The following is a 72,089-nucleotide window of genomic DNA, read 5'->3' as shown; positions in this document are numbered from 1 at the left end:
TTCACGAGCTCTTTCCAAAATCACGCATCTCACACCTTAGGCCAGGGGTCTATAATGCCGTCCAAACCCAAACCTTATCCTAGGGTTCTTCATTCCATCTTTGCCGTTAGGTTTGTGTTAGAAGGCATCCACCCTTCTTTTCCATTTCCTTTTCTGTTTGCTTACGACTGCCCTTCAATCTATAAAAGGTGCTGGCCAATCACTTTGTAAGCTAGCTTTGATGAATGAGAGTGTTAAATTTCGCCTTTCGTCTCAGCTCAACCCTAACCCTAGATTAGGTTTTTAACCTCGTCGGTTCACCGAACCATTGAGAGTTCCCCCACTAGAACTCGGTCTTCCGCTGCCTGTTTGGTGGTTTTTCCACCGAACGATTGATGTTTCACGACCTTGCGAGGAGTTTCCGCCGAAGATTGGCTGAGGCTCGCTCATCACTTGATGTTTTCTTTCCCCATTCTTTTTGTTTGTATATTCTTGTCTCTATTCGCATTTGTATATATTTATCTCTTGGAATATTTGGGTGTGAATTATTTTCCTTATTTTGTTATATATCTGGGAATATATTTCCTTATTTCCTTGTTTGGGAAATTTTCTAGTTGTTTTGCAAGTAGGTTTTGGGAATGCATCATTCTCCCTTCACACACACATTGTGCATATCATGAGTGGGGCCCTATACCCTGGTCTGTGTAACTTAGAATTAGAGGGGAGTGTGTAGAAGTGCCACAGTGGATGAACGTCCCAAGTGGTCATTTTGAGAACCCCAATTAGAGTTTGTTTGCTTTTTTGGTACTCTCACTTCTTGTTGACTACCAACTGTTTTGAGAAATGCCATGGAGTGAGCCGTAGCTCTAATGACCTCAACCATTAGGTACTAGGAAACCATCATTGCGAGTGCATGTACTTCACCTTAGATCTTAAGCGTCAAACCTTCGCTAAGGCATAAAGGGAGATGTGTGCAATTTATAACTCTAATTTGTATCTTCAGCTTTTGTCTATGCATCTTGTACATATCACCCTATCATTTCGTACATCTTTTTTATTTTATTTTCTCATTCTTTTCTTTTTTACTCCATACTTTTTCAGTGTCACAGTGGATGAACTTCCCAAGTGGTCATTTTGAGAACCCCAATTAGAGTTTGTTTGCTTTTTTGGTACTTTCACTTCTTGTTGACTACCAATTGCTGTGAGAAATGCCATGTAGTGAGTCGTAGCTCTAATGACCTCGACCATTAAGTACTAGGAAACCATCCTTGAGAGTGCATGTACTTCACTTAGATCTTAAGCGTCGAACCTTCGCTAAGGCACAAAGGGAGATGTGTGCAGTTTATAACTCTAATTTGAATGCATCTTGTACATATCACCCTATCATTTCGTACATCTTTTTTATTTTATTTTCTCATTCTTTTCTTTTTTTCTCCATACTTTTTCATGGTTTTGTCGCATTTTGTTGGTTCTAGGTAACATTATAAAGTTGTGATTAAGTCCTCAAAAGAAGAATGGAAATTATCATGGGATTTGGAGTCGAGGGCATTCAAGTGTAGACACTTTGAAGAAAAGGATATCGATCAAAGCAAAGGAAGGTAATATGAGTGGCCTTAGAGAACTAGTAAAGAAAATGAATTTGACCTAAAGGGATGCATTTAGGGAAAAATATGGGAATTTGTTGAACTTGTTAGAGTTGGAGGTCCAAACGTCAACGATTACTGCTTTAGCTCAGTACTATGACCTACCCCTAAGATGCTTTACTTTTCAAAACTTTTAGTTGGCACCAACAATCGAGGAATTGGAGCAGATCTTAGATATGCCTCTCGAGGGCAATGCCCCATTTAACTACCTCGGACAATATACCCCTATCTTGACGCTATCTTAAATAATGAAGATACACCCTATGAACTTGGAAAGCGAATTCACAATTAAGGGTAAAGTAAAGGGCCTTCCTCAAGAATAACTTGAGTGGTACTTGCATCAGTTAGCTACGGGAGACAAATGCGAAACATTTATGGATGTACTGGCCCTAATCCTCTATGGTGTCATGCTTTTTCCTAATGTCGTTCTAAAAATCCTATCACTACCATTCTAGTTGAGGTGTATGGGACTTTGAATCAATTTCATGAGCTTAAGAGAAGGAAGATGTTATGTTGTTTACCGGAGATAAAAGGGGCCAATGAATAGGCACAACTCTATGCAAGCTTAAATGAGGAGAAGATTAGATGGTGTGCTTCTTGGCAACAAAGATCGCATATCATATACCATTGCGAAAATTACACTAATGTGCCCCTCATGGGTATCCAGTGTTATATTAATTACAATCCTTTATTAGCATAAAGACAATTTGGGTATCCTATGAGAGGATCACCAACACTTGCATCTCTCGCCACAATGCGAATTTATTACGAGGAATGGACTTTTGCTGAAGTGCTTCATCAAATTAGGGACGCTTAGGGCAATATTGTTCGTACAGAGGGGGGGACCCAAGATCATGGACTGTTGATGAAAGAATTTCTTACAACCAATGGCTCACAGCAACGGTTAAGGTAGTTAAGTTGCCATTCAAGTTTATTTCTCTAGACTCGAGTTGGGAAAAAAGGTTTTTGAATGCTGAGGTTCAACAAGTGAAATTACTGAGGGCAGAACTAGAGAGGACGAAACAGAAAAATATCACGTTGACCAATGACCTTTAGAACGTGCAACAAAATTATGCAAACCCTAGACATGATGGTATGGAAAGTGAGTGAGCGTATGAAGAGTTTATAAGAAAGCAAAAATAGGACCTAACATCAGTTAACACTAAGCTGAGGTGGAAAACCCTAGAGTGCGATATAATTGAGATATTAGAGCGTGTTAAAAGAGACTTGTGTGATGAATTCAAGAGGGACGAGCAGGAAGCACTGAAAAAGTTGCATGACATACAAATCAAACTTAATGATGTCGAGCAACGTGTGGAAGAAGCAGTGGAAAAACTAGAGAAGGAACATTTGTATTAGGCAGAAACAAAAAAAAGACATCGCAAATTGATGATTCAGATGAATGAATATGTCGTGGAACAAGGACGTATTACAGAGCACTGGAAGATATGTTTCTCACAGATGAGGCTGCAATGCCGATTTTTAACCCACCTAAGGGGATTGAAGCCTTCCTCAACTACTACAAGAAACTGGTGGAGGAAATGAAGAATGTGATGGCTAGGGCTCAAGATAATTAATCACGACTTCCTGTGCTTCAAACGTAGTGCGCTTAAATGTTATGGATGTTTTATTGTATGGATCACATTGTTGACTCTGTTTTGTGCTAGTTTCCATTATGCTTATGGCGGTGCTTTCACAACTTTATAATTTCTAACTAGATGTGGTTGCATTATGTTGTCTTTTCTTTTTCTTTTCATTTCCTTTTTGTTCTTTCTTTATCCATTTCACTCGATAAAATTCACCTAAATAATAAAAGTAAAATACGGCTAAACTTCCAAGACACTCTACAAGACACAACCTTATCGCAAAATCATAGAAAACCAAGGAGAAACCCAAGAAATGATGAAGGCTGATATCCAACAATTGAATAGTTAGATGAGTCAAATCTCGGAGGCCTTGAATGCCATGCAAAACCATGGAGAAACGGGCATACCACAACAACAACACAGGGTTCAGGAAAACCAAACTTATCCTCCATCTAGCCTCCCTTCAAATTACACTCCACCCCTCAGAGTGGACTCGAGGAAAATTTACATTCAAGATGCCGAAAACATTGCGGTTGAAGAAGAAAATAAGCTTAAAGCTGTTACTTTCACATGTTTTTGGGAAACCACTCATCCATATATTGTGAACGTAATAGAGACAAAGCAACATGATGTAAAGTCTATTGCTTCACCTGGGGACGTTAAGGACGAAGAGAGTAAATTACAAATGCTTGAGACGAGGTTGAGAACCATAGAAGGGGAAAGGAATTTTGTATTTAGTGATGTTGCTGGACTATGCTTGGTCTAAGACATGGTGATACCCCCAAAGTTCAAGTTGCCAGAGTTTGAGAAGTATCGAGGGAACACTTGTCCAAAGAACCATATAACCATGTTTTGTAGGAAAATGACTGCCTATGCTCATGATGAAAAACTACTAATTCACTTCTTCCAAGAAAGCTTAACTAACATCGCTCTGAATTGGTAAACGCTTTTGGAACCAACTCACATTCGTTCATGGAAAGATCTGGATGATGCATTCTTGAGGAAATATGGATACAATAGTGATACAACACCTAATAGGTTGCATCTGTAAAATATGGCGAAGAAGGAGTTTGAGGCGTTCAAAGAGTATGCTCGAAGATGGAGAGAGATTGCTGCTCAAGTAGTGCCACCTTTGCCTGATAAAGAGATAACAACTATGTTTATAAGCACTCTAGAATCACCCTTCTATGAGCGTTTGGTGAGTAATGTTTCCTCAAGCTTTGCAAACTTGGTGATAATTAGAGAAAGAATTGAAATTGGTGTGAAGATAGGTAAGATCGCACATGCTTCTACCATGGTAGCAAGTGTGAACGAGTCTAGTTCTAAACCTGGGAAGAGGAGAGATGGTAAAGCTCAATCACGTCCCACCGCTCAAATACCTTTGACCTACCCTCATTCCGGAGCCTTTCCAGGACAAAATTTGAGACCCGACCCTAACTCAACTTCCCACCAAACCGTTGGACAGAGAAATGTTAATCAAGACAATAGGCTCGCGAGTTTCACTCCTATCCCTATGACCTATGCAGCATTGCTCCCAAGTCTTCTCCAAATACGTTTGGCCTCTATTTGTCTCATGAAGCTTGTCAAGCCCCCGTACCCCAAGAATTATGACGCAGATGCAAGATGTGTTTACCATGGAAGGGCTATTGGTCATTCAACCGAAACATGTTGGGGACTCAAGCATAAAGTGCAGTCCTTGATTGATTCAGGACTGTTAAAGTTTAAATGAAATCAACTCACCACTGAGGCAAGGTATGGCAACGCCTTTGCAAATGCTATGGAGAAATGAAGTGGGCTCTAGGACCACATAAGAATGCATAACTCGTTGTAAAAGTGAATCTGATGTTGTTTTATTTGGATCATCTTGCTATGATGACTTTGTTCATTAATGTCACGCTTTCATCCATGAACTTCACTGCGTTTAGTAATCATAGGGTTTCTCCAAGTTTTACTTGAAAACAAGTCCTAAAAGGGTGTCAAGGAAGAGAATGAAAAATGAAATTAATGAAAAAAAGTAATAACAAAATTGGAGGCCAAAAGAATCGCGTTCTGAGTCACTTGTTTTTCTTGCAAATCATCAAATTCATGTCTTTCAAAAAATAACAAAAAAGAAAAAAATGAGTAAGAAAAAAGGGAAAAAGAAAAAGAATAATGGGGTATCATGGCTTTTAGAGGTCAAATGTTTTAATTAGGAACTACTTGGGGTTCTCTTTTGAATAGTCGTGCACGTGTTTCTTGAAATCCTTTACCTTTTGCTCTCTTAAAATAAAAGGATTTGCCCTAACATCATTTCCACTGCCCAAAGTAATAAACCTAAACTTTCATATTGGGGCAAATTTGCCAAGGTTACCCTCACTTGTGCTACTAGGGTGATCTCTTAATCCATTGAGACATCAAATAATTTTGCTAGATTGAAAACCCGAGAAGGTAGTTTGAGCAAAAAACAAAGGGAGGCAATTTGTGTTAAGGTCATCGAGTTTTGTCGTAGAGTTAATCTTTTGAAAATAAAGCACTTTGAATTTGAAATGATGTGTGACCATCTTTCTATATTCGTAAAAGTAAAAATTATCCCTTGCTACCCCCATTGAGCTAAAAAAATAAGTCTTTGTTCGAGAATGTTCTCAAACAAGGGTTATCATTACAGTAAAGTCAGCTTAAAACACGCTTAGGAAGCACTCAGTAATTAAATGAAGGAGTCGACAAGGAAGAATAAGCAAAAAAGGGGGGGGGGGGGGGAATCACAAGTGATGACAAATGAAAAATGGAAATAAAATTTGAGAAAAGTGTAGCGTTCAAAATGTTGACAAATAGGTCATGCAAAACCTATATGATAACCCTGGTTTCAAAAGTGATAACTGATAAACATTCATTTGGGCCTTTATGTCCTCTCTTTCGAAACCTTTCAACCCGCAGCCATGTTACAAGCCAAATAAAAGTCCACAGTAATTGAAGAATGTTTGCTCTAATTTTCTGAAACCTTAATTCTCTGATAAGGCGACATGGCTAACAATGCAGTCGTTAAAATTGAGCGAATGAAAAATGCAATAGTGAAAAAAAATGAAAAAATGATGTCTCGAGAAGAGAACTCCTTATTATCTAGTCAAAAGCAAGCAAAGGAAAAAAGAACCAACTGAGGCAATCCTTTTTATCCAATCCTTTTCAATCAATCCTTTCCATTTCAACTACCTCTGTTGAAACAACATCCTTGTTCATTCAAATTCTCCTTCATACACCAAAACTGGGGCAAATTTTGTGGGTTTCACATTAATTTCTCACCCAAATGCTCATAAATCCCTATCTTCGAAAACAAAACCCATTGTTCAATCAAAATTCTTTTATGTATACCATAGCTGGGGTAGCTTTCTGGGTTTCACGTGAATATTTCACCATAAAATCCATTGATCCATATCCTCATACCCATTTTCTCGTATACCAAAACTGGGGAAATTTTTAGGTCTCTTATGTTTTTCACCCAACATTCACAAGTTATATCTTCTTTCTAGGAGTGTAAGAGAAATGATGTGCCCACATGATTATCCTAGTCTCCTCAAAATCCTCCCAAGCATCTCTCGCTTTTCACTTGTCCATGAACCCGAGCAAGCATGCACACATTTTTTGAAAGAGAAAGTCAAGTTAACATCTTGAGCATTATACCTCCATATGTATGGCATTCCTCAATTTCATAAAACATTAAAAATAAATATGAATTTGATGATTATAAATGAAACAATTGACTCAGACATGCATATAAAGAACAAAAAACAAGACACATTAAACTTTTTTCACCAGGCATTCAGATTTTCATATAAGGGTTTTGACACCCTCATTCTAATATTAAGGTTTTGACACCTAGTGGTAAGAAATTGAAAAATCCCTTTTTCATAACATGTGTTTACATCAATCCATCAAAACAAAATCATCATATTGAAGCCCTCTTCATTCATATGAATGGTTATCAAATTCTTCCCTTTCAAAAATGCAACAAGATCAACATACATTAAAGTTTCCTCCTTCAGGCTACAAATTTCTTATCGATCAAGTTTCTCTTGCATATCGAGGTTATGTCACCTTGATCTCTGCATCGAGGTTTTGACACCTTGTTTCTCATGCATATCAGAGTTGCGACACCCTGATCTCTGCACCAAGGTTTCGACACCTTGTTTCTCATGCATATCGGGGTTATGACTCCCTGATCCCTGCACCAAGGTTATGACACCTTATTTCTCATGCATATCGGGGTTACGACACCCTGATCCCTACACCAAAGTTTTGACACCTTACTTCTTTTGTATATTGGTGTTACGACACCCTAATCCTTCCACCAAGGTTTTGACACCTTGTTTCTCTTGCATATCGGGGTTACGACACCCTGATCCCTGCATTAAGGTTTTAACACCTTGTTTCTTTTGCATATCAAGGTTTCAACACCGTGATCCCTGCACCAAGGTTTTAACACCTTGTCTACCACTTCTAAGTTAGGGTTACGTCACCCTGCCAAGGTTACAACACCTTGTCCCTATCCTCCTTTCTCCATGACCCTCTCCTTCAGAATGGTCTCATTCAGGTATAAAGTGAAAAAAAAAATCAAAATCTCAAAAAAAAAAAGGAAAAATCTAAAAAAATATATTCCATCTTTTCAAAAAAACAAAATCTAGAAAAGAAAGTATTTCAGAATTCAAAAAAAAAAAATCAAAGTTTGTCTGGCATCACAACCCTCTCTAATATAATGGTTGGTGATTTCTTTCTTCTCTTTTGGATAAAACCTCTTCCTAAGGAATGGTTGAATCCATTTTTTTTGGACCTTGGCCCTCTACATAGAATTGGTCATCACATTCCTTTAATTTAGTTTTTATTCACCCTCTTCCTTGCCAAAACCCAAACGAAATTAGTGTTTCTATCTTTACTTATATTTTACTATAATATTATGAAAAGTCAATTTTCATATTATCGGTAAAATCTAAGTAAAATGGGGTAGCTGTCAACACCCAATTTCGTCCGGGTAGGAAATAAAATTTTGACTTTGATAATAATTAAGAGAAGGGAAAAATAAGAAGAGAAATATATCCATACTTTTACTTTCATCTCATTTTAACTTTAATTTAATCTTGTTTTATTTAATCTTGTTTCCTTTATCTTAATTATTTTATTTTATTTTTTATTTTAATTTTAACTTAAATCTTATTTTGTTTACTTTTCATTTTTATTTTGTTTTATCATTTTTTTAAATAATAAATAAATGAAAAAGTGTAGATTGATGTCAACCTGATGCACGTCCCTTAGCTCTTCCTCCCTCATGTAAGAAAATTTGGTTAGAGCTTTGAACAAAGGAGTAGAAGGGAGAGTGAAGGTCGCGCGGGGTGAAGGAGTAGAAGGGAGAGTGAAGGAGTAGAAAGGAGAGCTTTGAACGGAGGACGGGCACCAATGGCATGGCCCTGGGTTCGCGCAGAAGTAGTTCGAGTCGTGCTCGAGAGAAGGAAGAGTGAAGGTTGCATGTCTCGAGGCTCTCATCGTCAACGTTCGTGGTGGACACCGGTGTCGCCTACAAAGTCTATGGCCGGTTGTGGCGAGGTGACGATCTCTCGGGGTAAGGATCGATATGTGCGTGAGAACGAAGTGGTCGAACCGCCGAGGAGGATGTTGACGACTCCGACGTCGACTGGTGTCGCCGGCGAGCTAGCTGCGTGGTGGCGTGGTCAAGCAGATGGAGGTGAACGGTGACAAGGTCTTGGTGTTGAGAAGAAGAAGTTGTTGTGCCATAGTGGAAGGAATAGGCTTTAGTTTTAATTAGGGTTTTCTAAAAAAGAAAGAAAAAGAGCTTCAGGCCTTAAACCCTCCAGTACCATATGCACCTCTATTTTTATCTCATACATCTCCATGTGTTATGTTGTGCTTCTCATTTCTTTTCTTCCCGCACCTTTAATTTCTGATAACTCTACACCCCTATGTTTACTAATCTGCATCACCAGGTTTACTGACCCCACTCCCTTTACATGTTTTGTTGTCACTTTTGGGCATGTTTTATATTTTACTTGTTGCACTCCCATTTTTACTTTACACACCTAATTACTTCATGCACCTCTCACGTTATTCATGCACCATCATATTTTTGTATTCCACTTTTATTCTTCTTAATTAAATTTCATCTTTTTTTAAAAAAAAATAAAATTTGAAAATTATAAATATTACAAAAATCTAAAAATGATCTTTTTCACTCTATGGTATCTGTTCGGTCGCCCGCACCGTGTGACAACTATTTTCAAAAAATACAAAAATAGTTTTCTTTCTCTTTTATTGTCTGTCCGACCACTCGCGTCGTGTGACATATATTTTCAAGTAATTCAAAAAATACAAAAAAATACAAAGTTCTCAAAAAATTAAAAATATCAACCCCTCTTCAAACAAATATCTTTTAAAAAACTACATAATCCCGATTTGTCATTTTGAATTAGAATAAGTAGGACCAAGGTCAATCCTTGTCGGGCCCAAAAAATTAAAAAAATATTTTTGTTTCTTTTTAGCATTTTTGTCTTATTATTTTTTGGGGAAATTAACATTTTGAAAAACATATCTACTTTGGATTTTTAATTAAAGGTACCGCCATATAGCGGGCGCTGTAGGGTGCTAACACCTTTCCTACGCGTAACTGACTCCCAGATCTAAAATCTGGTTTTTCGCAGACTTGTCTTATCTTTATGGTTTTCCAGAATAACTATGGTGGCAATTCCCAAATCTCTTTTTTTAAACCTGTTTTCTTTTTCGGGTCGTCGTCCCGTCGCAATTTCGGTTGCAACACTACTATATACATCAATACCTCTTAAGATAATGGTCCTTTTGATGGGGCATTATGATGAAATGTTATATTTACCTAAACACTTGAAACACTTAATGTCACTATTGTGAGTGTGTCATGATGTTCCCTCCCTTGGTATTTCTTTCTCTTTCTCTTTTCTTTCTCTTTTCCTAGGTTTCTAGAGGGTTATTCTTCTACCACTTGCTTACCCTCCCTCTTGTAGTCCTTCTTTGTACTAGAGTTAGAGCGAAGAGTATTAAAACCTTTTCTCAAGAGTTGTTGCTCTACTTTTATGCATATTTGTTCTAAATCATTCAAATCTTGGTAGGGCAACAATTCTACTTTATCTCTAATCTCAAGATTGGGAACACTAAAACATCTAGATATAGTTGTTTCTTCTTCCTCTCTAATTCATGCCCTCATCATTTGAATCTCCATCTTTTGCTTATACTCCTCTATGCTCATGTTTCTTTATTGGAGCCTTTAGAGTTTGTCATAAGCTCCCTATTATAGTAGAAAGGTATGTGCCTTTTTCTCATGGCATTTCTTAGATAATTTCAATATTGGACTTGAAGGGAATTGGAGAACCTAATTAAAAAATTAAAGCTTATTCTCTCTGCTACATCAGCTCCTCCTTCTCCACACCAATAACACAACTCCAACCTCTGAAACATGCGTTCATCTTTTAGCCACCACCAACGACCTTCGCCGAAGGCTTCACCGGCGACGACAACGCTATTCACTCCACCTTGCGCGAAACACTCTTGCACCAGCATCTCCTCCTTTGCTTCTCCAGCGGATTCAAGATAGGGGTTTCACCGATCCCCTTTCACGGCCACAAGGTCCTGCTTTTCGGAGATCGTCGTCAGCGCTTCCAACCGTCGTCGGTGTCCATGCCGACGACCATTCATCTCCAGACCTTGATTTACTTCTTTCGCAAGAGAGAAAAATGCCCTAGACCCTGCGACTCACAACCACCGTGCCAACCACCGAGACTGGGTCCGCAAGCACCACAGAAACTAACCCTTTCACCGCCACAACCAAGATCGCCTTCATCCGAGACTCCTACTCGCCGGCGGCTCACTCACTTCACTATTTTTTGTTTCTGATTTATGCTAGGTTGCGGTGATAGATTTGGGTGTTTTGTTGTATATGTGAATGGTATATAACAGCGACTCGAGGATGATGAACGGTGTAGGTAGAAAGGTGTGTTTAGAGTGTTGTATTGGTTTGCTTGCTGTGTATGCTGATTTAGGTGAAGAGAAAATGAAGGTTACGGATGGTGGGGGATGAAGTTCTGTTTTATTCGTTGCAGGGAGGATGAAATTGGGATTAGACAATGGGTTAAGGATGAACATTGTTACGTGTTGCAGATAACAAAACAAAGAAGATACAAGTGTAGCGTGGTTGTGTTAATGAGAGGTGTAATGCTTGTAAGAATGTGTAGGATGGAGATATTAGAGTGGAATGGTCTTGTCATCTTGGTTGGTTTGGTTCGAGGAGGTCGTGGATCTGATGGTATGGTGGTTCTCTGTTTTTAATTACTTATGTGCAGGTTGGATGAATGGAAGATGAAGAAGATTATGGTGGCCATGATGATTGTGAGAACGATGATGAGTGCGCAGTGATACTCGCAGTTTTGATGGAGCATATTTCGTTTTCCAGACTCAAACAACAACAACAACAACAACAGGGAGCATAGTATATTTGACTCATAAAGATGAAACCCAACATACTCATATCATGCATATTCACAAATAGGTATTGAGGACGAAACACACCAACATATCAAGCCCAACACACGAACACATTATATTCATTCAAACATTCAATTATTCTAGGAGTTCTTACCTCTTGCAGCTGCTTATCCCAATATCACTCCTTTCCTCCTATTCTAGTTCTTCCTTCAGTTGGGTCCGAGGGTGCTGAGAGCTAAGAAAAGTGAGAGCTCTGTTTTTCTCCTTATGGCTATGAAGCCCCCTTTTTCTTTTCGCATGACTATGTTGTTATTACCCAACCCGTTTCCCCTTTCGTTCATATTCTGTGTTGGTTTTTTAAAAAGGCTAAAAGCAAGAGCAGGTTGGATTCTGCCATTCCCCAAGCACTGCCACCGTAGTGATACACCTCCTTATCATTTCCTTTCTCATGTCAAGTCTAAAAGTTCACAAAAGGCGGAGGATGACCAGACAGTTTCACCATTGACTTTCGTTGTGCTTTTTTTCATCATTTTTCATTTTTTTATATTTTTTCAAAAAAGAATAAAAAAGAATAAAAGGAAATAAAATAGGAAAAGTAAACAAAAATTATTAAAATTAAAATAAAAAATTTAAAGATAAAATCAAATATTAAAAATTAAAATTAAAATTAACTAAAACAAAAAAAGGATAAAATAAATAAAAAAAAAAAAACAAGATAAAATAAGACAAGATAAAAAAATACTAAAAGTTAAAATAGGATGAAAACGAAAGTAGGAATTTATCCATACTCAACTCATTGTTCACTTTTTCTTATTTTTCCTTTCTCTTAATTATTATCAAAGTCAAAATTTTATTTCTTACCCGTACGAAATTGGGTGTTGAAAAGTAGCCAAGATGAGGAGATTGATTGTTGGAGTTAGGAGAATAACGCACCTAAAGATTGGGATGCCTACCCTTGCAATGCGAATTTTCTTATGATAAGAAGACCTCTCCACAATCAACCTAGTTCCCAAGATCTAACCCAAAGAGAGAACATTTTTCACATAATATGCTAAACATTAGGTTGGTTGAAAAGTCAGCACTAACTATCTTACCCCATCCCCTAGCTTAAAAATCTAATGGCTGAATGATGGTAAGAACATGATGGTTAATCAACAAGTTGTGGTTAAGTTTTCCATAGGGAATTGTGAGGATAATGTGCTATGTAACATAGTACCTATGGAAGCTTGTCACATATTTTTGGGAAGGCCTTGGCATTTTGAAAAGTAAACCATACACCATGGCCATATAATTGAGATCATCTTCACCCACAAGGATAGGAAGTTTTTGCTTCACCCTCTAACACCATCTCAAGTGGTAGAGGACCAAGTGCAAATGAAAAATAAGAGATAACGAAAAAAAAAGATAAAAGAAAAGTCATGACACTTACACACACAAGAGTGAGATCAAATGTTTTTAGTGTCAAAGTAATACACACAACTCCAATGAGTGCCACAACAAAGAATAATCATGTTAACGGCTAAAGGCTTGTGTGAATATTCAAAAGAGATCTTTTTTCCATCTTCCTCTAGTAGAATGGAAAGACAAAACCAAATAAGACATTGTGTTGAAAAGGGAAGTCACTCCAAAAACATATGCATTCAATACAAGGAAAACAAGAGCTTAAAGGGAAATGCTCCTACACTTCAATGCCTTGATCATTCATTTGATCAAAGGTGTATGATCCTACGGGAACAAAGCCAAGAATCTCCAAGAGGAGGAAGGATGTTCACATGAAAACTTGAAGATTTGAGGGAAAATTCTTTTGAAGAGTGGGGGGGATGATGGCATACCCCCTAACCATGGCCAAGAACATTGAAGAAGAGCTAGAGTCATTTATGCAAGGTGAAGCAAAACTCTTTCTCCTAGGCCATTTTGGAGCATCTTTAGCAGTGTAGGAATATTTTAGGCCTTGAATAATAGGCCAAGGAATATAAGAATTCCCTTTTAAGCCTTGTATTAAGAACCAAGTAGTATAGGATTTTTAGTCAAACTTGGGTTAACAAAACTTAACACTTGGAGTTAACCTAAGAGCGTTGGTTGAGGGTGTTGCACTTTAAGAGTGTTGGCCATGTGGCAAGCTCTTAATGGAGAGTAGTTTCCAAAGATAATGGTCATGCGTCAGTCTCCCAATGGAGTTGCTTTTTGCATAAAGTAGCTTCCACAAAGAAGTTTCTCGACAAGTAGTGGCCATATGTCCTCCTTTTAATCGAGAGGATTTGTATACATGTGCCCTTGTATCTTTAGTGGCCGAGATGAAATTTTTAGGGTTTTGTGTCTAGAAATTTTTGAAACGCATTCTCCTATAAATAGATGTGTCTCTTTAGCCACCCATACTTGTCTCATAAGTCAAGGCTACAACATTCCATGTGATGTAATGTCCTAGCCGAAAATTACTTATTAAAAATAAATAACAAATAAAATTTATAAAACATCACATTTAATATCGCAATTTCCCAAAAACAAGGGAAAATTCAAACTTCACAAATCACATAAGTAACAATAAAAATTGCAATATTCAGTCATTACAAAACCAATTTCTCCAAAATAAAAGTTACAAAAAGAAATTTCGTAATGAAATCTAAGAAAACTGTCCCATAGCAATCCCCACTCTGTCTTTATGCCTCTGCATGCTCACCTACATCAACGTCTGCTCCCATGTAACAAGTTACATGATGATCGCCAAACACACACAGATAGGGTGAGCTCATTTAAATAAATCAAACACATATCATAAAAATATAAATTACATCATTCCCATATCATAACCCGGGTTAGTATAATCCTTTCCTTTTTCCTTAGATCTCCATTCCCAAAACTTGCATTAGACGTTTATCATTTCTATACCCTTTAGGTGAGATCAATGATCGATCTTCGCTGCATGAGTGTCTACTCGCCTCTCCGACTACAGGCCGCAACCTGATAGTCCACACGTGGGAATAACTTTACCACAACATCTCACTGTGACACCGAGTGGAGCTCCCCAAAACAGATAAGTTTGTAGTTGTTCCCAGACTACCAAAACTTAATCAAAATACACTGAAGAGGGAAATCCCCGAAACCTCGCCGTACGAGCCACAACTCGCACACTCCACTAGACTTCCTAAACCACCAGGCTACAACCTAGAGTGGTCACGTGTTACCCCAATACAAGTTGCACTCGTATCATGAACATCACCTAAAGCTATGTAGAAATGTTTCCTCGCGCACAATCACTTAACCAAAACCGCCTGGCGTGCATCTCACGCCGCTAGGCAAAATCTTGGTCCAGACCGCCTAGCGGGCATCACACACCGCCAGGCGCCAAGCGCCAACAGAATCATCATTGCACCGTCACCGCCTGGCGGACTCCATCCTACTGCCAGGCGCCTCGCTGTCCGTCACTGCCTGGCGTACCCATCTCGTGCCGCCAGGTGCCAGCCTCCTTCCAGGCCTTCTATCTCTCCATTCTGCCTGGCGGAACCATCCCTTGCGCCAAGCGCCCTGCTCGCAGAGTGAATACTGCCTCTGATTTGTGACGCTACCGCCTGGCAGCTCACCCCGCACCGCCACGCGCCATACCAGTAGAGCAATGCTACTGGTTTTTTGGCATTTTCTCAGGTCTTAAGAGACCCCAAACATCCCATACATCATTCTCATACCAATCATAGTATTTCAGACACAATACTATAACCTAACTCAACATATACCAATAACTCATGCCCAATTCACATATACACAATTAAATCATACCAATTCAATTATTATCATGCACATGTACTCTTCATCAATTTCTACTCTACACTTGCCACATACACTCAATGTACTCCAAGTATTATAATTTTACAGTCAAAATTTCATATAATTCTTGTCACCACAGTTTGGACATTATTGCTCATGCAATCTATTCAATCATGCTCCAGACACAATCTCATTACCAAAGTATTCACAGTTTCACAACTTCAATCCCACTTTTCCATAACTATAAAATCTTCTATTACTTAATCATCATCATTTACATGAGTATTTCGCAATCATTTAACCAAACCATATATATCACATAATTACAGTTTTATAATAATTGAGGTTCATATCAACATGCAAATTATTTACTTACACCTATATCTCGATCATACCTTCTCATTCATTTTCATGTTACATCCCACGCACACACAATCACTCACAATACACACAGTATTCACACTTTTAGCTGAACGGGGCGTTGCCTAGCTGCAGCTACGGGCCACCAGGCGGCTCCCAAAATTCTGGATTTAATCCAGATTCTCCCTGCAACGATGTGAGCCCTAACTCTCCAAATTACCAGTCTTCTATGCGTTTAACACATTACCATTAACAAAAAAGTTGTTCAATTCAATATTAACTTATATTTCATTCGTGATATTCCACAAAGTACCAATCAACATATTATCTCATCACTCATTCCAGCGTAGCCTCTTATACCCAATCAAACAAAGATTCATGCAATTTTTTCGCAATTATACAGTTATAAATAATGATTCATCAAGCCAATGATTCAACACACAATAGAAATTCAATTCCAGCATTATCACACCATAGAAACATTAACAAATAGAGAAAACTGGGCAACTCAGTTCGTGCCGCCTGGCGGTTCTCCTTCAGTCGCCCGGCGGTTCAATAAGAAACCCAAAAACCTGGTGCAAAATGCATGTGCCGCCTGGCGGCAGTTCTTGCGCTGCCAGGCAGTTTCTAGAAAAATCCAGAAATGCCAACAAACCAGAATTCACATGTTTTACATTTCAAACATGACTCAGAACCCATCATTATACAATAGTAAAATTTAAAAACACGTAATAGGAACTCCCCTAACCTGGGTATTCCTTGTTCAATTGCTCTTTCAATGTCCCTTCACGATTCCAATTTGATTCCAAGCCTTCGTCCACTACCAATCAGACTCACCCACTCTCTTTAGACTCAATTTTTCTGCCCAGAAACCTCCCTTACACTGACCACACGAACTTCTCCTTCTCACCCTCTCTTTTCACTCCCTTGGCCAATTACTCAAGCCTTTAATGATGGGTTAAGGTTCAAAAAACGAGATTAGCATTAAAATTTGGCTTTAATTGGTTTTCAATGCTCATTACGAGTTGTTTTACAGCCCACCCTAGCTGCCTCCTAGGTTTTCCTAGGCCTCTTCACTTCCTTGCCAAAAATAAAGTTTAGTTAAACAAAAAATATTTTGTCTAAGCCAAGGTTTGAACCCATCACCACACAATTGCAAAGTCAATACCAAACCATCATGCCAATTCATATTTCATGCTAACTAATATAATTTAATTACCATATCATTCCACAACATGATCATATATAATATAAAAAAATATAAAAACACATAAATAACACCTATATGGCATATATAGGACTCGAACCCAAGTCCTCTCACACAAACCAAGTACTCTCAACCACTTAAGCTAATACTTTTCCATGTTATAAAGGTTTACATTTAATGCCATAAAGGTTTCTCCTACCCGCATTTATTAAATAATTATTTATTTAATTATTTAAATTTAATGGGTCTTACATGTCCTTTAGCCACCCTTCTCTAGAGTTGGCCCAATCTCTCAAGATTACCATCAAACACCTCATTCCACCACATCATCCAAACCAAGACACTTCTTCCATTTCCTCATTGCTTTCGCGCCAACCGTCCACTGATATACTCATCTTCATGCTTTTGCCCTACATAGTTTTAAGAGGAGTCTATCATTCTACATGACTCCACCACCAAGTGTCTCTAGAAAAACTAGTGAAGTTTGCAAACTTCAAAAAGCCATTTATGGTCTTAAACAAGCACCGCGTGCTTGATTTCAACTTTTTTTATAATAATTGTTTCTCTTGGTATTTTTGCTAGTATCATGATAACGCTTTATTTTAATTGTGTAAGAGTACTTTGATTATGTGAGAGGACTTGGGTTCGAGTCCTATCTATGCCATTTTTGTGTTGTTTGAATTATTTTAATTTTAATAATATGCATGATTATGTTGAGTGATAACATAATTATAGAATTACAGAAATTATCACAAACATGATTTGGTTGATTTGGTTGTGCACTTGTCTTGTGTACAGTGGTTGTGTGTTCAAACCTTTTTGAGAACGAAATTGATTTCTTTATTTTTGCTAAATGAAATTGTGAGTTGAATGTGAAGGGGTGGAGAAACCTTAGAGACATTAGGCCCCAAAGAGAAGGGGAAAAACAGCCATAATCAGCTATGAAGGGCAATTATAAATAATTAAAAAGCCTTTTTCGTTTTTTTTGCCATTAACCATATTTAGGACCATATAAAAAGGGAAAATAGAGTAGTTAGGAGGGCTTTTGAAGTTTGAAAACCTAGAGAGTGGTAAGGAGCACGAAAATTGAGTCAAAAGAGGGTTAGAGGAAATCCAAGAGAGCTGAGTTGGGAGAGCACTAAGGGAACCAATTTGGGGCCAGAAGAACCATCCACCTTCTTTTGGCATGTCCTTAGGATTAAGGATTTTCGTATAATTTGGATTGCATGTATGATAGTTTGTGATTGTGAATTTTTGTAGTCTACATGGTATGGTTCAGAGGTGTAATTGTATTGATATTTTTGGAGCCATCTTAAGTAATTGTACGAATATGATTGGGGTAATTGTATTATAGGGCTGTTGTGGTTCAATCACGAATTGTGGTGGTTCAATTAGGTCTAAGCATGTCTATAAGGATTATTGTTGCCTAAGGAATGCGTGATAATGCTTGTTTGTGGTTTTGGTTTGAAAATTCTGCATTATGCGTGCGTGAAATTGTGATCCTCTTTTTGCTCGATTTACATGCTTAGGCGGAGTGCCTGAGCGAGAAATCGAGGGGCGTGAGATTCTATTTTGGGCACCTCGCGTAGGCAAGGAAGTTGATGTTTGGGCGACAAGGTTTTTCGCCCAAGCGAGAGGTTTTCGCTTAAGCGAGACCTCATGCTTAACTTTGTGTTGTGCTTAACTGGCCACCTAGGCGAGAGTTTTTGGTGTTAGGTGAAGGACGATCTTGCCTAGGCGAGGAGAGACTCGCTTAAGCGAGATCTTCGCAGATAAACTAGGTTAGCACGCTCACTCAAGTGAGAAAGCTTAGCCTAAGCAAGACAAGCCTGGTCGCTTAAGCGAAGGCTTCTAGCCCAAGCGAGTTTAGTGCAGTTTGTGTGTATTTATGTATGCATTGATGCGAATGTGGATCAAGAGATGTTGTGCCATGAGCGGGTAGGTTCATGGATGGTGATTGACATGTGATGGAATGAGCGTGGAGGTTCATACTCAATTACTCTCCTGTGGGGATACGAGCGAGGTAGTTTCGTATGTTCCGTGCTCACAGTTGGTAGATGTTGCGTGCGGGGAGGTACGTAGCTAGTCGATCATATGTGTTGGACTACGGGCAGGCAGGTTCGTAGAGTAGGACTACGGGCAGGCAGGTCCGTAGAGTAGGACTACGAGCGGAGAGGTTCGTAGAGGTAGGACCACGAGCGGGCAGGTTCGTGTGAGCATCATGAATCCTGAGTCCATGGTTAACTTTGTTGTTGAATTGGAGGTTGAAAAGCCTTGGGGGTATTAAGTATTTGACCATGATCTAGCTATGATACTATAATTGGGTGTATTTATATTATTTGCTTGATATGTTTATTATATTCTTTTGAGCTCACCCTTTCTGTTTGTGCTTGGTGATGATCGTGTAATTCTTTACACGGGAGCAGTTGATGATACAGGTGATGTTGCAAACACCCGAGACGGTGAGAGGGCTAGCTTGAGGATTTTGAGCTAGGGATTTCTTATGCTTTTTAAAGTTTTGTCGGATTTTGGAACTTGTAATGAAATTACTATTTTAGCTTTATCTAAATTATGGCACGATTATTAATGTTTTAAATTTTCCCGCGTTTTTTGGGTAATAAAGTACAACATTTGAATTTATTTATTCTTTTTTATTTTTTGATTTATTTTAATTAAGTAATTTCTAGTAGGGATGTTACAACAACAAGATTATGGATAATCTTCTTGAGACAAGTGTACGATATTTTCCATTGGATGGTGTTTCTTTGACTGATTCTACTTTATATCGAACTATTGTTGGGAGTCTAGTTTATCTTACTCCGAGTCGTCTAAACATTGCACATGTTGTTCATGTTGTTAGTTAGTTGTTTTAGCTCCAACAACAATTCATTGGGGTGTTGTTCTTCGTATTCTCAAGTATCTTCGGGACACCCAATTTCAAACTCTTTTACTTTCTTCTATGTCGTCTTAAGACTTGTGTGCCTATTGTGATGCAGATTGGAATGGTGATCCTAATAATCGAAAATCTATGCCTATCTTTTATTTTCGATTTATGAGTTTCAAGAGTTTTTCTACATATATTTTGATAAGGAATTGAAATTTTTGCTTGGATTGAATTACATAACTATTAACTAAGTTAGGATTTAGCTTTTTAATGGATATGAAGATGAAATCTCTAATGAAAGAAACAATATACACAGTTGGAATTGGAAAAAGTGTGAAAATTAAATTAAATTAATTACAACAATTTAATAAATAATTTTGCATACAAATTACTTAAAAAATAAATTTTAACTAAAAAACCTGATTCGTAAGTTTATTTTACTTCTTCCAAAACCTAAAGTCACCCCAAACAAAAAATAAATGAGGATGTTATTAAAGTACTACAAGCTTTTTTATAAAAAATTATAAAAACAATCTTTAGTTTGTACTAAAGAAATTTGTACTAAAATAGTTTGTAGTAAAATAGTATAAAACCTTCGAAGTTTTAGTTTGAACTAAAACAATATAGAAATTATAATGAAATTAGGATACAATTTTTTAAAATAATAATTGTACCACACCTAACCGAACTTAATCAAATAAGTAAAAAATACATCAAGGCAGCCAAGTATTCAGCCTAGGCCGAGTAAGTCTAACTTATACCGGACCTGGTCAATTTAATCGTATAAATGATAAACCTCACGAACATGCCAGAGACAACCCAAGTACACGACCTGGGCCACCATGGTCTCGAATTTAAGTAAACAAAGGCTAGTAACAACAAAACGGCCAACACGGATAGTACACGGCCAAGGACGACATCTGACAAGCCAAGAAATAAACGGATTAGACTACCCTCAAAGACTTAGTAAAATGGAGGTCCCCGCGTTCGATGGACCTTGGGGGCCTGGGTTAGGGCCCGGGCCCACTCATAACCCAGGCTAGGGCCCAAACCAAGGCCCGACCCATTGGGTAAACGAACATCATTAATGCTCTATAAATACGTATGGACCCCACGAATTAAAGGTACGCATTCATTAATCACCGATTTGACTTTCTGAGAGCTTTGACTTACTTGAGCTTCAGAGACTCTTTTGCAGGTAACCCCTCCTGGGTTCAAGCTGACATGTATCAACTGGGGAGAGACCAACTGAAGAGATAGCAGACTACATGGTAAGGTGACACTTGTGCCTAACACATCTTATTTGTTCTCTGCAGGAACAATAACAGTTAGCAAATTTTTAAGAGATTTGAAGGATTTGACAGAAATTTTATATTTTGACTGTACAATCTTGAAGAAAATAATTTAATCAATACAATGATGCTTTTGAATAAAATGATAATTTAAAAATTTTAAATAAAAGAAAATAATCAAAGATTTAATTATATTATAACAATTAAGAAATTAAATTTACTTTCAAAATTGTTACAAATAATGTAAACTTGAATCACATTAAAAGAAAATGAAGAATACATGGAAATCTTATGGCTTAGCTTTTATAATCTTTTGATTATATGTTTTGGTTAGGAATTTAACTAATTTAGGAACTAAATATATATTTTCTTCGCAAATTTGTTACTTGTATATAAACAACATCTCACTTGTTTAATTTTTTTATTATTATATATTGTATTAGTAATAATAAAAAACAACTAAACAAAAGGAAAAAATAATAAAACATAATATAAAATTTAAATTTATACTTGTAAGCATACATGAAAAATGTTTTTTATGTGTTGGTAAGCATACAAGTCTAAACAAATAAAAATAGTTTATAATTGATATCCTTATTGGAACTTCCTCGTTAAATTAGTCTATTACTTATGTTAACATTTTTAATTATTTACGGTAACATTTTTAAAAAGTATCGCTATAATTATTCATAAGGTAACATTTATAATAAACGTAACAAAAATATGTTGTTAAATCTAATAAATTTTGTAGTGAAAGCATGGTTTGGTGGACCAGTGCAATATAGGTGGATGTATCCATTTGAAAGGTGATAACCCATGATTACTATATTTTTGTATCTTTTAGACTTTTATATTCGTTTCAAATCATAATCTATTCATTTTTTTTATAGATTTATGGGGGAATCAAAACGTTCTATAAAAAACAAAGGCAGAGTGGAATGATCAATTTGTGGAGCTTACTTGCATCGTGAAACAACATATTTTCGTTCTCATTATTTCAAGAACTTTGTCTTGTCGTTTAACAATGTTAAGAATGAAAAAACTTGCAAAATGAAACATGTGACTCAACATTATCAGTGTTTCGACAAGTTGGTCGTCATGCAGGCAAGGAATTGACTTATTGGTTAACTGATGTTGAATTCAACTCTACTCATGTCCATGTGTTAATCAATTGTCCTAAAGTTAAATCGTACCTTGACTATTTTATAATCTCAATCTATGCACCCTAATCAGGAAATTTATATACTCACTAATTGTATTCTTATCTAACAGTTCATTTGTTGTGGCTAACCAAGTACTTGAAGAACTACTTCTACTCGAATATACTCAGAGTTTCCTTACTGGTTCTAACATCAAGTATGTATAGTCCCATTTCTTAAACAAATTGTTGTTATCGAAATTGATGTAACTATTTATTGTTGCATATTTGTAGGTTTATAACATGCCATTAAGTCCCAAAAATCAAGATTTAAGGAATTTGGTAAATTGGCCCATGAGATGCGTAAAAGAATGGCACACATACTTTGTCAATGGGTACAAGTTTCACACAAATAATTGGTCCAAATAATAAAAAAGTTATAGTATAAAAATTATACAAATAATTAATTTGGTCTCAAATTGGAGAGACAATATTGCGTTATTTAAAAAAAATTGGGACAAAATTGAAATAAAGAGACATAAGTAGGAACTAAATTGAATCAAAAAAAACATGTATAGGGATTAAATTGAAATCAAGACAATCACATTTGGTAGTGACACTAACACGTGGCATTATCCTGCCACGTGGCATTGACAATGCCACATGTCACACCAAGGATATGACTAGGGATGTCAAAAAAATTCGTACCCATGGGTATCCGCTGATAAAACCCGCAACGGGTAGAGAACGGATATTAAAAATGGATACCCACTACCTGCGGGTACGGGTATTTTTGATACCCGCATGTTAACGGGGCGGGTACGGGTATCATAGTATCCATACCCGTGATATTCGTACCTGCTAAACTTACCCCCTTGACATTCTTCTCTCTCCTTTCTTTGAAATTGAACATATACATCAAACCTTATATAGACAATGAAGTTTATGGTATGCTTGTTGTCAAATGATGGAATCAAAATAAGAATACTTGGCACGTGACAATTGAGGTTTATTATTTGTTTATTTTGTTTATTTTTCAGGAATCAATCGGAGAAAGTGGGGTTGTTGATCAAAACACTAATTAAAGAATTTTCATTATGTTGAACGTCATTTTATATTTACTTTTACAATTATTTGGACTTGTATCAACTTGAGTTTATTTGAACTTTATTTAAAATTTATGACAGTGATGTATTTTATTTTATTTTATTTGAATTTATTGTTAAATATTTATTTTTTAAATCATTTTGCAAATACCCACAGGTACCCGTGGATACCTGTGGATATGAAAAAAAATAGGGGGGTACCCGCATAACGGATACCCGACGGATATAGGTACGGGTACGGGGCAGATATTTATCCAGCGGGTAGGGTACGAGGGAGCTACTACCCGTACCCTACCCGCCCGTTGACATCCCTAGATATGACATGTGGCGAAAAAAAAAAACCAGAGATCGAAACATGACACGCCGTTAACGACATTATTAATTTTTTTTTTCTGAAATGAACCTAATTGAGGTACTTTTTCAAAAGTTAGAACATAATTAAAAACTTTTTTTAAAAGCAGAGACCAAATTGGCACACCCCTACAAAAGTGGGGACTATCCCAGTAATTAAACTTTTTTTTTTCTAAAAAAAAATTACGTTTGACCCTTCTTAATTAGATGTAAAAGCTAATTTTTATGTTTGGCGCTTATAAGTCAGACGTAAATTTTGACAACTTAATTACAAAAATATAACTGCACATTTTTCACTTCTAATTTCTATAGATAAGAGATAAATGGAGTGAGGTAATAAGCCATTTTTTGTGTTAGTGTTTATACCTTAGTGTGGATAATGTAGCCTCTAAATCAACTTCTCTGAATGAGTATTCAATTCAAAACATTCTAAAATAATAATCTATTAACCAAAACTCAGATAACACTTAATTTTAAACATTCAAACAAAACATAGTAAAAACCAAGTCAGGTCACCTTCATATCCAAATCATCTATCCTAAAATTCTATTAAAAACATAAATAACATTCTTTACATGTAATTCCTTTCTCTAAAGTAACGTTCTAACTCAACCAATAAACTATTCAAAATCTTGAGATTTAGAGGAAAAGTATCCAATCTCATAAAAAACAAATTTAGTATAGAATTAATCAATGTGACAAGATCACGTTTATCTACTAATTCCACCATGGTTAATGACAAATTCCAAATAAAAAGAATAAAATAAAGAATTTTAATAGTAAATAGGAACTTATTCTTTTGGTTGGTAATAATCTTTAATTACTCAACTATTACGATGTATAATCAAATTTTGAAAGAGATGAGAATTGGAGGAAAAAAATATAAAAAAGGTTGAAGAAATAATTTAAAAGATTAGAATGATATGCCAAACGAACAAGGAGATGCTCCATTGAATCAAAGAACCTAAGCGGGAATATGCTTTCCAATTTTCAAAGAATAATTGAAATACTTTCTTCCAACATTTTTAGTGAATGCTCCTTTAGTGTCCTTGAGCATAAGTCTTTGAAGAAGTGACTAATTTCTATTAAAGGATTTAACATGTGCATTGGCAATGAGCTAAATGCAACAAGGAGTAATGTCTCCATGAGGACATGGCAATTGTGAGATCCGCTAAATTTAATTAATTAAATAAATAAATAATCAATAAATGCGGGTAATGGGTTATGACATTAAATATTTATTGATGTGAGGTGGAAAAGTAGTAGCTCAAATGGTTGATACCAATTTTACCCTTCATTTATTTTATAAATAATTATTTCTAAAAACCTCTTTTATCTTAAATCATTATTTTAATTTTTTTGGTACATATCGTATATTTTTTTAATTTTATATTTAACAACTATTTTAAAAATTAATTATATATTTGTTATTGATCTTAACTTAAATTTCTTAAAAATTAAAAAATGTAAATAGACAGACGCGACAAGGTATGTGTGTTCGCTAGTAATGAAAAAGCAAATAGAATCAAATATGAAAGTCTGAAAAAAAAAGTTAAAACAATCCAATTTAATCATATGTCATTAAAAGTATTAAAAGGACATGTTTTATAAACGTTTTATGAAATCAACACACAATAACTTATTTAACGTCTATCAATACATCTTGATTATTGTTTAAAAAATCATAGAAAATAGTTATTATTTAATTTTAAAAATATTTTATTAAAAATATAAATATTTTTCTAACTTATAAAATTGTTAACATTATTCAGAATATAAAAAAAAAAATGAAGAATCATCTTAAAATTATGTAGACTTGAATTTAAAAAGGAAAAAAAAATAAAAGTATTATTTCAAAAAGAACCAGTTGAAGGGATCAAAAGCAAAATACCCTACAACTATTACGTATTACTATTATTATTTATAATCCTTCGACTCTCTTGAAAAACCTTTAGCAAGTAGTATGAGAGGTCAGCGGCCTGAAAAAATAAGGAGGATCCCAAGCATAAGAGAAGCTAACACTAGCAAACCCCTTCAAAGGATTGCCATTGATAAAAAGGCAAGAGTCTCCTTGAAGAACAAGAATTGATGGACTAACAACTTCAGTAGTTTGAAACCCTTGACATTGTAACTTTATTTGGTTTTGTGTGCAATTACAGTTGTTTTTCACAACTACCTTCCACTCAGGTTTTCCAAGTATTGTGTTCCCACTTCTTGTTGACTCAATGTTGATGTTGTTCAAGTTACAATAACAAGACCCTGCAAAATTAATAAATCAAACACATGCATAAAGATAAAATAATGGTAATGTAAAAAACATGGTAGTTCACAACAATTAAAACTAAATCTCTCTTAATTTGCTCTTCTATTCAAGGTGTCATTACTTATCATTTTTAAAGTGTTTTGATAAACACAATAATCTTATATCACTTAGGAATCAAACTAAAAGCAATTTAAATATATCTTCTCCTCCAATCTTTTTAAACACATTTTAAAATTAAAATAAAAGTTTCAGTATCCTAAACAAATAATACTTTAGATGTGACCCTAACAATATTATTCTTATATATTTAAAATCAGAATACAAAGAATTTCTGGTGACAATAAGAATATCCAATCACTATTATATTGATAATGAAAAAGACAGAAAAATGAAGAAATGTTAAAGAAAATAAATTATACCTTTGATAACAAAACTAAGAAAGAGAATGGAAAAAAGGTGTCTAAAGGCTATTGTCATTCTTTGTGAATGACTTGTATGACTCATTTTCCCTAATGAAATTAGATAGGAAATGTTTTTTTAAGAGTGACTAAAAGGAATTGTGTGAGGACTTCCAATGGTGGCATAATGTATTTATAGATTTCTTTACTTGGACTAAATTGTACAAAAGATAAAAAATAAAAAATATAGTTTTTCAGTGAATATTTGGCATTTAATATATTTTTATTATATTACTACCATATACATATTCATATTCATGTTATATTTATTGTGAGTTATTGACATTTAATATGTTATTATTGCCATATATATATATATATATATATATATATATATTTATATTTGTGCATATATGTAATTAATTGAATTAGTATTGCACCTTAATTTGTTGATATTATATAGATATTACTAGATATTATTGGATTATATATTATATGTTTATAAAATGTTCATGAAGAGAATGAATTAAAAAAGATTCATTTAAGAGTGAATAAAGATAATTGAGTGAAACTCTCAATGATGACGAAGTGTATTTACATGTTTTATTTGAGGTTGGACCGAAATGTGCACAAGGTAAATAAAAAGTACGATTCTTTGATCAATATTTGTCATTTAATCGTTTAATATATATATATATATATATATATATATATATATATATATATATATATATATATATATATTAATTATGAATAATTAATTGAATTAGTAGATAGCTTCATTCCTTAATGTGATATGATCTAATTAGACATTATTAAATATTATTGGATTATATTATACGTCTTGTATGTAATCCGGATACATAATCTTCATGAAAAAAATAAATTGTTATTTTTTAAAATATTATGTATAAATATTTAGGTCTCTTTAACAAATAATATATTTTTAAATTAAAATAATTATCTTAATTCTCCTGTTAATTTTTTAAATTAATTAATTATATTTACTGTTAATTTTTTGAGTAACCTAATTTTAATAATTAATTATCTTACTAATTTTATTTTTAATTTCAAATTATATTTACTCTTAATAATACATATGTATAATAAATCAAAACGTTATCTTTTAATTAAATAATAAGATATATTAAATGTTAAAATGTGAATTAAAATGATTTAATAAAAAAATAATAATATGAATAATGTATTATTTATAAATATTAATTTATATAAATACTATGAATAATAATAAAAAATTTATATACATAATATATATAATATATATTATACATGATATATATAATATATATTATACATAATATATAGTATATAATATATAATATTATATAATATATGATATGTAATACAGATAATATATCGTTTCTGTTTAAATATATAATTTTTGCAATTATTTTGATTGAACGTTTATGAAAAATAATGTTTCGTTTTGAAAAATGTAATTAAATTTAATTAATTAAAAAAATAATTAATCATACAAATTAATTTGTATAACTCTTAAAAGTATACCTAATGTTAATTAGTTATTACAATAATTTTTTTATTAAATAAAAATAATAATTTTAAAATTCATAAATATAAACTAAATCAAATTGTTATCTTTTTCAGTAAATAATAAAATATCATTGATGGTTAAAATTTGAATTAAAATGATTTAACAAGGAAAGAAATAATATGATTTATATTTGTATGTAACTACTATCATCATTTTTCTAATTAAGATCAATATAACTACTGACCTTAATAATTAATAATAGATACATAATATATACATAATACTTAATATATAATATATAATACATAACATACACATTATATTGTTTGTATAAATATGAATAATTTCCATAAATATCTATAATATATATAGATTTGAATTTAAAAACCCAATAAGAATTAATAATTGCATAATTGATATCAATTGTTGTGTTAAATTTTATCAATTAATATATCAAATATTACAATGAACTATTAAAATATTGTAAGTTGTATAATTATGTTTTCAATCAAACAGCTCAACAAAAATTAACACTTTAAAATGAATGATGGATTTCAAGCATTTCAAAAGTATAAGGATGGATTTCATATGAACTTTGAGAGAGGGACGAATTATAATTTGACATGTAAGTATAAGGACTAAAAACATACTTAATTTTTTTAAAATTTATGAATGTTATGTATTGTATTTTATATGAATTTACAATTAAAATATGTTGCTAAATATTTATTTTTATCTTTTTTTGTAAATACTCGTGGATACCCGTGGATATCAAGGGATATTAAAAAATTATGCGGGTACCTACATAATGGATATCTGACAGATATGAGTATGGGTACAAGACAGATATTTATCCCATGAATAAAGTAATAAAGTACGAGGGAGCTACTATATCCTACTCGCCCCGTTGACATATCTATAAGTAATCATACAATTTTAATTGTACAACTACTAACATTAATAATTATTTAATAACAAATACATAATAAATAGATAATACTTAGTATATAATATATAATATATAATATACATTTTATATTGTTTGTGTAAATATTTATAATTTCCGTAAAAATCTATAACATATATAAATTCAAATTTAAAAATTCAATAAAAATTAATAATTGAATAATTAATATTAATTGTTGTTTCCAATTTTATCAATTAACGAATGAAATATTAAATTAACTATTAAAATATTGTAAGTAGTATAATTATCTTTTCAATTAATCCAATACAACGTTTAATTGTTAAAAAGTTAATTAATATAACTTGAAATAATTAAAAAATATATTTATCCTACAAATTAAATTATATAACTACTATCATTAATAACATTAAAACATGTATGTAATACATAATATAGAGCACAGTAAACATTAGCTTTAGCTTAAGTCCGCACACATTTAAGTCTGTATCCCGCCTAAATTCATTATTGAAAAGAGAAAATTCTCGGATTAATAATTTTGTGATTTTGTTTAAAAAAAAAGCTCGTAAAGTCATTTGACTTAATATTTTCACACACATATACATATATGTGTGTGTTTATTCATATTATATATATGAATAAAATAAAATAGCAAGTTTTTCTTTTGTAACATATATTTTATATCTATCATATATCTTATATTTCTCTTATTTTTATAATGTTTAAAAATTTTCAACACTCATAACATTTCATACTGTAATATGACTTTTAAAATTTTATAAATCTATTCTAATTTACTTTGCATCAAACTCTCAATATCAAAATTTAGACTTAAAGAGATATTTTTTATATATAAATAATAATATATAGTTCGTGTTGAAATGGAAATTTTTCGCAAATATGTGTGATATTAGTAATCAATTTCTGATTGATATATTAAATAATAATTAAAAAGTCAACAATTAATATTAAATGGTGAATCAAATTTTGTCAATTAATATTAACATATGATATATTAAAAAGGTAATTCATGTTTTTGCTTTTGAAAAATGTTATTAAATTTAATCAATTAAAGAAAAATTAATCATACAAATTAATTTGTTTAACTGTTAACGTTAATAGTAATAAAAATATACCTAACAATCATAATAATAAATATATAATATCTAATACATAATATAGATAATATATTGTTTGTTTTCAAACAGCAAGTACTCTTATTGAACGTTTATGAAAAAAAAATGTTTCATTTTCTTAAAAAGATATTTAATAATTTTTTAGAAATATTTAGTAAGAAGAAATTAATATATGAAGTTAACACGAGCACTAAAACTAAAATGGGAAAATGAGAATAAGAAATGGAATATTTTAATTAAAATGGTTCTGTGCCAATAACAACCCAAGCGTTCATAAAGCATCAACAAAATAAATCCAAGAACAAAATACATACACCAAGTAAACAAATCAATCACTCACTTCACAATCTTAATAGTTTTTATGAAGACTTATTTTCTAATATTTTGCTTTGAGGCAATAAAATTATTGGTACCATCTCTTGTTAAAGAAGTGAGAGCAACATCAAAACTCAAATCAACATTTAAACACTGAACTTCATCGTCATTTGACTCATATGAAAACTTAGTAGGTAAATCTTGTATAAAATGAAGAAAAGTTAGAAAATATATAAAGTGGGATAGGTTAGGAAGAAAATTTTACAAACAGGTCATTTATGTATAAACATCTGCAATGCCAACGCATGTGATGTTAAATAAATAATTACAAAGCATTACCAAAGACTTCAAGATTAGATTTCTAAACTCTTGCACTATGTTTTCATCTAAACATATTTTTTAACCCGAAATGATTGTTGAAATCTGCAGGTAGCATCAAGCTTGTATTCAACTTGAACAACAAAGTCTTATTCATGAGCTGGTAAAACTCTTTCAGAAATTTGACAAAATTTGTATTCTGTATACAAAAAATCAAATTGCATTACTACAAATGAAGTTGAGAATGTGGAATATAAATCAAGGACAAAAGTATTCAAGAGGAAAGGGAAGTGAGTATTAAAGAGTGATTGTTGTGTTCTTTTTGCAGTGATGAAAGGGGATAGGGAGTGAGGATTAGCATGACTCCTAGGAAATGTCACCCCTCTAGTCGTGGTGAGATTGAAGGATGATGGATGTTATATGACTAGTTTATCCTCTTCATATTTATATTTTCCTACGCTACCCTTGTAATATTTACTTATTTTCCACCTTACATATTAAATTTATTTTCATACAAAATATATTGTATTATTAAATATTTTTAAATATTTTTTTTATAATTTCAGTCGTTGAATAAAATTTATAAAAATAATTTTAAATCATTTATATATAATTTTATATGACTTATAACAATAGGGACATTTTGGTAATTTAACTTTTTTATCTATTAAAAGTTTTTTTTAATATGTGTCATCAGTCAATCCAGTCATAAAATTTTACAAACTTCATTCTTAATCCACTCTAAAATCATCTCTGAATTCCTTAAAAGAAACAATACCAACTTTACCCTCTAATCATTCTGATCTCTTCCTCTTTCTCTCTCTCAAATCATTCCTCCCATAAGAACATATTCTAAAGGATGTACCTTGTCATTAACTCAAAAGAAACAATATCAACTTCACCCTCTAATCATTCCGATCTCTTCCTCTTTCTCTTTCTCAAATCATTCTTCCCATTAAAACATATCCTAAAGGATGTACCTTGTCATTAACTCAAAAACATCAAAAAATTTCTTAATTAATTTAGAGACATCTCTATTAAATAGTACAAAAATTGTTGAATCTGATTCATCCATGACTCTAGCCTTGATTTTGTATTTGCAAGAAATGGAATGAAACAAAAACGGGTTAAAAAAATGGAAATGAAAATGAAATGTAATGTAAATATAAATGAAAATGAAATTAGCATATATTTCATAATGAATATACTTCCATATTTCCATATCCAATAAATAAACTTGAAGAATGCAACATTTCAAAAGAATTTCTCAATTTGATGCTAAGAAAATATTGATATTCTTTTGAATTTTATTAATTTGAATTATCTATTTATTATTAATGAAAAATCATTCCTCCCATTATATATTATAATTAAAATATTAAAATATTACTAATAATGCAAAACATTTTTATAAATACCATTATATTACTATAATTAAAATATAAATAAGAATTTTCCAGATTTATGTTCAGAAAGTCATCATATGCTTCTAACATTTATCATAGAAAAATGTTATCAAAGATTGAATAATATATTTGTTTTTATTGTTAAATTTTCTAAGAAAAAATTAAGTAGGTACAAGGAGTTGGCCCGTGTTTAAAATGTTCTCAAAAGTTTCTTCTATTTGTATAATATATAAAATATAGAATATAGATATAGATATAGATATAGATAAAGATATATAGATTACTATAATTAAAATATTACCAAGAATTTTCTAGATTTATGTTAAGAAATTATTGCTATGCTTTTAAAATTTATTGTAGAGCATAAAATTGTTCAAAGATTGAAATAATATATTTGTTTTTATTGTTAAATGTTTTAAAAAAAATTAAGTAGCTACGAGGAGCTGGCTCGTGTTTAAAATGTTCTCAAAAGTTCCTTCTATTTCTATAATATATAGATAGATATAGATATAGATATATAGATACAAAGATATAGATATAGATATAGATAAAGATATAAATATAGATATGGATTACATGTATATGCATTTAGATTGTGTTTTGAAAAAACAAATCCAATTCATATTTTATCCCACTTAAATGTTTTAGGTCATCTCTATAGTATTTTGTTGGATTCTTCGATATTTCTATATCTACCATATGTTGGGTGTATTGTATATGACTAAGTTACCCTTAGACTTGGCAAGAAATGTCTTTGACTGAGTACATGTTGACCTACTAAACCAACATGTATCTGGTCCCTACTCACTTGGCTAAGATGACATTACACAAACTATGGTGACCATAGTGATACACAATCAACCACAGGTAATTGGGCCTTGTGGCCAGACCACCAAGGTGAGGGTCCATAAACATTAACATAAAAAAACATATTTTACGAGATATGTTAATCACGTTTTTATTAATCACTATCTTTATTGCTTGCAGACGCATTTTGCTAACTTATGTGTCAAAGTATCTTTGTAGGCACAACCCCTATCCGATTTAAGAAGCACGAGTACCCTTAAAGAAGATAAGTACTCTTGAAATTGAAGGTTTAAAGTGTTTGAAATGCTTTGAAGTCTCCACCATATATATTCGGCTATGTAAGAACATTGGGCATATGTCGGGTTCCACATTATATGCAATCACACAAATGCATATAGGCACACATATGGACATGAACACAAAAAGTTTGAAATGATATTAATTGATATCATAGAACAAATATATTTGTTTATTCCAATCGATTTGGTTAATGGATTACTGGTTTCAGTTGAAAGATTAAATGATCAAATGATAAACATCTTATTTGAAAGAATATTTTTAAGTTTTTATTTTATCCTGATTTGATCATATATATATATATATATATATATATATATATATATATATATAGATAGGTGATAAAAGAATATAGAAGTCACCGAGAGTTAAAAGTAAATCTCTCTTTGATTTTATCTTTGATTTAAGATGTTATTACGTATGAATTGATATGAAAAAAAATATATATTAATTTTTCAAAATTCTAAATATTCATTAAAAAATTAATATGAATGCAACTAATCTTAAAATAATACATATAATTAATTATATGTATTTATTTTATTGTTAATGTAACTCTCTACAAGCATATGCTACTAAATTAATATAAATATAACTGTCCATAATTAAAATATAGGATTGACGAAGTCCCTATAATGTGTTTCTAGGTGACGTTGAAGTGAGAATGAGTCAAATAGTATAAACAATTCAAATGTTAGTATGAAATGCGTTTGACATGTCCAAAAAGGACTATAACTGTATCACACCTAGCTAATTCGACCAAGTAATAATAATAAACGTCCACCATATCTACACGCAAAGTTATTCAGGTAACCGACCTAAGCTGACCTAATCCTATCCGGCCTAAACTGGTAACTTAAGACACTAAATACCAGCCTAAGACCACGTATTAGCGATAGCGGCACAAGCCGCCAAAGAGGTAATCGGCCTATGCTGACCACCCTGGTATACTTAATAAAATCAAACCACTCCTAAAATTCAGTAAGCCCATAATAATCAGACTAAGGGCCTGGGCTAAGGCCCAGGCCCACCTATGGCCCAAGCTAGGGCCCGACCCATGGAATGGTCAGACATAATTAATAATCTATAAATATACACGGACCCTACGAATTAAAGGTACGCATTCATTACTCCATTAATCACTTGATTTGACTTTTTTAGAGCTTTGGTTGACTTAAGCTTCGGAGTCCCTTCTGCAGGTGACCCCTCCCGAGTCCAAGTCGATATATGCCAAAAGGGAAAGAAGCCAACCGAGGAGATAGCGGATATGGGTAAGGTGATACTTGTGTCTAGACCCTTCAGGACCCGCTAACATCACTCCGGATCTGGCCGTCATCCTAGACGGTCAAGCCAAGATGCAACAGGAGTTGGCTGATCTGAAGAAGCGCAACGCTGATGAGATGGAAGCACTGCGGCAGGAAAACTCTCGCCTCAGGCGAAAGATCGAGGCCGATCCCACTCAAAAGGGAAAGGCCAAGGAGGCATCTGAAGCTGCAAGGTCCCTGACCTTCCAGCCCACAAAAGAAGAAAGCGGATACAATCCCACCCCACACACCTTCACCACCACCCAACAAACACCCATCCCCTCAACCCATCCCACTCACTTCCTTTCCACCCTACCAGGGCACACCATGGCCCCTACCCCTGTCGCCACCCTCCACACCACCCAAGTCCCCTACAATATACCCACCACCCTACACACTACTTATATCCCACCACCCTACAACCCCCACTACCTCCCCACAACCCACATCCCCCCTCATAACTTCACCTCCACCTTTCCCACCCTTGTCCACCATTCCATTCCCCCCATCCACTCCCACCCCACTAACCCAGACGTCGCCACCCCTTCACCGACTTTATTGCTAACACCCCCCTTCCCACCTAGTGGGAACCCTTCACACTAGAACGTTACACTGGTGAAACCGACCCCGACGAACCCCTTAAGGTCTACATCACCCACGTTGCCCTATACACTTTCCAAGACGTCGTCTTCTGCAAAGCCTTTCTCACCACCCTCAAAGGCCCCGCCCTCGAATGGTTCACAATCTTACCACCTTACTCTATCGACAGCTTCAACATCCTCTCCCACATGTTCACCACTCATTTTGCTGGTAGCCGCCCACATCAAACTACTACAATCTCCCTCCTCGGCATCAGGCAAGAACGAGGTGAGCCGCTTTGGACATTCATCGATCACTTCAGCAAGGCCGCCCTTCGCACCCCACACCTCAACCAGGAAATGATTCTCTAGTGTATAACCCTCACCCTTCAACCCGGCCCCTTCGCTAACAATGTCTACCTTCATCCACCTGCCTCTATGCACGAGCTAAAGTTGCGGGCCGCTGACTATGTTCGTATGGAGGAAATGCAGACCCTCCACACCAAATTTTGCAATGACTATGCACCCACCGCCGTCAACCCCACCCTACCACCCCACCCCCCGCCCTGATCCAAGACCATGAGAGCCCCGACAACCCCGCTTTACTATATATGCTCCCCTCAATGTCCCCAGATCCTACCTCCTTGATGAGGCCTTACAAGCCGACCTCATCCCCCCACCACGCAAGACAACCACTCCCCCAATACTGATATGACCAAATATTGCCGCTATCACCGCAACCATGGCCATACTACAGAGGATTGCAAAGCACTCCAGGATAAAATTGAAGAACTGGTGTGTGTTGGTCACTTTCGCCGCTTCATCCGGAGAGATGATCATCCCTCTCGAGCCCGTCATCCTCCTCGCTCCGACCACAGACGCCCTCCCCATGCCTCTCACCCCGATAGACGTCCTACCCAACCCACCAACCACGACCGCCAACCGGCTCGCACCGATGTTACCCCTGCCGCCCCCCCCCCCTTACGTGACACTATCAACACCATCTCTAATGGTTTCGCTAGTGGAGGATCCATCTCTTCTGCCAGAAAGAAACACCTCCGCCATATCCAATCCATCAACCACATTACCCATTCTCATCACAGACGCCGCATGCCTCCTATCACCTTCACGAACGACGACTTCCACGGCCTTGATCACCAACAAGACGACCCCATGGTTAACACTATTGAAATCAAAAACTACGCAGTCAAGAAATTCCTTGTCGACTAGGGCAGCTCCGTTGACATCCTCTACTAGGCAAGATATCAGAAACTCCAGCTCCCAGATACTGCCATGGTCCCATATGATGAACCAATTTATGGCTTTTATGGAGAACAAGTTTCCACCCGTGGCTACATTGACCTTCACACCGTCTTCCGTGATGGAACCCAAACCAAAACCATTCCCATCCGCTTCCTCATTGTTGACACACCCATATCTTATAATGTCCTCCTTGGCCGACCCTCGCTCAACACCCTTGGCGTCGTCGTCTCCACCCCTCACCTGGCCATGAAATTTCCCTCCCCTTATGGCGACATCCTCACCATCCATTGCGACCAACGCTTGGCACGCGAATGCTACATGGCCAGCCTACGCCCAGAACTCCCTATCCAGCAAACCAATCACATCGAGCGGCCACCTGGCTCTGGGATTGCTCTGTAGTGTGACGATCTAGACCCCAGAGTGGGCCGAGATGTTCGTCTCAAAGCTGTCGGAGAAACCACCCCCCTGGAACTTCCAAATGGCCACTCCATCAACCTTGGCACCGGATTAAACTCTGACAAACGTGCCATCATCACACCCGTTCTAGTCGGTAACACAGACCTTTTTGCTTGGTCAGTTGCTGACTTACCTAGAGTAGACCCTCTAGTAGCATCCCACAAGCTAGCCATCTACAAAGAAGCTTGCTATGTCTCTGAGAAAAAATGCAAACTCGGCGAGGAATGACGCCTAGCGACTAAGGCTGAGGCCGATCAGTTACTGAGCGCAGGATTCATTGAAGAAGCTCATTACACCATCTGGCTTTCTAACGTAGTCCTGGTGGAGAAGGCCAACGACAAGTGGCGGATGTGTGTCAATTACACAGAATTAAACAAAGCCTGTCCTCGAGATGCCTACCCCTTATCCAACATTGACCAACTTATTGACGGCGCGGCGGGAAAGAAAGTCCTCAGTTTCCTTGACGCATATTCCGGTTACAATCAAATCCCCATGGCCGCATTTGACATGAACAAGATCGCATTCATCACAGACGATGCCAATTATTTTTACAGAATTATGCCTTTTCGCCTAAAAAATGCGGGAGCGACCTACCAACGGTTGATGAACAAAGTTTTCAGTCATTTGATGAGAAAATGTGTCGAAGTATACGTCGATGACATGGTTGTCAAATCTCCAAGCCATCACCAACATGCGCAGGACCTCTCAGCAGTCTTCTCTGCATTACGCCAATACAACTTTCGCCTCAACCTCGACATGTGCGTATTTAGCGTCGACCGCGGTAAATTCCTCGGATTCATGCTAACCCAACGCGGCATAGAGGCCAACCCTGAAAAGTGCAACACGATTATCAAAATGTGTAGTCCCACCAACATCAAAGAAGTCCAACGCCTTATAGGCCGCCTTACAGCCATTTCCCGCTTCCTGCCCAAACTAGCTGAACAAACCTAACCCATCATACAACTCCTCAAAAAATCTGCCAAGTTCACGTGGACTGACGACTGTGAACAAATTTTCCAAAAGCTGAAAACCACCCTTACATCACCACCTATCCTCCACAAACCGGATACTCATCAACCTTTGCTGGTTTATATCACAACCACCGATCACACCGTCAGCGCCGCGCTGGTTCAGGATGTAGGCGGCACTCAACATCCTTTTTACTTCATCAGCAGAACGCTGCAAGATCCTGAAACCAGATACTAAATGGTGGAAAAATTTGGCCCTATCCCTAGTACACGCAGCCTGCCGCCTGCGCCCATACTTCCAAAACCACAGCATCATCGTCAAAAATCGATTACCCAATTCAGAAGATATTGCAAAAACCAGACCTAGCAGGACGGATGTCGTCCTGGGTCGTTGAGTTGTCCGAATTTAAATATTCGTTATGAACCTCATGGCCCCATAAAAGCTCAATGCCTTCTAGACTTTGTCAATGACCTCTAACAGACATCCACAGAGGACCAGTGGACACTTCACGTAGATGGTTCTTCAAATCCGGAAGGTGCCGACACTGACATCGTGTTGGAAGGCCCCAATGATAACCTCATTGAGAAATCCCTCCACTTCGCCTTCAAAACATGCAACAACCAAGCCGAATACAAAGCCATCCTCGCCGGCCTATCCTTGGCCCGTGAGGTTGGCGTCAAATCCTTAACATGCAAAACCGATTCCAAGCTTACTGTGGGCCACCTGAATGACGAGTTCCAGATCAAGGACCCCACCATTTTACAATATTACCATCTAGTCTGTGCAGTCATTCAATCCGCTTTTGACCAAGTCCGCATCGAACACATTCCTAGAACCAACAACATCAAAGCCGACATCCTATCCAAATTAGCCAGCACCAAGTGAAAAAGCCGCCACCGATCCCTATTGCAAAAAACACTATCCACCCCCTCCATCACAAATACTTGCCATAACCTCACCCACATCCCAGCCGACAACCTAACACATTCCCAAACCGATAATTGGACCACTCCGTATATCCGATATCTCTAAACTGGTATCCCCCCATCAGATACTGACAAAACTTGGTTAGCTAAAGCCGTCAGATATACCATGATAGGCGATGATCTTTACAAACGCATATATGGCCAACCACTTCTCAAATGTGTCACTGCAGAACAAGCCCAGTACATCATTAAGGAATTGCATGAAGGCATTTGCAGCTACCATTCCGGCGCAAGGGCAGATATATGCCAAAAGGGGAAGAAGCCAACCGAGGAGATAGTGGAATGGGTAAGGTGATACTTGTGCCTAACTGATCTTATTTGTTCTCTACAGGAACAATAACCATTTATTTCTAAAGTTCATTTTTTAAGTTGGAGAAAGAGGTTTGGTTGGCTAGGGAGAGCCTTCATTTAGGTTTGATCTTTCTGAAGTTTCTAGGTGTTTCCTGGTGGTTTTCCAGGTTTGCAAGTGTTATCTTGTTGTGTGTGTAAAGACTCTTGTGGGATTGAAGTGTCTTAGTTTGTATTTTTGTTTATTTTGAAAGTGTAATCTTGTGGATTGTGTAAATCTTTTGAAATAGTACAAGTCGGGCTCTGATTGCCTTGACAAACTAGATGTAGCTTAGATTTGAGTGAATCAGTATAAAACTTTATGTCCTTGTGCTTGACTCTATCCCTTCTCTCTTGATTTGTGTTTTAGAGTTTCAAGATTTTTGAATTTTACAATCTTTTAACAGTTCTTATGTGTTTTAGCACGACATGAGGCTTGATCATGTTGAGTGATAATATAATCTTAGGATTCTAAGAATTTTCACGAAACATGAATTGGTTGAACGGTTGTGCATTGAGTTGGCATTAGCATAGTTATAGGTTTGAACCCTGGTAGAACCAAATTAAACTTTCTTTTTGCCAAAATTTTCTTTGGCATGAATGTGAAAGGGCAGAGAAACCCTAGTTGACAAGGGAGCAACCAAGAGGGCTGGAAAACCATCATAAAACACTAATTCAATGAGCATTAAGTGGGTATAATGTTAATTTTCGTTTTAGCCATTAAACCAATTAAAAGTCAAATTGAAATTGGGAATTAAGGGCAAAAACAAGTGAGAGAGAAGCCTTTTGGAGTTAGAACAACAAATTGTGCTGAAAGTTTTGTGTGAGGGTGAAATTGGAGGCCAATTGGAGTAGAATAGAGCTGACCAAAGGCGAGTCAAGTGCTATTGTCATAATGGAACTCTAACATTGTCTATTAAGCAAGGAAACCAGGTTAGGGGAGATGGACTCTGTGCATTTAAATTCGTGTTACTATGTTGCCTGTTGTATGTAAAATTGGATGTTGAATTCTGGCTTAAACTGCATAATGTCATGTTTCTGGAAATTTTCCAGAAACCGCCTGGCAAGCCTTCAAAGCCACTAGGTCACTCATCCATATTTTATGCAATTTCTGGGTTCCAAAGATGGAACCGCCTGGCGGTAAGAGCTTATCCGCAGGCGACGCGAACTAATTGGTTCGATTTTAATGTTTTTGGTGTTCTGGAATGATTCTGATCTAGGAAAAATGGAGTTCTTATATGTGTTGATTGTTGAGGATTAATAATCGTTATAATTACGTTGTAATTGAGTATTAATTGGGGAAAATTGCATGAACCTGGATTTTAGGGTTTGGAACTTGAGGTTTTGAGGTTATGAGGTTAATTGATAGTTGAATTCCGCTGGAAAAGGCTATGGGCTAAGGTTTGGGATGCATATTCGATCAAATGTAATCACAACAAATTGAGGAGAGGGTAAAATTCACAGAGAATGGAAATGGGCATTGAGTTCGAGAGTTCACAGGTGCAGGAATTACTAGAATTCTCCAGAATTCTATGCACCGCTTGGCGGCACCTGGATGGCCATCGAGCAACAAGCACAGACGAGTGGAGTGTGCTGCAAAATGGCAACAAGAGGGAAATTCATTGTGGAGTCAGTTATGGTAAGGAAAAGTAGAGTGGTGATGTGCTGTCTATGGTGTTAGGAAGAATAAATAACGCAAAAGGTGATATTAGAGAGAAGTATAAAATCTAAGTTGAATTATGAAAGATTTGTGTATATATGTTGATAGTGCAACAAAGTCAAACAAATAAGAATCTTACTGTATGGTGGGGCAGAGTATCATTTAGAGTTGGATCTATGATGTGAAGTTGCTTAGGGTGAATGTGAGTTATAATTCTAGGATAAAGTCTAAGTGTGGCTTTACATATAATTGAGGGGTGATGGCTGTAATAACATGAACCAATGACAAGAAACAAGTAGTATGAGTGGATTGTGGCATACTATGAATGAGTAAGGTTGACTTTAAGGAAGTCTAATTTTAGTTTACTTGGGTGGTTGAACTTAAATGGAAATAGGAACCTTGATAATAAGTGACCATGTGACAATTGTTAAATAAATTGGTGTAAATTATTGTGAGTCTTAAAGCCTTGAATGGGGAGTGGAATATGTTCTGGAGGATTAAAAACTAGTACGTAGGTACTGATACAGTGCCTAGCGGTAGGGTTGGACAGTCAAGCGATAGTTGCTAAATCAGAGATGTACTAGGACATGTGGCACCTGGCGATGAGGGTCTTTCCGCTAGGCGACACTTGTAGACAGGGGTGTTGGGGCCTATTGTTGTTGAAAATATTGGCTGCATACGCATGAGGAGTATCAGAAGGTGCAAAAGTCGTGGCCTGTTGCAAGGCGGGGCAAGAATATGTGAAATGCTCAACTGACGTGCAAATGCACAAACTCTTGCAATAGAAGGTGCAACTCTTTGATTCGTAGCAAGTTGGTTGACTAAGGTGGTAAGAGCATCAATCTTGGTCGCCAACTTCTTAGTGTATTCGGTAGCTCCTACATCATGAACTCCCTTAACAACAATGGCATCATTTCTTGCACCAAATTGCTGAGAGTTAGAGGCCATACTCTCAATCAATTTTCTCATTGCTACTGGGTTCGAATTAGCAAGAGCACTACCACTTGCAGCATCAGTCATGCTTCTATCCATATGGTGCAAGCCTTCATAAAAATACTGAAGAAGCAGATGCTCAGATATCTGGTGGTGTGGGCAAATAGAACACAAATTCTTGAATCTCTCCCAATATTCGTAGAGACTCTCCCCAAATTGTTGCTTGACGCCAGAGATTTCCTTTCTTATGGCTTTTGTTTTGGACGTAGGGAAGAATTTGGCCAAGAACAATCTCTTCAAGTCATCCCAGCTCGTGATGAACCTAGGTGCAAGGTAATATAACCAATCTTTTGCATTGCCCTCCAAGGAATGAGGAAAAGCTTTCAAGTACACATGATCCTCTTGGACATCTGCAAGCTTCATAGTGGAGCACACAACATGGAACTACTTCGTATGCTTACACGGGTCCTCACCTACAAGTCCATGAAACTTTGGCAACAAATGGATTAATCCAGTTCTTAAAACATAAGAAACTTCCTCCTTAGGATACTAAATGGACAATGAGTCATAAGTGAACTCAGGTGCAATTAGCTCACTTATTGTCCTCTCATGAGGTGAAGGTTGAGCCATGTTATCAGTTTTAAAATGAATGTCAGAATGATCAGAATGCTCAGTATGCACAATATGCTCAGAATGCACAGAAACATGAATACTAGGTGAATCAGGAAATGTCACAGAATATGCAGGATGCAAAGATAGATTCGTGTTAAATTATTGGCAAGTGTACCAATTTATTTCAAGTAGTAAAATGGTAGTCCAAGTGTCGTTTTCCCAAGGGATTTGTGTTTGTTAATCTACTTGTGATTATTTACCGATTTTAGCATTTGTGAAAAACATTTTTAATTCAAAGTACAATAAAGCATGCAAACTTATAAAAATAAAGATGTGATTCGGTAAAAGGCATTATTAGGATTGGATTTCATGAATCAACTTAATTTAACGCTACACAATATAGAAATCTCTACGTACTCACATTCATGTTAAAAGCATACTTACTCTAATCCCTTAGAAGCAAGTTCTAAATCATATGTTAGAACTCTAATTCCTTAGCCATTTTAGCATACAATTTGCATTAAATCACATTTCTAGAATGACCAAGAGATAATGTATGAATACGAAGGAGATTATATTGCATAGGAAAAGTTACATAGTGTATGAATTCATTACATCCAATCTTAATGAAAATAGAGATTAGCTACTCCTAATCATCTAGAACATACGGATTTGATGAATTCGCATGAGTAGATGGAAGAATTCACTGTAATTTCGTCCACAAGGTGCCCTTGACCGAAGCTTTTGAGTTTTTCTGCGTTTTTCACCACAAAAAGAACTAACTCCTTTCCTTTGATTCTTGAAACTTAACCAACCAGAACTGTCTGCTCGCTGGGCGAGCCTTATCTCTCGCTGGGCGAGAGATCACTTAACTGCCACACAACTACTATGTCTCGCTGGGCGAGACAGACTTCTTGTTGGACGAGTGTGGGGGCTTTGGCTGGGCGAGATGGTCCTGACAGATAGCTTTGTAGTCTTCCATTTTCCTATACAATTACCTATACAATAATCTAAGAAAAGAAAAATACTCCTAACTAAACAAAAAACAAAATACTAATAAACTACCTAAGAAATAAACATAATACACATGAAATAAAGACAAATAAGAGAGGTTAATAAGCTTAAATACCAAGTATTTATCAAGCTTATCAACTCCCCCAAACTTGAATATTTTCATGTCCTTATGTAAAACAAATATATACAGACACAAACAAAAGTACTGACCTAAATTGAACTAAAGAACATGTGATCTTCAAACATATCAACTTTACACAAATTAAAGAAAATTCCTCTATATTTCCAAAAGTCATAAATATATGGCATGGTGTATCAATTTAAATCCTCAACTAGCATGACATATGACAACCAGTGAAAGGATTCTTCAACTCTAAACAACAGTCAGTGTTTCCTCACAAAAGCATGTTATAAAATTATTTCATCAATTTTTGCACATCATCTCATTCACACACTTCACACACTTTGGTTAGATCAAAAGGTCTTTTTAAGGTTGAAACTTGGCTTGGCTTAGAAGAATCATGGTTTTTCATGGAATCAAATCACCATGAAAGAGGAGAACAATTATATGCATAAACATTATTGAACATTCTCACTCCCCAAATACAAACAATACAATCCACCATATTCTTTTCATAGCTCAACCTCACAATTTCATATCATGCACCCTTTTCATTAATTTGCCTTTGGCCTCTTTTGCAAACTCAAATTTTTTTTCTTTTACATTTTCATTAAGAATGTGATGAAGGATTATCTTGTTCCCTTTTAAGATGATTGAATATGGTGTGAGTTGATTAAGAAAGCTAAGTGAAATCCCCACTGGACATTAAGATAGTAAGCTATCTAGATGTGAATGTTCCTTTCACAAAGCTCAAGAGAAGAAGATGATGGATTGATTCAACTAAGTCAACTTAGGGAATCAAAAATAACAAACACAAATGAAAGGGATGAAGGATTAGTGAAATTCCTTTCTAAACATGCTTAGTCTTCTTAAGCATGTGCCTTCATCCTTGGTTGGGGTTAATCCTTCATCACCCTCCCCTTCTTGGAGAGAATTTGACCACAAATTCTTTAAGCCTTTGTAGATGGAGGTTGACTTGATTTGGGGGAGGTTTTGCGCCTCCCTTTTATGAGCTCTTGTTCCATCTTTTCTAAGGGTACTACCCCTAGCTTTGGTTAGGCCATCCCTCTTTTCTAGACCACTCTTCTTCTCATGCTTGTGCATTGGGTCTTCCTTTTGAGCCTTGGAAGAGAAGGAAGAATGGTGATGTCCATCTTGCTTTGGAAATAATTTTTTAGAGGCAAGTAACACTTTGGAGGTAACTTTCTCTTTTTCTTTTTCATCTTTTCTCTTATCTTTCACTTTATTTGGGTCCTCATTTGCTTGATTGGGTGAGAGAGGTAGAAGTGTGAACTTCTTGCCTTGGAAGGAGAAAGCATGGCCATCATAAAAGACTTTTCTATCAAATTGCCATGGCCTACCTAACAAAATATGAGTTTCTTCCATAGGCACAACATCACATAACACCTCATCTTTAAAATTTCCAATTGAAAAGTTAATGAGGACTTGTTGAGTTACTTTAATGTCTTCTTTCTTAAGCCATGATAGCTTGTATGGCTTGGCATGAGGGATAGTTTTCAAGCCAAGCTAGTCCACAACCCTTGTGCTAGCCACATTTACACAACTTCCATTATCTATGAGGAGGGGACATAATTTGTCTTTGATATGACACCTTGAATGAAAAAGGTTTTGTCTTTGAGAAGGGTCAAGTTCCTTGGAAACTTGTCTTAGTTGGTGCATTATCATTAACAATCCACCTTCAAGGAGTTTAATCCTTTCACTTGAAGAAGAAGTGTGGGAAGAAGTACTTTTGGGGGAAGGGGGAGAAAAATGTTCACTCTCTACTTCTTTTTTAAGGTTTAAGGCCATGGTTCTTTTGGTAGGACAATTTGAAGCTCTGTGCCCATATCCCAAACACTTAAAACATTTTATAGAACTTATCCTTGTACCTTGAGAAGAATTAGGAGTTTCATTAGAAGGCCTAAACGAATTAGTCCTAGGAGGTGGGTCTTGGGAACTCTTGGGTGGTGATTTATCATGTTTTCTTTCTTTATCTTTCCAAGTACTAGAATAGTAGTCATTGTATGAACCACTCCTCTTGGCCTCTTTTTTCTTTTGCAATTGAGTTTCAACTTTGGTAGCCAAATGTAAAACTTTGTCAAGAAAGGAGTACTCATATAACTCTACTAAATCTTGTATGTCCCTCCTTAACCCACTCACAAATCTAGCTACCTTTTCCTCTTCAGTTTCAAATTGGAGTCCTACTTTTAGAAGTATGGACTCCATCAACTTGTAATATTCATCCACACACATGGACCCTTGTTGAAGCCTTTGGAGCTTCAAAAGAGTCTCCCTCCTATAGTAGGAAGGAACAAATCTAGCGCGCATCAAAATTTTAAGGTCCCTCTAAGAAGTCGCGAGTGACTCTTGGTTAATATTGTCCATACATAATTGATGTCACCAAGTCATGGCATAATCCTCAAACTCTAAGATTACCAAATCTACTTGCTTTTGATCACTAACTACATGAATGGTAAAAATTTGGTTTGGTCCACTTTTTGTTCCCACTCAATGTAGATGTTTGGGTCATTTTCTCCTTTGAACTTAGGAATCTTTGGAGTTTGCTTCTCTTGTGATGGGTTGCGCCTAGAATGCCCTCTTTTCTTAGCATCTCTTTCTTGCTCTTTAGCTTCAAGCCTTTGAATGTGCTCTTGGATTCTTAGGTCACTTTGCTCCTTTTCTTTTCTCAATTGTTCAAAGGACTCCTTCCTAGACAACTCCAAATCCCTAAGCAATCTCATCAATGTATTGTGTTTGTTTGGAGTAGGTGCATTTGATAAACTTGCCATTATTCCTACAACAAAACACTCAAAGCCAAGACAAAATAAATGAATTAGGGGTTAGACAACATGAAAAACGAGACCAATTCCAACCCAAAATGCAACCCAAGTGTTTAGATCACACTCCCAAAGTACTAGGGCAAGGCTAGCACTCAAAATCCACCAAAGGATTGAAGAAAACACTTTTAAAAACTTGTGCAAAACCTTTCAAATGCAAGACAAGTGATTCGGCCACAACACCCCAAGAGTTTCAAGAAAAGAAAACTAGTAAGACAAAACAGAGAACACCTAGTGACAAGCAAGAAAAGCAAAAAAACAAGGAAAGCTAAACTCTAAAGAAGAAAAGTTTGAGACAAAACTTTTAACAAGAATAAAACAATAAAAGCACATTTTAAAGACTCTATGGAAAGTACTTGACAAGCATCTTCAAGTCTTAAATCATGCATACACCAAGAAAGATCATAACCAAGTTAAAGTATGGAACAAATTAGCCAATATCACCCAATTCTCAAGTAAGAAAACTAGTAGCATAACACCTAGTGAAAAACATACTTTTAGTTCACCAAGGAGCAAGGTTGCTCTCGGTTTTTAGGTAAAAATTGGTGCAAAATTATCTTCTTTCCACAACTAGTTTCATAAAATGGTGAGAATGAGTTTTAGGTGGCTTGGACACTTAGTTCCTTAAGTTTTAGGCCAAAATCAATTTCATGGAGCTTACATCAAGCAAGACATAAAGTGAAAGCAAGCTATCTAGATGTGAAGGTTCCTTTCACAAAGCTCAAGAGAAGAAGATGATGGATTGATTCAACTAAGTCAACTTAGGGAATCAAAAATAACAAACACAAATGAAAGGGATGAAGGATTAGTGAACTTCCTTTCTAAACATGCTTAGTCTTCTTAAGCATGTGCCTTCATCCTTGGTTGGGGTCAATCCTTCATCAGAATGTTAAGCTTTTTCAATCATCACAACTTAAGAGTTTCAAGCTACTTACTCCTCATTTCTCAATCACATGTTTCCCCCAAACTTAATCTCAACTCATACCCATGTTGACAACATAAAACTTGTTCTCTTCTTCCATGGTGTAAGGTAAGATAATATCTCACAAGACTCAGGGTAAGAAACAATACATCAAGGCTAAAAAAGGGGTTCACAAATGGTTTCACAATATGTACAAAGGTTAGCTATTTGGACAAGTAGCTTTATTACATAAAAACAAACAATTGCCTTTTTCATCCCTAACCAAGTGTGTGTGATTGCATTCAAAGAATCATGCAAAATCAACTTTATAGCAATAATATCTTTCCTCTCATGCTCTCATGCAACACATTCTCAAAACTCATACATCCAATCACTAGGCATGTTCAAGCACAGAATAAGGAATGAATCAAGGTGCAACCACATCCAAATATCTTACTCAATCATATTTGCAAGCAAATAATCCCCAATCATGCAAAACCATATGAAACAAGATCACAATGTTACTACACAACGAAACTACACAATATAACAATACCAAAATGTCAGGTATTCAACATAAAATAACTAAACAAACTAAGATAAAATATAACACCATCAGATATGGCCTTCAGAGCCAACGACTCCAAGCAAGCTCCTGTTGCTTTTTCTGTTGTTGAATCCATACTGGATTAGGTTCTTGATGTTGCTGTTGTTGTTGTTCTTCCTACTGCTCCTCTTCCTGTTCCTGCTCTTCCTCATCATCATCAGGCACATCACACCCCACTGAGATGTAGGCCTGCCGAAATAGGTTGGGCACGGCGTGGCTGGTGTGCAGGTGCAAGACCATCACGTGGCTGGCGGGCAGGTGCTAGTGCGGGAGCATCAACTGCCTTGTTGGTGTAGTTTTTGTGAAAGAACTTCTTATCCAAGGGAGAAGCTAAAGATAACAGCACATGAGCATCAGAAACAAGGCCCTTCTCCCTGCAAAGTGCTGTTATAATGGCAGGAAAGCCCAAGTTTACATTGGCAGCATCAACAGTATAAGCTATGTCCTGTGATATAAGTGCACCAACATCCATGTCTAGCCCAGTGATTATCCCAAAAATGAGATAAGACCTCTCCAAATTCAAATCAGAAGTGTGCGTATGTGTGTTAGGGCAGAGGTTGGTTTAATAGAATGCACTCCACATTTGAGCCAAAGAAGTCAAGTGTTTCCAAAGGAGCCGCACAGGCGTGCCATTAACACACAACACAAAAGTATGTCCAGGAAGACATAAGACCGAGACGATCTCATAAAAATCTTTTTGACCACTCATCAATGCACTATAGGGAGTGTCGTGGCCAGGAGGAGCACAGGTTGTCCTCAGAAAAGTGTTCAAGGTGCGCTTGTCATATTTAATTGTCTTGCCGCACACCTTAGCTTGACGGGGCCCAATTCTAACTTGTTGATAGGCGTTAGCATAGAACTCTTTCACCAAAGTCTCATCTATCTCATTAGGGAGATCCCCTAACACCCGATGCCATTTCCTCCTGTCTAGCTTAAGTCGGAATTCATCATACTCCCCTAGATTTAACTTCACTTTCCGCTCTGGAATGAGGCCCCGAGACACGATCTCTACAAACCGCTTGGCAGCATCCTCGGAGGAGAACCTGTGCTGGTCATAATTCTCCACAAATTCTGTCTCCATATAATCCGGTTGAGGAGCATGAGAGGAGGAACCACAAGTCAATCTCTTCTTTTTTCCCGCCGCAGCAGTCTTGGGAGGAGCCATCTACTCAAAGAACATAATAAAAACACTGAAAAATAATAACAAACGTCAAAGCATAAAAGCAATACATATAAATCAACACAATAGTGCTTAGTCGCTAGGCGAGTTCTTGCAGCACACAAATACAGAAAACAGAAAGAAATAGTGAACAACAATAGATTCATCAAGCAAAAACATTCCTAAACTAAATCCCTAAGCACATTCTAAATCACAACAAAATAAAAGAAAGAAAAGAGATAATTTACCTGGTGAAAAGAAGTAAGAGATGAGTGGAGAAGAGAAAAGTCGAGAGAAACGGCGCACACCAAGAAACAGAAAGGAAAACTTAGGTTAAAGTGAAAAAAGAAGGGTGAAACTGTAATTCCGTCGAGGCAGCGCAGACGACTCGCTGGGCGAGCACCTCTTTTTCAGCACAAGTCGTCAATATTAACCCAACTACTCGTTGACAGCAATAAAAGCTGCCACACTTGCTGAGCGAGAGATGACAGGCGCTGGGCAAGTACAACAATTTCACTCCTAAAATTCAATTTTTTTTTCATTTTTTGTCATTCGCTAGGCGAGCACGTGTGCCCATCGATTAATTTCGAGAATTTTTTTAACAGAGTTACAGTGGTCCTTGTCATTGGGCGAGAGACAGTCGCTGGGTGAGTCTGCATAATTTTGTATCAGGTTTTTGCAGAAAAAACCAGACTCGCTTTTTTGCTGGGCGATAAGATCGAAACATCAACTCTAAAATTGAAGTAAGAAACAGCAATAAACACTGGGTTGCCTCCCAGGTAGCGTTTCTTTAACGTCACTAGCTTGACAGGTAATAACTATGGATCATGCACATGAAAAATAGTTTTGAGGCGTTGACGCTCACCTCCCAAATAATGTTTCAATCTTTGACCATTCACCACCCAACTTCTAAGTGGATCTTCAGATAAAGGATCCATCAAATCAATAGCACGATAAGGCTTTACAACCTTGATAGTGAAAGGTCCAGACCACTTAGATTTCAACTTGCCAGGAAAGAGTTTGAATCTAGAATTGAAAAGCAACACTTGCTGGCCAAGTGTAAAATCCTTTTTCAAAAGCTTTTTATCATGATAAAGCTTGACTTTCTCCTTGTATCTCTTTGAACTTTCATAAGCAGTCAATCTTATTTCATCAAGTTCTTGCAACTGTAGTTTCCTATTCTCAACAGACAAAGAGGGATCAAAATTCAGAAATTTCAAGGCCCAATAGGCCTTATGTTCCATTTCCACTGGAAGATGGCATGATTTGCCATAGACTAACTGGAATGGGGTTAACCCCACTGGAGTCTTCATGGCTATCCTATAAGCCCACAGAGCATCATCCAGTTTCATAGACCAATCCTTTCTAGATGATGCCACATTCTTCTCAAGAATCTTCTTTATCTCCCGGTTTGACACTTCAGCTTGGTCGTTGGTTTGAGGATGATAAAGAGAGGCAACTTTGTGTCTAACCTCATAATGTTTCAAAACCTTGGCCAACTGAGCATTACAAAAGTGAGATCCTCCATCACTAATGAGGACTCTAGGAACTCCAAACCGGGAGAAAATCTGACATTTTAAGAACTTAATGACTGTCTTGGCATCATTTTTTTGACAAGTAGCTGACTCTACCCACTTGCTAACATAATCCACTGCAACCAAAATGTACTTATTACTGTATGAAGAAGGTAGGGGACCAACAAAGTCAATTGCCCAACAATCAAACACCTCAACCTCTAAAATGGCTTGTAGTGGCATCTCATTTCTTCTTGAAATGCTTCCAACCCTTTGGCACTTATCACAACTCCTCACATGAGCATGAGCATCTTTAAACAAAGTGGGCTAGTAAAAACCGAATTGGAGCTCCTTGGCGGCTGTCCTTTCTCCATTAAAGTGTCCACCACATGGCGAATTATGACAATGCCATAGGATATCAGCAACTTCCTCAAGAGATTGTCAACACCTAACTTGATCAAGTATGGGTTGTCCCAAACAAATTGTTTGGCATCATGTAAGAATTTCTTCTTTTAATGCCATGATAATTCCTCTGGGAGAACCCCTGCAACTTTAAAATTTGCCATATTAGCAAACCATGGCCTTTCCTGAATGAGAAGCAAACTTTCATCACAAAATGTCTCACGAATCTCTCCCTCCTTACATCTTACTTCATCATTGACTAGCCGAGAGAGATGATCCGCGATGACATTCTCACTTCCCTTTTTGTCCCTGATCTCCAAATCAAACTCTTGAAGCAAAAGGACCCAACGTATCAAACGTGGTTTGGAGTCAGGTTTGGTCAAAAGATACTTAATGGCAACGTGGTCAATGTAAATGATCATTTTAGACCCAACAAGATAGGATCTAAACTTCTCTAAAGCATACACGATTGCCAAAAATTCCTTCTCTGTTGTGGCATAGTTGAGCTGAGCACCATTCAAGACCTTGCTTGCATAGTATATGGCATGAAAAACCTTTTCTCTTCGTTGTCCAAGAACAACCCCAATGGCATAGTCACTTGCATCACACATCAACTCAAAATCTTGAGTCCAATTAGGTGCTATGATCACGGGGGCTGAAATCAGCTTCTCTTTCAAACTATGAAAAGCTTTCAAGCCCTCAGCATCAAACTCAAAAGGAGTATGACCGGAAGATTGCAAAGGGGTTTAGCTATCTTGGAGAAGTCTCTACTGAAACGTCTATAAAACCCAGCATGACCTAGAAAGCTTCTAACACCCTTCACATTAATTGGAGGTGGTAATTTCTTAACAACATCCACCTTTGCATGATCCACTTCTATTCCCCTGGATGAAATCTTGTGGCCTAACACAATACCTTCACGAACCATAAAATGACATTTCTCCCAATTCAACACAAGATTCGTATCTATGCATCTTTTTAAGAAGTTGTCAAAGGATGTTCCAAAAACTGAGAAGTTGTCCATGAACACCTCAATACATTTCTCTACCAAATCAGAAAAAATTGCTAGCATGCATCGTTGGAAGGTAGCAGGAGCATTACAAAGACCAAATGGCATCCTTCTATATGCAAATACACCAAAGGGGCAAGTAAAAGCTGTCTTCTCCTGATCCTCAGGATTCACTACTATTTGATTGTAACTTGAATAACCATCCAGGAAACAATAGTAGGCTTTCCATGCTAGCCATTCCAACATCTGATCCATAAAGGGAAGAGGAAAGTGATCCTTCCGGGTGGCTTGATTAAGTTTCCTATAATCAATACACATCCGCCATCCGGTGACTGCCCTAGTTTGTATCAACTCGTTCTTCTCATTTTGAACAACAGTCATGCCTCCCTTCTTTGGCATTACGTGCACAGGACTTACCCATGTACTGTCAGAGATAGGATATATCATCCCTACCTCTAACAATTTTAGCACCTCCTTTCTCATCACTTCTTTCATGATAGGATTTAATCTCCTTTGTGGTTGTGCTATGGGCTTAAAGTCCTTTTCCATCATGATCTTATGCATGCAATAGGTTGGACTTATGCCTTTCAAATCAGAAATTTTCCAACCTATAGCTCCTTGATTTGCTGTGAGAACTTTCACAAGCTTTTGTTCCTCACTTTTTGATAGAGAATTACTGATTATGACAGGCTTCTTTGAATCATCCTCCAAAAACACATACTTAAGATGATCAGGCAACAATTTTAGTTCCACTTTGCCTTAATCATCTAACTTTCCTTTTTCCAACTTCTCCACTTCATCCTTAGTGGAGGTAACTTCTTTCAATCTGTCCAAATGTTGTGTAACCTCCTCAACTTAAGATTCCTCATCTAAAGTCAAGTCATCACAAGCATCTATCAATACTCTCTCAAGAGGAGACTTCACAAACATTTGGCTCTTTATAGAGTCCACTAATTCATCCAAAACTTTCACCCGAAAGTAATTGCTACTATCACTAGGATGTTGCATGGCTTCCTTAACACTGAAAGTCACAGTTTCATCTTGCTCACGCACCTTAAGTTGGCCATCATCCACATCAATGATCACCCTAACAGTCTTCATAAATGGTCTACCCAAGATAAGAGGAAATTCATTGTCCTCTTCCATGTCTAAAATGACAAAATCCACTAGAAAAGTGAATTTGTCCACTTTAGCAAGGACATCCTGTATAACACCATAAGGACACTTGGTAGAACGATATGCTAATTGGAGTGTCATTCTTGTGGGTTTAACCTCCAAATCACCAATTCTCCTTAACATGGAAAGAGGCATCAGATTGATACTTGCTCCCAAGTCAATCAAGGCCTTTCTAATAGGTAATTTGCCAATGGTGCATGGAATAGTGAAACTGCCTGGATCTTTAAATTTAGGCGGTATAAGTTTTTGGATGATTGCACTACAATTACCTTGGAATTCTATTGTTTCCTCTTCAATGTATTTCCTCTTCTTGGTGAGCAAATCCTTCAAAAATCTTGCATATGAAGACATTTGTTGAAGAGCCTCAGAGAAAGGAATGCTAATCTCCAATTTCTTGAAGATATCCATAAACCTTGAGAATTGCTTCTCTTTCTCTTTTCTAGAATGAGTCTTAGGATAAGGAAGAGGCTTCATAACCTCTTTACCCCTTCTTGTGACTTCCTCATCCTCTTTTTGCTCTTCTTTCTCTCCATTCTCATCAACCACACTTTGCTCACCAATAACATCATCCTTTTCTTTTTCTTGCTTCTTAGGTAACTCGGCTAACACTCTACCACTCCTTGTAGTTATGGCCTTACATTGCCCATTTCGGTGATCACCACCACACAACTCACACCCTTGCACAGATTGCTGGTGTTGAGCTTGAGAAACATTTTGGATTTCTTTCGGTAATTGAGAAAGTTTCTTCATGAGATGTTCAAGCTGTTGAGTCATAATTTTATTCTAAGCCAATATAGCATCTTGGGATTGCAATTCTAAAACACCACCTTTCTTTGAAAATTGAGTTCTCTCATTAACTTCATTGTCACTAGATGCCATATTATCAATCATTTCATAGGCTTCACAAGGTGTCTTCCCCTTGATAGACCCTTCAGCTGAAGCATCTAGCATCAATTTTGTGTGAGATCTCAATCCTCCTAAGAAGATAGTCAATGTATCAGGCTCATCAAAACCATGAGTAGGGGTTTTTCTGAGCAATCCATTAAATCTCTCCCAAGCTTGACCCAATGACTCATTAGGTTCTTGTTGAAAAGAAGAAATGTCTTGCTTCCCTTTGTTGATCTTTGATTAGGGGAAATATTTGTTCAGGAATTTAGCAACAACATCCGCCCAATTAGTTAAACTATTTTCAGGAAATGAGTTTAACCAAACTTTAGCATTGCTAGCCAAAGAAAAAGGGAAGAGACTGAGTCTGATAGCCTCATCTGGCACTTGATGGATTTTTATAGTGTTACAGATTTCCAAAAATGTAGCCAGATGAGTGTAAGGATTCTCATTTGACAATCCATGAAACTGGTTACCTTGGACCAAATGAATCAAGGTTGGCTTCATTTCCATATTTGTAGCATTAACAACTGGTCGAGCTATGCTATTGAAATTCAGCAGTGCTGGAAATGAAGCATAGTCTTCCAGAGTGCGTCAACCCTGATCACGTCCATCATCATGGTTACCAGTCATTTCTTCTTCCTCTTTATCAGATGAGGAGAAAAGAATCTGTTCAGAAGAAGTAGAAGCTGCCTCCCTAACTTCTCTAGATTTACGGTTCTGCTTTCTTCTTCTACTATTATTCCTTCGAGCAGTGCGTTCAATCTCAGGATCAAATAGAAGATTTTCAGCTTTTGTTCTACTTCTCATGTAGAACAAGAACCACTAGACAAGGCAAGGAAGATGCAAGAGATATATACACAAACTAAATATACAAAAATCAAAACAAAGTGAATTTACAAATGAAAGCTTAAACCAGTAAATAAAACACAAAAAGACAAACGACAATAAACAAATCCCTGACAACGGCGCCAAAAACTTGTTAACTTATTGGTAAGTGTACCATTCGTTTCAAGTAGTAAAATGGTAGTCCAAGTGTCATTTTCCCAAGGGATTTGTGTTTGTTAATCTACTTGTGATTATTGACTGATTTTAGCAATTGTGAAAAACATTTTTAATTCAAAGTACAATAAAGCATGCAAAATTATAAAAATAAAGATGTGATTCGGTAAAAGGCATCATTAGGATTGGATTTCATGAATCAACTTAATGTAACGCTACACAATATAGAAATCTCTACGTACTCACATTTATGTTAAAAGCATACTTACTCTAATCCCTTAGAAGCAAGTTATAAATCATATGTTAAAACTCTAATTCCTTAGCCATTTTAGCATACAATTTGCATTAAGATCACATTTCCAGAATGACCGAGAGATAATGTCTATTCCTAGATCATAACTCTTGGGATGTTCTATCCATGTCTAGTTCCAAATTCATTTTCCAATGATTTAGTAACAACAAATAACATGATATTCCTATCATACACATTAATAATCAAGATAGAACAATTGAATACGAAGGAGATTATATTGCATAGGAAAAGTTACATAGTGTATGAATTCATTACATCCAATCCTAATGAAATTAGAGTTTAGCTACTCCTAATCATCTAGAACATATGGATTTGATGAATTCGCACAAGTAGATGGAATAATTCGCTGTAATTTTGTCCACAAGGTGCCCTTAACCGAAGCTTTTGAGTTTTTATGCGTTTTTCACCACAAAAAGAACTAACTCCTTTCCTTTGATTCTTGAAACTTAACCAACTAGAATTGTCTGCTCGCTGGGCGAGCCTTATCTCTCGCTGGGCGAGCCTTATCTCTCGCTGGGCGAGAGATCACTTAACTACCACACAACTGCTATGTCTCGCTGGGCAAGACAGACTTCTCGTTCGACGAGTGGGGGGGCTCTGGCTGGGCGAGATGGTCCTGAGAGACAGCTTTGTAATCTTCCATTTTCCTATACAATTACCTATACAATAATCTAAGAAAAGAAAAATACTCCTAACTAAACAAAACACAAAATACTAATAAACTACCTAAGAAATAAACACAATACACATGAAATAAAGACAAATAAGAGAGGTTAATAAGCTTAAATACTAAGTATTTATCAAGCTTATCAATTCCTAAGATGCCTAACTCCTCTGTGGAAGGTCCTATCAATCTCAGGATCAATGGGTTGTAAGTCACTTGTATTTCCCCTAGTCATGCACCAAATTACATTAATTCTAGTGGTAAACTACAAGTATACCCAAACGAATTCCAAATGACTTGAAAATTGGTAGGATTGTCGCTTGGGTGATCACACAGTACCTAAAAAAAATCAGCTCAAAAATGAGGAAAAATCACAAAAAAATATTGATGAAAGATAGAAAATGGCATTTTCTGGAGAATCTGAATTTGATAACCAACGAATCGGGTTCCCATAAAGTAGGAAGTTAAATTCCACCACAAATGCATATAAAATAATAGTGATTCTGATAATCAGAGCAAAAGTTATGGTCCTCTTAAGTTTAACTAAAAATCAGTCCAAAAGTTTTTTGAATCTCTGAAATCACACCATAGCAACTGCTCCAGCCATTTTTCCCATCAAGTTCAAGGTCTTAGAAGTGGGGAAAAAAATTTCAAGTGAAAACAAACACCGTAGCTACCAGAACCAAAATTCCATAAGTTAAATGCTAGAATTCGACATTATTCATGCACTATTCACTACTCTATAAATGACACTATTCATGCGCCATGAGACTATTCACTCTACCACATAAACAACAGACATACTACACAAAACACACAGAAACACTATCACAATGAACATATACCAACTCAACCACACTTGAACAACACAAACACCAACATACTGAACACAAACACAAGAAAATTTTACTTCAAACAAAACTATTGGTCCCCTACAACGGCGCCAAATTTGATAGAGGTTGTACCCTACCAAATTAAAACAGATAAATGCAATATGTAACATCCCTAGGGAATATTACTAAAAAAATAAATATTAAAATAAATATTTACATTACATAATCATCTCGATAAAATTCCCAACGCGGGAAAAATTTATTTCATTAAGTTTTCGCGCCAAAACTCATAACTGGTTCATAATTCATTACAAGTTCCCAAAATTTGCATTTAAGCATAAATTACAATTCATCAAAACCCTAGCGCTACTCCCATGCTAGCCCCTCACTCCGCAATTTGAACATCCTCAGCACCACCTGCATCAACATCTGCTCCCGTGTAACGAATTACACGATCATCGCCACACACAAACAGAAAGGGTGAGCTGAGAAAATAAAATAACAAGAATTTAACCACAAGATAGTTCATTTACCCATCTTAATCATTATCTATAAATCTTGGCCAAGACCTTAACCCCAAGACTTAACAGTCTTCAAGTCATACAATTGGTTAGCCTTGGACTCGGGAATCTGATGCTCACACGAACCTGCCCGCTCGTGGTCCTGCCTCTACGAACCTCCCCGCTCGTAGTCCTGCTCTACGGACCTACCCGCCCGTAGTCCAACACATGTGATCCACCAGCCCCCGTACCTCCCCGCACGTGGCATCTCTCAACGTGAGCACGGAACATACGAACCTCCCCGTTCGTATCCCCACGTGAGAGTAACTTGATATGAACCTCCCCGCTCATATCATCACATGTCATACCATCCATGAACCTACCCGCTCATGGCACAGCATCTCCCGATCCAAGCAAAGCATCAGTTTCAGTTAAAGACAGCACACCACAATACACAGAACAACAGCGTTTCCGCCTGGCCCAGCCCACACGCCGCCAGGCGAAATTGCTCCAGACCGCCTGGCGATATTCACCACCCGCCAGGCGCCAGCGTGCTCCCAGACCCCACTGTTTTCTCGTCATCGCCTGGCGGAGCATACCGTGCCGCCAGGCGCCTCTCAGTGCAGACCCTCTCACGCTAAGGCTATCGCCTGGCGGCTATCAGTAGACCGCCAGGCGCCATACCAGAACATCCCTTTTCTGGTTTATGACACTCCAGTTAATCCAGTTTACCATTTAAATCCCTTCCATAGATCGCATACGAACCCCAATCTCAACCCTCGCCTAGGCGAGCCTACAAATCTTATATGTAAACAAGTACATGTACCTCAACTAGTCTATTGGTTACATATTCACTCTTATGGACTAATAAGGACTCCTCCCTATGATTAGTCTACCCCTATCGTGGTTAATCCAGTGTTTATACACTACTCTGACAATTCCATCTGTCCAACTCTTCCAAGTAATAAGAACATTGTCCCAACAGTGACTCTCCATACATTCCACGAAATTAACTATAAATCTAATCCCTTACTTCATATCATTTCTTCCACCATACTAAATTAACCAATGCATAAGCCCTCTTAGTACATGCTCAATTCCTTCCCTTATTCTTAACTAGCATACCAGAACGCGAGTCTTATTTTCATTAACAAAGTATGTTTACCCCTCCTACACTATTTATTCATATTAAGTTCCATATCTTCATCAACAATTTCATCTTTTATCGAACATCAACAATTTCAATCTCACTCCGCCCTTCTATTCGTATTTCGCATACTAGTGTGTTCCACCTCCTACCCTTCTCTCGCCTTACTACAGCGCCACAGCCACCTGGGTTGCCACACAACATCGCCTGGCGGTCTGCGTAAGGTTCGCCAGGTGGCATACCAGACGCAGGCCCCCTTTTACCCGTTTTTCAGCATCATCCACAGTTCCAATTCTCTTCTCCTCTTTTCCAATAAGTGTTACCTCACCAATTTCGACATTTTTCAATACACATCCTTGTAACCAATTCACCATACACATATCACACTTCAATTCGTCTCTTAATTAACCTTAACAGTCCAAGGTTCACAAATTCCATTGGTTTCAACCCAACCTTCTCATATATGAAAATTTTGATATGATTTCCCGCACTCCTCAACCAATTCAAGACCGTAATTCCCACCACATAATTATATAAACTCAAACAGACTCGACGACTCATCACATCCATATAAAACAGCAGTGAAACCATTAAATCAAACGCGACAGTGTCGCACCGCCTGGCAGAAACTCATCACCGCCAAGCGGTTCATACTAAAACAAGAACAGCACAAAAGAACTGATGTGTCGCCTGGCGGTAGGGGATGAACCGCCAGGCGGTTTCTGGAAAAATCCAGAAACTCCAATGCAACAGTGCGTGAAATCAGTAAGCGATCGTGTTATAATACAAAGCATAATGCAATAATTCGATTACAAGCACACAAGACAAGCAAGCAACTCCCCTAACCTGGATTCCTTGCTCCAAACACGAATTGGTGAGTGTGCTTTGAAGTAAAAACCTTCTCCTCTCTTGATTTGTACCCTTTACACCGTTCTTCCTCTCAATTCCTCTCTGTAATGCGTCCAGACCAGATGTTCTCCACCCAACGCCCACGCTCCTGTCTCAATACTCCTCCTCTTGCTACTTCTCTTCCTTTCCTTTACTAACTACCTCTCTAATTACCCCTTTTTCCACTAAACGAAAATTTAAGTAAAATAAAGCTTTGTGATTAATTAAGCCGCTTCTCAAGCTATGTCCAGCCCTCTGAATTGCCCATTCATTGGCTGCTAGGGTTCTCAAACCCCTTCATATTCATGTTAATGAAATTTAGCAAAAAGAAAAGTAAGTTAGTTCTCAACAAGGTTTGAACCCACACTCATGCACATACCAAACCAAAGCCAAACCATTCAACCAATCTAGATTTCATGATAAATCCTACAATTTTAAGAATTTATCATGACAACACTCATCCAATATAAAAACACACAAAAACACATAATTTAAATAACATCCAAGTGACACACATAGGACTCGAACCCAAGTCCTCTCACACAATAAAGTACTCTCAACCACTTGAGCTAGTACTTTTCCACGTCATAGCTCCCCGCATTTATTGCTTTAAATATTCTCACTATCCGTTCTAATTAAATAATTAATTAAATAACTATTTAATTTTCCCGGATCTTACACAATACATGGTAACCAACCAGAGTTGTCTCCCAACGACCAATGTTTTTGTTCAAACCTTCATTTTTAGATTGAAACACAACACTAAAGGGGGGGGGGGGGGGTTTGAAGGATTCGCACAAAATTTAATTCGCAAAATTGCATAGAAATTTAATAGTTATATAAAAACGTAATGATTCCTTGATTCAATTGAAAGTCTACCAATCATAGATTACCAAATTACTTGTTCTATTCAATTTTGCTCTCAGGAACCCTAAGTTAATCAACTAAGTGAGAATTACCATGGATTCATTATGTAATTAAGCACAACAAATTTCAGACAGCTAGCACCCACAGATTTAAGCAAACTATGACAGAACCCATAAACATTAAGCATGAATACGAGCCATTAATGTGCATAAAACACGAATTTGAGATTAAGCATGCATCAAAAATGTATTTTATCATGAAAATGCAACCTGAAAGATACAAATCTGAACACAACCCAAAAACGACCAACAATCTCATGATTTCATTTCAATTTCGTCAAGGGATCAATGCAAACAAAAATTAGTTGCCCATGGAATTCAAATCAACAACAAAATACGAAGTGAAATGCATAGTTAAGAGGAGAAAATAAGACAAAAAATGTAATTTCAAAGAGATAATGTGCAAAAAACATTACTAATTGCTCCAATTCGTGGAAGAATTAACAAAATGTATGGACCATAAACATGAGTGCTCTCCAAAACGTCAAACCAGATTGGGGGAAGAAGAAGAGTGGTTGCCATGCTAGAAAACCCTAACAAAATGTGGTCACATAAAATCTGCCACTCAAAATTACAAAAATGCCATTCTACCACTCAAAATTACAAAAATGCCACTATGGGTTGAAAATGCTGGCCCAATGACATGGACAGGCTGACTAACATGGCATAGACGTGGCAATGATGTGGAAATCACATGACAACTCTCTCTTGATTTGAAGATAAATGGCCAAGCTCCAAAACTCCTTCACCCAAATACCTAAAAATAATTAAAAACAAAAAATTAGGTCAAATAATGTGAAATTATCCAAATTCGGAACAATGACCCAATAAAGCCCAACATATAAAAAAATAATTAAGCACTTAACAAATATCAAATGGGTACACAAAGGCTAGTGGAATGGAGGAAAATAATGACTCGTCAGCACTAGAGGCACTTGGCGCCTGGCGGTACGTGACTCTTGAACAGCGCCAGGTGATATTAGTGAGGCAAAAGTGATTTGCTTGCTTTGGATTTGCGTGGTCTACAAGGTTTTAGTAATATCTCGAAGGTCAACTTGTTGGTGTTCCTTGAGTTGTGGCTCGGAACGTATCCCTTGAGTTGTGCCTCAAGATAGGGGTTAAGCACGTGACATTCTTTGAGTTGTGGCTCGGGATGGCGGATGAACACAAGGAACTCTTGAGTTGTGGCTCGGGTTGGTGAGTGTTGTCGGTGTGAGTGTGCGCGTTGGGCGTGTACGGATGGGTCCAGTTAGATTGTCCTCCTTAGTATTAAGCTGATGAGTTTGGTAGTCTTGGGAACTCCACCTACATTACGAAGTGTGGTCCGTAGCATGGTTCCCACACGTGCTCTACCAGTAGTGGCTGGTAGGTGTGGCAGCAAGACATCTTGAGATACTCATCAGAAGACGTAGAACACGGTTAACATGGTGGTGGCCATGTGGTATGGAATCAAAGGACGAATTTCCTTTGGTGTGATTGTGATATATGTATATGTTTGTATATATGATTATTTTATTGTTAGCTCACCCTATCTACGTGTGTTTGGCGATGATCGTATACACGGTACACAGGAGTAGATGATGTTGCAAGTCGATCTGGTGAGGCATAGAGCCGGAGTGGGGCTAGTCTTAGGAAGAGAATTTTTATGTTTTATGATTTTAAATAAATTGTAATATTTCATATTACTAGACTATGATATTGAACATGGATTTTATCATTGAGTTATGTTAGAGGTTTTGCGATAATTTATCATGTTCTCAAGTTTTAAATTTTCTTTTGGGAAATGACATTGAAATAAATGAAGTGAATTTATTAATTCTTTATTTTATTATTTAAATCCGTAATATCCTGTCGAGATGTTACAACAATCGTGACTTTTCATACCGTGAATACTACTCTTTTCGATATTAGCACATCTTGCCAAGTTTGAAGAATAACCATCTCACATTCTTAGTTCCTTTATCCAACGACAAACTATTTTATATTCATCTTTTGTGAAGGTGTAATTTGCTTTTGGTTTGAGCAATCGCCCATTAGCTTGTGGCTTCAACTACAAGTCTTTTCGCCAATAATATAAAGATAAATATTTCTTTCCTTGTCATTATCTTTGGTCTTGCCACTAACATTCATCACGATATTGAATAGATTGTCAAAGAAATTTTCTATATGCATGACATCGAGATTATGTCTTAACAAGTTATCTTTCCAATATGGAAGATCCTAAAAGATGCTTCTTTTGGTCCAATTGTGCCACTTTCCATACCCATCTATCCTTGTCACACCACTTTTAGTCACTTTTGGATAATCTTTGACTCTTCTCCAAACTTATGATGGGGTCAACCTAGGGGGTGGCCTATCCGTTTCAACTTCGCCTTTCCGAAATGCCTTTTTGCTTCTCCTAAATGGATGGTCAGTGACCAAAAAAATCCGATGATAGTCAAACCAACAACTTTTTCGACCATAATTCAATGTGAATGTCTTAGTGTGCTCCATGCAATTCAGACAAGCTAATCTACCATGTGTGCTCCAACTAGATAAAATTCCAAAGCAGGAAAGTCATTAATAGTTCACATCAAAGCCGCCCTCATAAAGAAAATTTTCTTCCTTGAAACATCACACATCCAAATACCATTCCACAACTTATTCAAATCATCAATCAAATGCTCCAAATAAACATCTATGGATGCCTTTGGATTAGATGGACTTGGTATTAGATATGTTAAAAACATGAAAGGCTTTGTCATACACATCTTAGGTGGAAGATTGTATGGAGTAACAATCACAGGCCAACAAGAATATGGTGAAGATGATGCCTGGATATACAGATTAAATCCATCTGAACATAGACCAAATTGAACGTTACGAGGATCACTGACGAAGGATTCAGGGTTTCCATTGAAGTGCTTCTAAACTTCATTGTTAGATGGATGACGTAGCATTCCTTGAGTTATGTTCTCATAATGTCATGTCATGTGTTGTGTTGTTTGTATTGAAGCAAACATTCTTTGTAATCTTGGAATTATAGGCAAGTAGAACATAGACTTCAATGGAATTGGTTTTTTTTTTTTTTGCCTTCTTCCTGCATGAATTATGTGATACCAAGCTTGTCCATAAAATTTGCATTCAAGTAAGGATGCATCATTTTTGCCATTATCATTGTCATAAAAAAGCATACACCCATTAACACAACAATCAATCTTCTTAGACTTTAATCCTAACTTTGAAACTAACCTCTTGGCTTCATAATAATTCTTTGACAAAGAATTATTTGGTGGTGTTAGATCTAAATAGATTTTTGCCATACTATCTAATGCTTGGTTGGGAACGTTCCAATTGGATGTGCAAGCCAAAAGTCTAATGCATATTGACAGTTTCGACTTTGTTACCCCTTCAAATACAGGTTGATTTCCCTCTGCTAATAAATTGTAAAACCTTTGAGTGGCTTCATTTGGAGACTCCTCAAAATGACTATTGTCTTGTTGTTCAAATGAAGCATGTCGATTAAAAGCATCATTCACCATTCCTTGCATGTACATAAATCGATCCATCTTAGAGGTATGTGCAATAGTGCTTGAACTATTAGGGCAATTTTCTTGTACAGTCAAATCAACAAAGCGCATTTCTTCACCATGAAATGTCCAAATCTTGTTATTTGGCATGAATCCTTTTTGGTATAGATGAACTTTAACCACCTTGTCTTTCAAAATTTTAGTGCATTCGAACTTTAGGCATGGGAATCTAATCCTTCAATCAACAAATTACAATGAACGGTACATACTAAAAACACTATAGAATGGTTGAGGTTGAGTCAAAGAAAAAGGAACTACAAAAGAAGCTACTCAATGTACCTACAAAAGAAGAAGCCATTTAGAAAGAAGACATAAAAGTTTTATGTGTACAAGAACTTTGGGGTTAATAGTTAGAGTTTAAGGTTCAAATTGATGATTCAAGAGTTTGACACCCTTAAAATAGTAAAAATGGAGTTATACAAAGTTGATTCAACATGATTTAAGCACCAAATCAAGCAAATGTAGAATCTGAACTAGTGAAGCCAAATGCACATGCTTAAAGTTGACTAAACTTTGACTTTTATATTTGAAGCTTAAATGCAAGTGCAAGTTGACTAAACTTTGACTTTAACACACATGTTCAATGCAAAAGAAAGAACTAAAAACCGAAATGCTACTTAAAACTCAAAAATCACAACCTAAAAGCAAGACTAATCTACCAAATTAACCCTTTTCTATATACATGTACTAAGCTAACCTATGGAACTTTAATCTATCTATCCACACAAGTTTCTAATGGCAAAATATGAATACAAAATAGCTCCGATGACTAAAAATAACTAAAACTTAAAATCTAAGTACCTAAGACCTAAAACATCCACTAAACTATGCTAAAACTGCGAAAACATGGAAATTCAGTAAACTAGTGCATATAACTCTTATAAAAATACTTGGACAAGTTCTAATCAACAAAAGAAAGGTGGACAACATATCACAACTTAGAATTAACAAGCTAATTTGAATTTGCTTGGTCAAAACCCAAAAAATTAACTAGAAATTGGTCAAAATGAGCTAAGACTACCAAATTAGCAATGGAAATGTTAAGCAATGATGCAAACACAATATAATTAGTATAAAAATGATGAAAACAAAGCTAAAAGTGAGTAATAACATGGAAAACGAAAATGGATATGTGGAGGATAATAACATGTGACTTAGTTTATGCATAACTAGTCTAGACTCATAACTTAGTGTATGTTTTTTTCACTGAATTAGAGTGACTAACTTGTGTGTCTTATTTTGATGCAGAAATAGTGAACCAAGGGCAGACAAACTAGCTGAAACAATGGCAAAATATGCATTAAATTGGTTGAAAAGTTGCTAAGTTGACCATGAGTTGACTTTTTGCATTTGTGCTCTAATATGAAATCTATTAAAATTGGTAAAAACAGCAACAAACTCAACAAACTTAAAATGACTAAAAGAACCTAAGAAATAACTCAACTGAAATCCTACCTAAAACTCAGAGTTTGAGTACCTAAAACCACTAAAAACACCCTAAAACTAGGCTAAAACTAAGGTTATGCTAAAACATAGGTAGAATTGGAGAGAAACTACCTAGACAAGGTTTAAATGACTTAAGAAAACTTAATCCTAACTCACAAACTATCTCCTAAAAGATTTACCAAAAATCACTACCTAAAACCAACACTAGTCTACCAAATTAACCCTTTTCTATGTGCATGTACTAACCTAACCTATGGAACTTTAATCTAACTATCCTAACAAGTTTCTAATGGCAAAATATGATCTAGAAAGTGTTCCTAACGTGTCAATTTGTCTTGCAACAAAAGTTCAATGCACCGCATGGCATGTTTTACCATAATTACTCATGCCAAGTTACCCAAAGGTTCACTGTAGTAAAAAAAAATTCCTGCACCAACTTTCTTTTTTAGACGCCACTTATTGAGCAACAATCTACTACACCAACCTATAACTCAAACTAAATCCACAACAAGCTTAGTAATGTTGGCACCACTATGGTTAAATTTCCTCTTTAACTAACAAAATTCAACACGTGCACACCCTAGGGATTACAAGTTGCTACCATTGCACACAAACACAATTAGCTTGCTGCACCAAAAGGTCACAATTGTTTGCTGCCACAAAAAGATGATGAAGGCTGGCACAAAATTTACACTACACCAATTAAGGAATTAGAGTAGTTGTTGACACCGTTTCAACTGCATAAGTTCATCCACGTTAGTCAATGTTATGCAGCAACTTCATGATACAAATGTTGTACCATTTACAAAAGGAATATGACACTTATAAGGGGTGTTTCCCTACACTATCTGTTAATGTAGTTGCTTCCAAAATGCGCTGCAGATGTTGCTCGACGAAGGTTTGCTATGGAAAGGACTAGTTCACTTCACCAAGCTACTTGATGCACTACCACTAAGTTAGAAACATTTTTGCACGACATAGACTCAAAAAGGGCAACCCCTTGGACTAGAAAGCTTGCTGCCTCAACTTTGTACAAAAAGATTGGTCTACCCTAACTAATTGACTCAGGGAACAACTTTGCACAACCACTTTAATGTGCTAAACTGAATAAGAGTTAAGTTCCTTTGCAGTAGAACTTTTACATACATCTACTAGACAGAATTGAACTCAATGCTATTGTGCATATATCTACTAAAAGTTCCACATCATGATAGAATTATGAAAATAACATTATGATTTAAGGACAAAAAACTACACAATTCTATAATTAGGGTTCAGTCCCCAAACTTGGACTTGACACAATCACCAAATAATGTGGGTTAACTTTCTCCAAATACTAGACCATAACAGATGCATAATTAGTACTGAAAATAGAAATGGCAACAGAGTTCAATTTGCAGCAATATACATACTATAATCACGTATGCATGACACTACAATCGCAACATGATACTTTGGACAAAATTAAGCTTCAAATCATAACAACAACATACTCTATCACATTCAATTCAGATGCATTGCAGTAGGAAGGAAAATTAAAGAAGAATTGAAGGTACCTCCACATCAGTCCAGTAGCACTAAAGCACCAAGGGTAGTACGTCCCCCTAGTTGAAGCGACTCGAGGGTCGAAGCGCCTCAATGGCCAAAGCAGCATCAAGCGCAGCACCCTCCCTCCACAACAAGCCATTCTCCATCAAAAGCCCCCCTCGACTCACGTAGATGCCCACGAATTTCCTTTCGCCTATAAAAAGAAAGCAACTATCAGCATAAAAATGAATCTTCAGGATGAATTAAAATGTTAGATTGGTACAAGAATTGCTCGAACGAAAAACGCCCTTACCTTGCTTCTCTATCGGCGTTAGAACGGGATGGCGAATTGACGAGCCAGTGATAGAATTACTAGAATAAGGCAGTAACGGGAACAATTGGCAGTGGCACGACAACGGCAAGTTAAGTGATTGTATTTGGAGGAGATGAGCTCACGAGCATGATGGCAACGTTGGGGGGAATATGTTTAATTTGATTTTTTTGAGTTTAATTGTACGCACTTACTGACTGATTAACTTGTTGGCCTACCATCAACAATTTCATGGTCACATTACCAGCAGATAAATCTGTTGCCATAAATGTCTTGTGTTATTAGCAACAAAAATATATGTCCATACGTTTTTCACATGAAGTTTGTTGCTAAATTCGTCGTAATTATAATGTACCGACAACTTTTAATCCATCGATAATAATTTGTTGGTAATTTGCAAATTTCTTGTAGTAGCTTGTGTAGTGCTTTAATGGCATTGAATAATGAAACAATCAGAAGTCACTTTCATGTTTTTGGATGTGTGTATCTGCTCCAAGTAAAGGTTGTTTGTTTGATTTTGTTGATAACTAATTTATTTTATGTTCTATAGCGAAGTGTGACTATTTGTTTATTTGTTTATGTTTCAGTCATTGTCTTTTGACCATTTCCTTATTTACAACGCAAAGTTCAATTACGGGACAACAAAGTTTATGAGATTATTGCATTGGATGAATGTAAAAGTGGGTGACACTATTATTAAAAGTGTTTTTGATAAGGATGTGGTTAGTATTTTCAATTTTATTTGCTTTGTTTAAATTTGGTTTTGGTTTGACTTAATAAGTTGTGTTGGTATGTTACAAATTGTTGTTGATGTTGCTTGTCAAAGGAGCAACTTCATCATGATGTTATGAAAAAAGCATTTGAACAATTTGGGACTACATACCAAAAAACAAAATTAGAGAGAAGGAAGAGCTTGAGCATGTTGTAGGCCATCAGGAACATGTTATATGTGATCTTGAACATTCTTTGACTCATTTAGAAGAATTGATTGCATAACTATTTCAACGCCAATTAGGACATCATGGGCAACATTATCTTCACCACCTTCTCCCTTCGTTGAATAAGATGTGGATGAAATCTTTTAATCTAACATTGACACTTGCTTCTTTATGTTGTGTATGTGTCTTCCATGTCTTAACTTTTTTAACAAATCTTTGTTTGACATGGACATATCATCATCATGCACTTCTTCGGACTTGTGACGTGAAAAAGTACTAGCTCAAATGATTGAGAGTACTTAATTGTGTGAGAGGACTTGGGTTCAAGTCATATGTATGCTAATTGTATGATATTTTATTTTTGTGCATTATTCTAAGGTTATGATTGAATGGGAGTAGTGATAATATAATCCTAAAATTATAGGAACTATCACGAAACATGTTTGGTTGATTTGGTTATGCATTTGCTTTGGGATTGAGTGGTTATCGGTTCAAATCTTGTTAAGAACAAAATTAAAACTCTCTTTTTGAATATAAAAGGGTAGAGAAAACCCTAGATGGCAAGAGAGGGCAGCCGCTGAAAAGGCAACCACTAATGGTTCTTGAATGACCATTAACACCCAAAATAACAAACCATTTATGACAATTTTAATTATTTTCGTTTTTTCCATTTTACCATAATTAAGGACATATAAAAAGGGCAAAATAAAGCCAGAGGAAGGGTTTGGAGACTGAAAAACCTAGAGTGTTGAGAGGAGGACGAGATTTAGAAGGGAAAGGTTAGTTTTGGATTGAGAGAAAAGTTATATTTTGTTTTGGGAGAGCAAAAGAGGGTTCTTAGGTATCACAAAGCCAAGGTTAGAAGATCAATTGGACCAAGGATTTCCAGGTTAGGGGAGCTCTACGCTTTGATGTTTATGTTCATGAATGAATTGCATGATTTTATGCTTGTGTGCCATGAATTTTCGTGATAAATCTGTGGTGAGTTTGGGGTTGGATGTTTTGATATTGTTTGAAAAGTATCTTATACCATGTTATGACTATGAAGGGGTATTATTTGTGTTGTATGATGGGTTATGTCACATCTCAAAATTTGGTGATCACATTTTAGGTGTAAATAATGTCCATATGACTTGTGCATTGTTTTAGATTGATTGGTAATGATTGAATGTGGTTTGGGCATTGTTTTTTGGTGTTTGCGTGCGTGAATAGGGGAGACGTCTAATATTTTCGCTCAGGCGAGCAAGGCTCGCTTTGACGAAAATAGTAGAGGCTCAACTCTGATACTGCTCAAGCATCTCGCTCAAGCGAAGAGCCCAGGTTTTGGGCGACAAACCAGCTCGCTCAGGCGATAGATACCCGCCTCAACGAGAAATTGTGAAATTTTGTGTAATGATGTTCGATTCGCCACCTAGGCGAGGGAAGTGTGTTCTAGGCGAGGAGTACTCTCGCCTAAGTGAGAATTCGTACACTGTCATTGTCACATGCTCACTTAGGTGACAAAGCCTAACTCAAGCGAGTCAGGCCTAATCGCTTGAGCTAAAGCTTCTAGCCTAAGCGAGATTTGTGGTTTGTGTGTGTTGTTTGGATGCATTTGATGTAAACTTGGGTCAGGAGATGTTGTGCCATGAGCGGGTAGGTTCATGGATGGTGGTGAATATGTGATCATATGAGCGGGGAGGTTCATATCTAGTTACTCTCGTGAGAGAATACGAGCGAGGTAGGTTCGTATGGTTCGGCTCACAGTTGAGAGATGTTGCGTGCAGGGAGGTACATAGCTGGTGGATCACGTGTGCTTGACTACGGAGGTAGGTCCGTAGAGTAGGACTACGAGCGGGAAGGTTCGAAGAAGCAGGACCACAAGCGGGCAGGTTCGTGTGAGCATCATAAATCCTGAGTCCAAGGCTAACAATGTTATGTGAATTGAAGGTTGAAAAGTCTTGGAAAATCAGGGACTTGGCCAAGAACTAACTAGAAGGAAGTAGTTGGGTGTATTGTTTTTATTTTGTTGAGTTATATGTTATTTTGCTTTTATCATAAGCTCACCCTTTTTGTTTGTGCTTGGCGATGATCGTGTAATTCTTTACACGGGAGCAGTTGATGATGTAGGTGATGCTGCTAACACTTGAGACGGAGAGAGGGGCTAGCTTGGGTTGGAGCTAGGAAATTATTATGTTATTATTATTTTATTGAGTTTTGGAAAAATTGTAACAATCTTATTTACTATTATTAAATGATTTTGTCACATTTAAAGATATTTTTAATTTTCCCACGTTTGGGAAGAATAAAAGATCTGACGTTTGATGTTCCTTTCTTATTTCTTTATATTAAATAACTAATTTTCAGTAGGGATGCTACACATACCATGCTCAAATTGACATTTATGAAATTGATGCTTCAACATGAAAAGGTTTGTCATCTTATTCCAAACTCTGCAAACCTTACACCTTATAGGCATTTTTTTAACTTATATGCCTTGTTTTCACTATCTTTAATTTCAAATCCAGGTGGGTATGTATAATATATGTCTTCCTCATGTGTACCATTTAAAAAGGTTGACTTCACATATAATAGAAATAGTGGCCACCCTGTTTCTGCTTGTCAAGGTCACAACCAACCTTATTATTTCAGTTATAGCAACTAAAGCAGAAACTTCTGAATAATAAAGACCTCGCTTTTGTAAAAATTCCTTAACCACCAACCTTGCCTTGCGCTTGACAATGGATCCATCAAGATTAAGCTTTAACTTAAATGCCCATTTAAGATTTATTGATCTTTTGTTAAAAGGGAATTTGATTAAATACCATGTATGATTTTTCTCAATGGCTTGTAGTTCTTCTGTCATTGCAGCTCTCCACAATTCTTAAACTAGTGCTTCTACATAATCAATAGGTTTAACCTATGCCATCAAAGAAAAATGCACTAGATCTCCTTCATATCTTACTGCATTCTCAGGAAAGATTTCAAAGTTTAAAAGTGATTTTGGTATAGTTATCTGCCTAGGTTGTCTCCTTAATTGAATAAGAGCTTCTATTATAAAGCTCGCTACCTTTTTTTTCTTTTTCATCTTCAATTAGTACTAGAACACTACTAATTTTTAGACTGCTGCTATAAGTTGCCCAATTCCATGACTCTGCTTCATTTGCAACCACATCTATGCTTATACAAATTTTCTTTGCTAATAGACCACAAAGCCTATAAGGTCCCATAAAATGGTATATAATTAGGATCATAGCCTCACCCTTATCCTACAGTTTTCTTCTTGTAGCATTTGGAACATGTTTAAAACATATTGAACAAAAACTTTTGAGATGATTCATCGTTAGTTTTATGCCAAACCAAATATCTTATATTACTTTCTCTTTCAATAGAGTAAAATAGAGACATCTTCCCCCCAAAATGAGTGTTAAAGTTTCTTTTGCTTCAACATACTTCTTGTCATATCTTGGAAAATTATATCCCTTCTCTATGAATAGCCATTGTGTTATGTAGTGTATGGGCTTGTGACTTCGTGTTCAATACCATTTTCTAATCAATATGACTTGAATTAATGATATGTATACTCTCCACCTCCTGTTCTAAGTATCTTTATGGCCTTTTTCGCTTTGTTTCTTAACTACAACTTTGAATTTTTTATAAGTTGTATTAAATATAACCATATCATACGACTATATTCATGTACAAATGAATTAAAATATTTGTTTTGCCCTAAAGAAGATACTTTAAAAGGTCCATACACATCAGAATATACATCATATAATAAATTTATGGCTCTAATTTGCATATGTGATTTAAAAGCATTTCTTGGTTGTTTACTAGTGAGACAAACTTCACACATTTTATTAGGTAAAGAAATTCTAAGAAGTACAATTACCATTTCCTTATCAACTAATTGTTTCGAATGACTAAAGTTCAAATGGGCAAACCTCATATGCCAAAACCAATTTGATTTATCAAACACAATTGTTGTAGGATACTAACTTTCAACATTTTGAAGCTTTGTCCAAAGAGGTCAGCTTTCATGGTGATTGAGAAACCCTTTTCCACTAACCGGCCCTTACTCGGAAGATCATATTTAATTTTAGGAACATATAGCTCATTTTCAATCAGTGTTACATTTAT

General features: G+C 36.3%; 1 protein-coding gene and 2 non-coding genes across 3 annotated transcripts; 2 read left to right on the top strand and 1 right to left on the bottom strand.

Moving 5' to 3' along the window:
- The first annotated feature begins 41,791 nt into the window (after positions 1-41,791).
- On the top strand, positions 41,792-41,898 carry LOC114182798 (small nucleolar RNA R71). Its single transcript, XR_003604234.1, has one exon. It is a non-coding gene; the product is annotated as a small nucleolar RNA R71 (small nucleolar RNA).
- Positions 41,899-52,677: 10,779 nt separating this feature from the next.
- Positions 52,678-53,772, bottom strand: LOC114180537 (uncharacterized). The gene has a single exon (XM_028066848.1). The coding sequence runs from the start codon at positions 53,770-53,772 to the stop codon at positions 52,678-52,680; it is 1,095 nt and encodes a 364-aa protein (XP_027922649.1).
- Positions 53,773-54,007: 235 nt separating this feature from the next.
- On the top strand, positions 54,008-54,114 carry LOC114182805 (small nucleolar RNA R71). The gene has a single exon (XR_003604241.1). It is a non-coding gene; the product is annotated as a small nucleolar RNA R71 (small nucleolar RNA).
- Positions 54,115-72,089: the final 17,975 nt, after the last annotated feature.

Source organism: Vigna unguiculata, chromosome 4, assembly GCF_037176805.1.
Source record: "Vigna unguiculata cultivar grain cowpea cultivar isolate G323 ecotype 2 chromosome 4, ASM3717680v1, whole genome shotgun sequence".
NCBI classification, from domain to species: Eukaryota; Viridiplantae; Streptophyta; class Magnoliopsida; order Fabales; family Fabaceae; genus Vigna; species Vigna unguiculata.
This window is presented reverse-complemented; position numbering and strand designations above follow the sequence as displayed.

Bases quoted from the DNA above. Each gene is read 5' to 3' on its own strand.
- LOC114180537 (XM_028066848.1), bottom strand. From the start codon at position 53,772: ATGACTCAACAGCTTGAACATCTCATGAAGAAACTTTCTCAATTACCG.